Genomic DNA, 72,089 nt, shown 5'->3' on the forward strand with positions numbered 1-72,089 from the left:
TCCAACCAGTCCATTCTAAAAGAGATCAATCCTGGGTGTTCTTTGGAAGGAATGATGCTAAAGCTGAAACTCCAATACTTTGGCCACCTCATGAGAAGAGTTGACTCATTGGAAAAGACTCTGATGCTGGGAGGGATTGGGGGCAGGAGGAGAAGGGGATGACAGATGATGAGATGGCTGGATGGCATCACCAACTCGATGGACATGAGTTTGGGTGAACTGTGGGAGTTGGTGATGGACAGGGAGGCCTGGTATGCTGCAGTTCATGGGGTTGCAAAGAGTTGGCCACGACTGAGTGACTGAACTGAACTGAACTAAGCTGAAGTAGAAATGATGAGACTTACCAATTATTTGCATGCATTAAGTGAAGGAGAGGAATTTTGGGATAATTTGGACTGTGGTGCTCAAGATCAAAATGGGAAAAACTAGAGCAAAATGTGAAATAGATCGCCAGTCCAGGTTTCAAGCATGAGACAGGGTGCTCAGAGCTGGTGCATTGGGAAGACCCTGAGGGCTGGGATGGGGAGTGAGGTGGAGGGAGTGGTGTTCAGGATGGGGAACTCATGTACACTCGTGGCTGACTCATGTCAATTATATGGCAAAAACCACTACAATAATGTAAAGTAATTAGCCTCCGATTAAAATTAAAATAATAATATAAAAAGACTCGCTCCATCCATGGAAACTTGCTTCATATTCTCCTCTGTAAAAGTAACCACGACCTCAGAAAACTTTGTAGGCACCCGACTCTCTGCCAAGCAACTTACAAGGAATGAAGTGCAAAATCTCTAAGTTTTAGGATTTTTCAGGCTGCCCTTATTTGAAGATTCCAGAACCCAATACAACAAGAATTCAATACAGTCTTATGTAGAACTTGTAAATGAATTCAAATGTGAAGCAGCTCTCCATGACTTAGTCCTCATCCCTCCTTTGACAAGACGTGATTTCCTAGCAGGAATTCTGGCCTGAAACTAAAAGACTGTCATGAAATTCATAGTTATTGCCTCCCCTATGTCAAATAGCCTTCAATGGCCACTGAGAAATTGCATTGCCCATTCTTATATAGAGGGAAAATGATGAAAGTGCATAGGGCAGCCACAATTAGGCAGATGAGGGTCTGTTCATTAGTTACAAAGTAGAAAGTTCTCAATCTCCAATCTTTTCCCTCTAACCCTCGAATTGCCAGCTGCAAGCTGTCTGAGGTTCCAAAAAATTGGTTTGGGCTTGAGAAATCAATTTGAAAAGTATGAGCTCAAAGAAAGCATTTACAGCCATGGGAAGAAATCAGTCGCCTAGAAAGGATGTGCATAAAGGAAACAGGCTCACAGAGAGAGCTCTGGGCTTCATGGTACATGGGATCTGGGTAAAAAAAAGAATTCTGTTAGACTGAGAAGGAAAAGTTGAAGATAAAATGAAAATCAGAATACTGTGATGGATACTAAGAGGAGCTGGTATTTTTTTAATAAAGAGGAAGTAGGCCTTTATATCAATTTTGCTGAGAGATTAGATAAAAGGATAGAATTGTCTGTTGTAATTTTAGAGATCATGGAACATACAGAGTTAGTAACATGGTGGGGTGGGTAGGGATTGCAATGGCTTGAAAAAACAAGAGAGTTCTAGAAAACATATGTTTCTGCTTTATTGACTATGCCAAAGCCTTTGACTGTGTGGATCACAAGAAACTGTGGAAAATTCTGAAAGAGATGGGAATACCAGACCACCTGACCTGTTTCTTGAGAAACCTATATGCAGGTCAGGAAGCAACAGTTAGAACTGGACATGGAACAACAGCCTGGTTCCAAATAGGAAAAGGAGTACATCAAGCTGTATATTATCACCCTGCTTATTTAACTTATGTGCAGACTACATCATGAGAAACGCTGGACTGGAGGAAGCACAAGCTGGAATCAAGATTGCCAGGAGAAATATCGATAACCTCAGACATGCCGATGACACCACCCTTACGGCAGAAAGTGAAGAGGAATTAAAAACCTCTTGATGAAAGTGAAAGAGGAGAGTGAAAAAGTTGGCTTAAGCTCAACATTCAGCAAACTTAGATCATGGCATCTGGTCCCATCACTTCATGGCAAATAGATGGGGAAACAGTGGATACAGCAGCTATCTTTATTTTGGGGGGCTCCAAAATCACTGCAGATGGTGACTGCAGCCATAAAATTAAAAGACACTTACTCCTTGGAAGAAAAGTTATGACCAACCTTGACAGCATATTAAAAGCAGAGACATTATTTTGCCAACAAAGATCTGTCTAGTCAAAGCTATGGTTTTTCCAGTAGTCATGTATGGATGTGAGAGTTTGACCATAAAGAAAGCTGAGCACAGAAGAATTGATGCTTTTGAACTGTGGTGTTGGAGAAGACTCTTGAGAGTCCCTTGGACTGCAAGGAGATCCAACTAATGGAGATCAGTCCTGGGTGTACATTGGAAGGACTGATGTTGAAGCTGAAACTCCAATATTTTGGCCACCTCATGCAAAGAGCTGACTCATTGGAAAAGACCCTGATGCTGGGAAAGATTGAGGGCAGGAGGAGAAGGGGACGACAGAGGATGAGATGATTGGATGGCATCACTGACTCAATGGACATGAGTTTGGGTAGGCTCCGGGAGTTGGTGATGGACAGGGAGGCCTGGCGTGCTGCAGTTCATGGAGTTACAAGGAGTCAGACACAACTGAGTGACTGAAGTGAACTGAACTGAACTAGTGAGTGATTAGGCAATGAGAGTAAAGATACCTTATATGGAAAATGCCTGCCAAAAAATTGGATGTTCAAATGAGCAGAGAAATGCAGCAGTAGCTGAAAGAATGTGGAAGTCAAGGAAGTGATTTAAAGCAAGTTACCACAAGGTGAGCAGAGAATGCACACCAGTGACCAGCAAACTGAACTGACCCTATTAGTCAGTGATGGCCAAGCAAATACAAGCACACTGTGGAGTCATGGCTAGAAGGAACAATAAGTTAAATCCACTGGCAGAGGACAGCATTAGGGCCTTCAGGGTTCTCAGCTGGGAAAATATCCTCTCGCAACCCAAGGTAACTTTGAGTCACATTCTTTGTTTTTGTTCAGTCGCCTAGTTGTGTCCAATTCTTTGCGACCCCATGGACTGCAGCATGCCAGGCCCCATATTCTTTGGGGGCAGTCAAATATTGTGTGAAACATTATAGGACTTTGAGAGATGAGAGAACTATGTGTAAGACCTGTAGTTACTACAGTATTTCTGCTGACATCTGCTAATGTTGTTATTGTTACTACTATTATTATTACTGTCATCTTTAAACTTCTTTATCTGATACTATTTGCACAGTCTCATCAGGTGCCTGACACTGTGCTAAGTAATTTACAAATATTAATTCATTTAATCTTCACTAGAAAGGGAAGAGGGCATCAGAGAATGAGATGGCTGTATGGTATCACCAAATCAACAGACATGAACTTGGGAAACTTCAGAAGATGATGAGGGACAGGGAGGCAAGGTGTGCTGCAGCCCACAGGGTTGCAATGAGTCAGAAATGACTGGGCAACTGAACAACAACAACATACTCTCATAAGGTTCATAGTATTATTGTCTTTATTTTACAAACTGAGACACAGAGAATTTGGTAAGGAAAGTAGTCTGCTTTGTGAGGCCTTGGCTTCAAATTCTGCATTTTCTGTTTCATTTAAGCACTTGTTTGCAAATGAGGGCTGTTATACTGCTATGTGGAAAGCACTTCACCCAACTTCTGGATGAGAGATTCAAGCCAAGCAAAGAACAACTCTCCCACTAATTAATGTAGGCCCTCTTTGGGACTTTGGCAGTGTGTTTTCCATTATTCCTTTCCTTAAATCTTATTCGATATAAGCACCTAGTCAAAAAAAATTAATTTTTTACTAATAGGTATGACTAGTTAAGAATTAATTACTATCTTTTGTTTAAATTTAGGGGACAGGATTCCTATCTAGTACCCTGACTCCTTTTCACAGTTCTCTAAAAACTCCAGAAAACAGCATATGAAAAATTGTTGCACCCAAGCATCCCATGTCTGACAAACCAATTCTTTCTCTCAGTCCCACTAAACATGTTCTTTGACCTCAAAATATCTTGATTTCCTTGACTCTTCTTTTTTGCCCTACTCATCAGCTTATTTCCAATCTCATCTCCTTACCTGTCCACTCTAAGTCTGTCAGTATCAATTTAATGATCCTCTCACCAGTACCCTCAATTTCTCTACATTTGAATGTTTCAGGTTCAACATCCTAGAAAATGATCACTAAAAATCAATCCAAACATCTGGATCTTCTCCTCCAGCCAGACTTCTGAAGCCCTAGCCATGTAAATAGGACAATTATACGGACTGATGATGCTACAAGCATCAGTCTTTCTAAATGGATCATATTAGCTCCCTTTATTCTTATCTTTTCTCCTTAAGACATGAACTAGACTCTGTCTGGCTCAATTTCAACCTCACATGACAGAGAGGAGTGAAGGACTTCAACTGCTTCCTTACCAACCTATCATCTTCATCTCCAATTCAGAGGCAAGAACATTGCCTCTATTTTCCAAGACATTCTTTTCTCCTTTGCTCAGTACAGAATTTCGCTCCAACTATTATCAAAATTTTCTGTATGGGCAATGTTTTTCATTCTAATGGGAACTAATGGTTCCTTATTATATATATTAGCCAAAATAGAGCCAAGCATTGAGGCATAAATAACAATAAATCAACAGAACACCTCCTATGTATCCATATTTTCTTTCATCTGTCATTTAACTCTACACATCACATCTACCCTTCCCAAGATATTAATGTTTGTACTCTCTGTGTTAGACATGGTTCTGAGAACTTTACATGTGTTAACTCACATAATCCTCACAACAACCCTATAGGTAAGCATTTTCATTATCCTCATTTTGTAGAAGAAAATTTTAGTCACAACAAGTTCAACTGTACTGTGCAGAGTCATACAAAGGTATTTCCTATTATGACTTTGACTTACTAATAAAGTTTACAATAATCAAAAGGGGCAATCAATTGCTGACTTTTTATCAAATGACTAGGCATAAACAATTTAAGCAAGCAGATCATCTCACCTCTTTGGGGAACTTTTAAAATGTCTTTTCCATTTTTCCTTTTTAGATTTTTCTGAGCATTATTATCATATTTTCTATCACAATCTCAATTGTATGTGCTCAGTTGCTAAGTTGTGTCTGACTCTTTGAGACCCCATGGACTCTAGCCTGCCAGGGTTCTCTGTCTATGGAATTTCCTAGGCAAGAATACTGGCATGGGTTGCCATTTCCTTCTCCAGGGGATCTTCCTGAACCAGGATTGAACCCATGTCTCTTGCATTGGCAGGCAGATTCTTTACCACTGAGCCAGTTGGGTAGTCCCATCTCAATTTTTATTCATTCTCAATTACTTAACATTGTTAAAAAATAAACTGTAATTAAATTCAAAGTATATAAAATATAAATATATTTTTACTCAATATAAAATATAAAAAGTATTAGTTTTCATGTGTTATCCCCAAAGATATTTTTAATATTTAAGATGAACTATTAAAAAGTAAATTCAACTATTCAAAAGTAATATCAATTTTAAAGTAATATATTTAAATAAATCTGAATTTTTGAGTATTAAAAAGTTAATTAAATCTTATTAAATATTTTATAAAACTATAACTCATCACAATCTTACATTTAATATCTGCCTAGTTGCCAAAGCATAAGCATCATGCTTCATGTGAATTATATCTAAACCCAGGTAAATACAAATTTTAAAGAAATATGAATCATTTAGTGTTATAAAATATTTTAAGTTCTGTACATATTGTAAATATCTGCTATTTGTAAGTATCTTTGGAAAAACAATTTGGAACATGAAGAATGCTGCATACAAGAGATGCTCAGCACTACTGAGAAATAATACTATATATTTTTCAAAAATCTATTGTGTTCATGCTATTTGAGAAATAGTATTTGACAGTTCAATTAATCTATCTTTTATCTAAAACCTTTTCCTATTCTGATCCTCCCTTTACTCGGAAGCAACACCAGTCTCCAATGTCACCAGTAGCACAGCCCATAGCTTTCACAGCATTTGGACACAATTGCCTTTGTGAGACGAAGAAAAATAGTACTTTGGGATGACAGTGATATTCACCAGGAGAGCTGATGTTTGGGATTGTAGGTATGTAAGCACTGAGTGCTAGATTCCACATGATAGAAAAGCCTATACATTCTTTAAAACTAGGGAGTACGTGTATTTAAGATATTTAAGTTCTGAAGTACAGGGCTCTGAGCAAGAGCAACCCTGGCCTGGATCCCAGGCAGTCTTGCCCAAAATAGAAATGAGGTTCAGCTGTAGAAAATGAGGAGAGATATATTTTGTGCATACCAAAATTCATGGCCTGAAAATACGTCCAGTACATACTGCTATAAATTTCACAGACTTTATAAACCTTTATTGACAAATATGCTTTCTTACTAAATTGGAAACTCACTAAAAACTGGAATTAGATCTCAATTGATTACAGTGGTCTTAAAAATGAGCCTATCTTCTGATACATACTAGGAAACACTGCTGTACATGGTTCATTGTTTTTCAGAAGGTTAAACTCGGATCAAGCATATGTATGCAATGGGTAAGCTGAGGGCCAAAATGCCCCCAAGGGATTTAAATGAGAGAATTTTAAAAGACAATCAGATACAAATAGCAAATGCAATGGTTACTCATGAAATATGTACATTTTTCTCTTTTTCCTCATTTTTTTCTTTTTTGAACGAACAATTTCCAATTCCCAATTCCCAATAGAAAGCCAAGAACTCTTTAACCATTAAATTTTCTGATGATTTTACTTGTATACAATTGATATATAAGGAAAAATGTTGCTATTAAGCTAAATTTTAAGTAAAAGCACATTATAGTAGAAATAAGACCCTCCAGAGAATAATTTTATGAGACCATTATTGCACAGTAGCTTGGGCAGTTGAACTCACATGAAACAAATGGCCCTATAAAACAAGTCCCAAAGTGGCCTATTGCTTAATTAAATTCATATACAAAGCATCCCTCTGCCTTGACATGTATACATACATATATTAGATATATTTTAAAACTCAGTTTGAAAAATATGACCTCATAAAGATGCAAAGGTTTAGACACCACTTCAAAGCCAACCAACTTCTTGAAGCAATATTTTACATGGAACTGTGACTTTTAAAATAATTGCCTTTTTTTCCCTTAAGATAGTGAGAATAGTCAGTTTGATATATACAGTATATTTGAGCTTTCCACCTATAAAAATATGCAATAGTCTATATGAAATGCTTGCACTGAATGCAAGCACTGCTAATTCTCTCTTCCTCTATTTCATCAAAATGGAAGCATTTCTAGAGGAGTCTGGGTGTGTATAGGAAGAAACATCGACAAGATCCACAGCCCAATCCTTTAACTGAAATGTGTCACCTTAGAAAAATGCTAATTTAATGAATTCAAGTAAATTAAGACATGTTTTTTCCCTTGAATATAAAATTGTTTTACCACAATGTATTACTCTACTCTTCTGTTTCATGAACCACCTACAATGTGAGTAACAGCCCTCCAGAAACAGACTGTGGTCCAGGCTGCTTGACAGCCTAAAAAACATCCTAAAGCCATCTGGTATTAAATGTGTTCAAGAAAGAGGGAAGCAAGAGAGTAAAATGAAGAGACATTATTCAAAACACGTTACTAATTGATTTAAGATTTTGTGTCCCTAAATGTTCTTTCAGTTTCAAATTTCACATGAAATAATCTTGAATGAACAATTTTCAGTTCAGTTCAGTTGCTCAGTCTTGTCCGACTCTTTGCAACCCCATGAACTGCAGCACACCAGGCCTCCCTGTGCATCACTAACTCCCGGAGTCCACCCAAACCCATATCCATTGAGTCAGTGATGCCATCCAACCATCTTATCCTCTGTCGTCCCCTTCTTCTCTTGCCCTCAATCTTTCCCAGCATCAGGGTCTTTTCCAAGCTTTTCAATTTTCCCCTACTTTTTTGGGGAATTCCTTAATAACACATAATTAATTAGTATCCTAAACAAAGTTGGAAAAGAGTGAATAAAATCTGGAGACCTACAGGTGATTCTCAAATATAGAAAGTAAACAAAATGAGACTTAAATGTGTAAGAAAGATGTTCTAAATTTGGATGAAGACTTACAAACAAAAAATTGAAAAAAGCATTTTGCTTGTGCTTAGTCATTGTCATTTCTGACTCTTTGCAGGCTCCTCTGTCCATGGAGATTCTCCAGGCGAAAATACCTGAGTGGTTGCCTTGCCTCCTCCAGGGGATCTTCCCAACCCAGGAATCGAACCCAGGTCTCCTGCATTGCAGGTGGATTCTTTACTATCTGAGTCACCAGGGAAGCTGTGTGTAGGAAAGATGTTCTAAATTTGGATGAAGACTTACAAACAAAAAATGAGAAGGGCATTATACTGGTTTAAATAATTACTATACTCAGAAACTGAAAATGTCCAGCTAGGAACGACAGCAATCACAATAGTAACTATTATTTATTAAGTACTCATGGGGTATCAGGCACTATGGAAAGCATTTCACAGGCACTCTCAGTTTCATCCTCATGACACCTCTATGGAGGTATTCATAATTTAAAGGTAAAGAAATTAAGGCACTGTGATATTAAGAAACTTGCTTAAAATCACCAAGGTAGTAAACAGCAGAGTTAAATTTCCCTTTTTTTGCTCATATGAAGGACCATCTTTTCAACCCTTGTCCCTTGCTATCCACTTTAACAGTAAGTCATGCTGTAGCCATGGGAGAACCTTAGCACGTTAGAACCTCATGGAGATAATTCTAAGCTTAGGCCACTGACTAGTAAAGCAACAGGTTAGAGATGTATCCTGAAGGTTCACCTCACCAAAGGTAATTGCACAGGTTGTCCTACCCTATCATTGTAAAGAATTATTTATGGAATAGATGAGATTTATAGAAACAATAAGTCACTACCTGCATTATTTGTATTTACAAAGAGGCCAAGCACACAACTTTTGCTTTGAGTCAGTCCTCTAAAGGTGTGTGATAACTAAGGGAAGGTCACAGAACAGGGACCCTTTGCACTATCTAGGGAATAAGCCTGTAGAGATGGTGTGAGACTATCAGAACAGAAAAGCTGAAGTGAGCTCCCTGTCTGTGTGAAGAGCACATGTGAGCTGTCATGGCACTATTCATCATTTCTACCTCAGTTACCCTCTCCCAGAACACCACAGCTATAGAGTAAGGGGCAGATCCAATGTGTAAGATTAGATATTACTATTGCCTTGCAAAAGAAAATTCACCCCATATTAAAAAATAGCCTAGAGAGTGCTGGGTAACACTTGCCATGCATCCATGAGACTTCATAGGCCTTTTTATGTGAGGAATGTAATGTTTAATTTGGATAAATAACCATAATAAAACCAAAAGGTCTTTTTGTTTTGCCCACCACTGACTGAGTATCACTTTTTATCAACACAGAGATATCATGATATCCTGGTTGTGATGAGTGACACTAATGAGATTTTATATATATATATACATAGAGAGAGAGAGAGAGAGAGAGACAGAGACAGAGACAGAGACAGAGAGACAGAAACAGAGAGAGAGAGAGATGTGTGTTTCTCAAAAAAGAGCTTGTAGCCCTCCTAACAACTACTACCATGGAGGAATCAGGGGACAGGCCTACTCTCTTTCAACTGGAAAATGTTACCAAAAATATGTATAAAATGGATAACTAAGTGGATACCTGGATTCTTGCTCCTCTATGTCATCATTGTTATGACTCCATTATTATTTTGTCACTTTTGCAGGAAAAGAAACCACATGACATAATAAGATGATCTGTGTCCTTCAAAAATTTAAATAAATATTTCAGTAAGGTTCGAGTCCTTTAAGATATATTATATATGTATACAAACACACATATATAGTGTATATGTTCATATTACAGATATTTTTAAACTCAGAGAACTTACTGTCAAGTAAGAAAAGTAAAACATTCAAAACAATAATGCTAAACAAGCCAGTTCAGTTCAATTCAGCTGAGTCGCTCAGTCGTGTCCAACTCTTTGCGACCCCATGGACTGCAGTACACCAGGCCTCCTTGTCCATTACCAGCTTCCAGAGTTTACTCAAACTCATGTCAGTTGAGTCGGTGATGCCATCCAACCATCTCATCCTCTGTTGTCCCCTTCTCCTCCCACCTTCAATCTTTCCCAGCAACAGGGTCTTTTCCAGTGAGTCAGCTCTTCGCATCAGGTGGCCAAAGTATTGCAGCTTTAGCTTCAGCATCAGCCCTTCCAATGAACATTCAGGACTGATTTCCTTTAGGATGGACTGGTTGGATCTCCTTGCAGTCCAAGGGACTCTCAAGAGTCTTCTCCAACACCACAGTTCAAAAGAATCAACTCTTCAGCACACAGCTTTCTTTAAAGCCCAACTCTCACATCCATACATGACTAGTGGAAAAACCATAGCTTTGACTAGACAGATCCTGTTGGCAAAGTAATGTCTCTGCTTTTAATATACTGTCTAGGTTGGTCGTAACTTTTCTTCCAAGGAGCAAGTGTCTTTTAAGTTTAAGGCTGCAGGCACCATCTGCAGTAATTTTGGAGCCCCAAAAAATAGTCTGTCACTGGTTCCACTAGTGATGGGACCAGATTTCATGATATTAGTTTTCCAAATGTTGAGTTTTAAGCCAACTTTTTCACTATCCTCTTCCACTTTCATCAAGAGGCTCTTTAGTTCTTCTTTGCTTTCTGCCAAAGGGTGGTGTCATCTGCATATCTGAGGTTATTGATATTTCTCCCAGCAGTCTTGATTCCAGCTTGTGCTTCATCCAGCCCAGTGTTTCTCATGATGTGCTCTGCATAGAAGTTAAATAAGCAGGTAACAATATACAGCCTTGACTTACTCCTTTCCCTGTTTGGAACCAGTCTGTTGCCAAGGGAAGTGCTATTTGAATGATAGAAACCTAACGCCTAAGAGAAGTTCAGAGTTTTAATTTGGCTTCAGAAATTCTGAGTGACCTTATAAATCTTCCACTGTTGTCAAGTTCAAGGCACTTCAAAGGCTCTGTTTTAAAAGCCCTGGAATATACTTTTGTTGATATTCCAGGGCTACCTAATCTTCCTTGGCTCAGTCCACATGATAATTAATGAATCCAACAAGGAGTGTTTACTATTAAATAACTTTGATTCAATTGTATTGCAATGCTATCACTGTCCTTTGCCAAGATAGCAAATATTCCCTCAACATTAAGAGAACTTCTCTCTTAATATGCTTGAGTATTTTTGTGAATTAAATAGCATATAATATAAAAAAAATATTTGGGTGGTAAGAAAACTTAGAAGTTAACTTTATAAATGATATGATGAAACCCAGGTAAGTTGGGTTACATGGGCAAAGAGGAGATTAAAATTTGGGTTTCCTAATTTCTTAATCCAGTGCTAGTTCTATTATACAATCTTGATTAATTATGCAGTTCAAATTAACTTAGTTATTGAAAATGCTATTTTACAATCATTTTTGTTTTTATTCTTTTTATTTTTATTTTTTGTTAACACTGTTATGTATCTGTGTTTGGGATAGAAGTATTTGATTATATAACTCTGAAAAGTAGTAAAAAGGTAAAGTAAGTAGACATAAAATAAGAATTGCTTTTGACTCACAATTTGTGAAACATACAAATATATCTGTAATATGAGAGTTAGTGTCTTAAACCATTTTATGTTTTAAAATATGAACCCCATAGAATGATAGGGAATAAATTTGACCTGGAAAAGGTCAGTATTCAAACCAATCACAAAAAAAGGCAATACCAAAGAATGCTCAAACTACCGCACAATTGCACTCATCTCATATGCTAGTAAAGTAATGCTCAAAATTCTCCAATCCAGGCTTCAGCAATACATGAACTGTGAACTTCCAGATGTTCAAGATGATTTCAAATAAGGCAGAGGAACCAGAGATCAAATTGCCAACATCTTCTGGATCATCGAAAAATCAAGAGAGTTCCAGAAAAACATCTATTTCTGCTTTCTTGGCTATGCCAAAGCCTTTGACTGTGTGGATCACAATAAACTGTGGAAAATTCTGAAAGAGATAGGAATACCAGACCACGTGACCTGCCTCTTGAGAAACCTATATGCAGGTCAGGACGCAACAGTTCGCACTGGACATGGAACAACAGACTGGTTCCAAATAGGAAAAGGAGTATGCCAAGGCTGTATGTTGTCATCCTGCTTATTTAATTTATATGCAGAGTACATCATGAGAAATGCTGGGCTGGAAGAAGCACAAGCTGGAATCAAGATTGCCAGGAGAAATATCAATAACCTTAGACATGCAGATGACACCACCCTTATGGCAGAAAGTGAAGAAGAACTAAAAAGCCTCTTGATAAACGTGAAAGAGGAGAGTGAAAAAGTTGGCTTAAAGCTCAACATTCAGCAAATGAAGATCATGGCATCTGGTCCCATCACTTCATGGCAAATAGATGGGGAAACAGTGGAAACGGTGTCAGACTTTATTTTGGGGGGCTCCAAAATCACTGCAGATGATGATTACAGCCATGAAATTAAAAGATGCTTACTCCTTGGAAGGAAAGTTATGACCAACCTAGATAGCATATTCAAAAGCAGAGACATTATTTTGCCAACAAAGGTCCATCTCGTCAAGGCTATGGTTTTTCCAGTAGTCATGTATGGATGTGAGAGCTGGACTGTAAAGAAAGCTGAGCACCAAAGAATTGATACGTTTGAACTGTGGTGTTGGAGTAGACTCTTGAGAGTCCCTTGGACTGCAAGGAGAACCAACCAGTTCATACTAAAGGAGACCAGTCCTGGGTGTTCATTCAAAGGACTGAGGCTGAGGCTGAAACTCCAATACTTTGGCCACCTCATGTGAAGAGTTGACTCATTGGAAAAGACTCTGATGCTGGGAGGGATTGGGGGCAGGAGGAGAAGGGGACGATTGAGGATGAGATGGCTGGATGGCATCACTGACTCAATGGATGTGATTTTGAGTGAAACCTAGGAGTTGGTGATGGACAGGGAGGCCTGGTGTGCTGTGATTCATGGGGTCTCAAAGAGTCGGACATGACTGAGCAACTGAACTGAATTGAACTGAACTGAACTGAACTGTTTGTGTTAGGCAGGATCATTTTAGGTCCAAATGTTAATGGGTTTAGTTGCTAAGTCATGTCTGACTCATGGCAATCCCCTGGGCTGTAGCTCACCAGGCTCCTCTGCCCATGGAATTTCCCAGGCAAGAATTCTTGAGTGGGTTGCCATTTCCTTCTCCACTGGATCTTCCCAACCCAGGGATTGAACCAGGGTATTCTGCATTGCAGGTGGATTCATTACCAACTGAGCCAGCAGAGAAGCCCAAATGATAAAACTCAACACAAACTCATTTAATCAAAATTTAGAATTTATCAACACAAAATTGGAAAGACTAGAACTGGGTTGAAGTAAGATTTGATCTTGTCTTCAACACACAGCACTAGAAGGCATACTCAACAAAATCAGGGATATTTGTCTGTTTTGTTTAATGATGTATCCCAAGTTCTTATATCAGTGTTCGTCATATAGTAAATGCTCAACAAATACTTATTGAGAAAATGAATGATCAATCTCTCTCTCTCTTAGATGAACTTTCTTATCTGATGATGTGACAGGCAGAATAATCACTTCCACATATATTCTTACCCTGGTCCTCATGATCTGTGAATATATTTCCTGACTTGGCCAAAAAGAAAAAAAACAAGGTTTACAGATATGCTTGCAGTTATTAACAGGACCTTGAGATGGGGAGATTATCCAGATGGGCCAATTGTAGTCACATATATTACTATCATAAAACTTCTTTTCTCAATTAGAATCAGAGAGAAATTAGCATTGAAAAAGGGGTCAGAGAGATGTAACATGAGGGCAAGATCTGGCATTGCTAGCTTCAAATATGCATGCTTAGGGAGACAGAGTCATGAAATTGAAAGACCATCCAGAGGAAGAGGAATGGTTTACAAAGGGAGTCGTAGGCTATGTTACCAGTAAAAAGGAAGGGACACCTTCAAGACTCTTGCTATCTTATGGGGAAGACAGAATTTACATACAAAATAAAAGAGAATGCCATTAAAGGCCAAAATACCTGTTATAGAAAAGAAGTGTACAGTCTTAAGAAGGAAATAATCTTAGCTCAAAATGTTACTGAAACAGGCAGAGAAAGAAGATGGATTTTGAAGATTATGGAGGAATAGCATAGAATGAACATATGGAGAGGGACTCTTAGAAATCACAATGAGAACATGGCTGTTGAAGAAACCATGAAAAGATGCAGCTACTTTGAATGGGATGGGGACTTTATTATGAAAAAAATCTTCAAAAGGTTAAGAAGAATAAATGAAAAACAGAAAGAAGGTTATTGAACTTTCAAAAATTGTCTACAAATGTGTAAGAGAAGAATATATTATAAGGTTAAAAAATACTGAATTCTATAACTTCATACTAAAGAGAATATTTATGACTTCTGATTTTGTTCATCCTTTAAAATTTTCACCAAAACTCTCTTCTTCCATTAATGTACATGTACCAAACAATCAGCAACAACATGTGCTGTTTTGTGTGGATCCAATATAATGACCACAGAAATTCAAAGAAGCAACTTTTGCTAGAGAAACCACTGTAAAAAGTTCTGAAAAACTTAAGGGAATTAATGTAATTAAGGGACATATTGATATTAAACCTACGAAGCATATGAATCATCCTTTGCTTCCTAGGGTGATTCTTCAAGTCATCTGATAATTAATCTTTCTTTTCTTATTCAGAAAGAAAAATGTAGCTGAAGCATCAGCTTCCTATTTGCTGCCAGCAAAATTATTAGCATTTTCCTATCAACCATTCACTATTAATTCCACCCTCATTTCCCTCCAGCATTTTAAGGCATTCAGCTCTCTAATTTTATTTATAAAACAAAATAAAGTTAAATCTTGTCTGGGTCCCCCTCTCCCGACTGTCTAGTTCCTATTCTTCCTTCCTCAGGGAAGCATTTTTAAAAGTAATGCTCACTTCCCATTTAGCCCTGCATTTGCTGCACTGTGACTTTTTCATTTGCTTCCAAAGAAACTGTTCTTGGCAAAGGCGCAGTAATCTCAGTTCCTTCCATTAGTTCTCACTTACCTTACTTCATTCAGTCTCTGCTTGAAATAACCTCCTCACAGAGGCCTCCCTTGTTTTATTCACTTTGTTCCCTTATACTACTTAGTCATTGTTGTCAGTCACTGAGTTGTGTCTGACTCTTTGTGAACTGCAGCACGACACGCTTCCCTGTCCTTCATTATCTCTCGGAGTTTGTTCAAACTCATGTCCATTCAGTCAGTGATGCCATCCAACCATCTCATTCTCTGCCATCTCCTTCCCTTCTTGCCCTCAATCTTTATCAGTCTTTTCCAATGAGTTGGCTATTCACATCAGGTGGCCAAAGTACTGGGGCTTCAGCTTCAGCATCAGTCCTTCCAGTGAATATTTATAGACAGTAACTATGCTAGTTAAATCTTCCTTAAAGACCATCCTTCCCCCAAAATTATACAATTGGTTACTTGGGCTTCCCTTGTGGCTCGGCTGCTAAAGAATCAGTCTGCAATGCAGGAAACCTGGGTTTGATCCTTGGGTTTGGATGATCCCCTGGAGAATGGAAAGGCTACAACTCCAGTATACTGGCCTGGAGAATTCCGACTTTAGAGTCCATTGGGTCACAAAGAGTCGGGCACAACTGAATGACTTTCACTCCACTTTCACTACCTGGTCGTCTGGGTCCCTACCAGAATTTTCCATCCAAGGAGAGCAGGTACTTTGCTGCTCTGCTTGGCTGCAGAGCTATACGTGGACCAGCAGAGGCTCACCAAATATTTGCTGAATTATTTTTACTATCCAGTTAAAACTTCACGTTTTACATACTTTGCTACAAATAACCCACTTTTTAAAATGTGCTTCTCCCATGATTTCAGTTATATTCTACTTTAATGCTTTTTCTCCTTCAACTTTGCCTCATCTTTCCCATCTCAGTGCAAAAAAGTCTCTTTTTTAATAGTCCTTTTTGGACCAAGTCCTATTACTTATTTTACTTTCCTGACCTTGTTACTCTGTAGTCTCCTACTATGTAGTATGCTTTGCTTCCATGACCTCAGTTACTGCATGTTCCAGGACAACTTCAAAGTGTATGTGTTAATTCAGACCTCTCTCCTGAATTTCAACAAAGGTCTCAAGTGGTTACTGATGCCTCCTCATGAAAAACTCTGAAACTGAACGATGCATCTTCTCTCTTCTCCTCGCTCAGGTATGTCCTGTGCCTTTAATTTATACTTACTAATTCCTAATCCATGCTGCCACCTACTCCTTTACTCCTGCTTGAACTTCAAACATTCTGTGTTTTCAATTCTACCTCCACAACAGCTCCTAAATGTGTTCATTTGTCTGTATCCCTACTGAAGTGGCTAGAGTCAGACTTTCAGTATTTCTCACCTGGATTCTTGCCACAGACTTCTAACTGGCCTCTTTGCCTGTAGTCATGCCTGAACTCCTAATCAACTTGCCATATTGGTTAGTAGAGTGACAATTAAAAAACTCAAAATAGTATAATATAAAAAGCCTACTACTATATGCTCCTTATGCTTCACCTGAATTGATGTTGAGTGATACCCAGTGCTTTCATCGATCTTTGTGCCTTTACATGGTGCATCTATTCTTTCTGTTTTCTCGCATCATTTTCTGTTATCTGCCACTTATCCCCAACACCCACAGCTACCTTAGGTGGCACTCCAGTGTTTCCACAGTTTCCTTCTCTTCATAGCATAGATCCTTTGTACTCCAATTAGCACAATTATGATTTACTTGCCTGCCATTTGATATCAGTAAGGTAATGCTAGTTGCCAAGACAAATTAGCTCATAATTTTAACACAATAAAGGTTTATTTCTTACTCATAAAATTTCTGTCAAAGACAAAATATAGGACAAAGTTAACAATGACTGTTTATTCATAAATCTGACAAGTGAAACCATGTGCTGTTATTTTCATTTCTTTAGAGGACCAAAGGTGTTAGAAAGAAAAGTAAGTTTTAAACAGCATAAGAATACTGAGAAAATCTGATTGGCAAGCATTCTATTAAAATCACTTCTTTGGAAGTAGGGGAGCATCTCTAATTGGTCTCCAGATATATTTGGCACCCTATGGTTGGCTGGAGGGGAAAAAGAGTAGTTCTTGAGTATTTCGAAAGAGAAATGGTTATTCAGTGTTAAACCTGATGGGGTTTTGTGTCTGGCCACTCCTAGTAACAGGTAGAGGTTGATGGGGTGCTTCTTTGTGTTGGTACTCTTACCATGGTCCTCAGTGGGGTGGCCACCGTGGCAGGAAGGTTTTCAGTCCAAGTAAAGTTTTTCTAGTAGTTGGTGACTTTCTTCTATGTAGTGACCTCAGAATTTAGGCTCCTTCCTTTAATGGCCCTGCCCTGCCATCCTCAAGGATCAGTGAGCAGATGAGGAAAATGGAACTATACTTCTTACATCTCCCAGACAGAAACTAATAATCATCACTTCTGTTCATGTTTCATAGTCAAAAATCTAGTTGTCCCAGTATTCCTTCATACTATGGAAAGAGAACATAAATTTGGGATGAACAACTCCTAGCTACCATCTTCACCACATATCCTCACAAGAGTTTGAGTTGTGAAAGGAGGTACCATGTGTTTCCACTGCTTTGGAAGGTAGTAATGCTACATGTCAGCTGCTCCAAAAAGATTAAAACCAATGGTTGAATGATTATATCGATATATGTTTTAATGGCTCTATTATCTGAAAACTCAGAATCACTAAAACTGTTCCTTTCTATTCCTGAAAATTTTCTCAAGCAAATTATTGTTTAAAATGAAATAAAAACGTATAACCTGTGGATATAAGGCATCGTTCTAAAGGCTAATATTGAATCTCTCTCTCCTTGCAAAAAAAAAAAAAAAAAGGAAAATGAATCAAGTAGCACTGTGAATAGTAAATATCAAATAAACTAACAGCAATATTTTAAACAGTAATAATCAATACCATAAAATAAATTAGAGGAAAAAGTACTTGCCAAAGAAATCTCCCTAATATTTTGTAAAGAGAATTCAGAAAGGTCATAAATCTGATCTTAATAATCAACTAAAAGTAAATTTTATTTAGAATTTTGAGCTAATTTTGAGGCAGTAAGATCATTCCTAACAACATTTTTGTTTGTCACTAGAATATATTTCTAAAATAAAATTGTCAAAAATAAAGCATGAAATAAATAGCAGCACATCACCCAGTGAAAATATAATAAACAACTTTCCAATTAGTTTTAGGAGGTATTCAGGAATGAATTATCCTCTGCTTTCAGATTTTCATGAATAATTCAAATTCTGCTGTCAGTAGATCTAATTAGTAATTATCCAAACTATTTCTAAATTATCTGGTTTGAAGTTACCTGTGTTGCAACTAGATTTATTTCTGATATAATTATTAACCCCATCTGTGTTAGCCTTATCTCTTTCTCCATTGCCAATAATGGAACAGGCACCTCCAGATATCAGGGAAGCCTGCAGATTCAGTTTATTAATATAGCATTACCAATTAGTCCCTCTATTGCTAAGAAACTGACAGCATAATACCACATGAGCAGCTATTTTCAAGGCCTGTAGGAATGCTTGTTCTACATTCTAATGATTTAACCATGTAACCACTGGAAGGAAAAGTTAACCTTAAAGGGAAAGAATAAAATCTATGGTAGGCATGATGGAAGGATAGTGAGGCAAAGAACATATTCAGGGGTGGAGTGAGACATATTCAAGTGGTTGTAGAGGGCCCACACATAGGGAATGGTTCCCTGTGTGATCCATGAGAGTAACTGAACACACTCAGAAGCAACATGGTACAAAAAGGAAAATTCATTAATTTCAAATTTAATGCTAGATCATAATGCTAGAAATATCTTCTTTGTGTTTTAAACTGAATTATATCTCACTGTGTTTATATATTCCTCAACCTCACTATTTCAATTTACAAACATCACCTCTCCACACACATACACACATACACACACACACACACATATGCACACACATTTACAAAATAAAATTTCATAACCTTATCCTCAACAAAATCTGAATCCTAAAAATTCTTAACAAGCCTTGGAATGAAACAAAACATAACTGTGATGCAAAACATACTTAACTGATAGTTCCAAGTGCATCATAAATTCTAGGAAGAAAAATTTAATTGATAATACACATTTTCCCTGATTTCATTCTTATTGTTCCTAGAGAGGGAATTCAGGTAAAATGGCATTACTTTTCTCTTCTTCTTAAATATGTATATGTATATATGTATATATATATATATATATATATTACTGTAAGCTTTTAGGAATTATAATACTCTCTGCAATTCTTTCAAAATGTTCAAAAGCATTTAGCTTTAACCTGCAGGAGTACATCACAAAATTTTATTTACAACCGCCATTTTTCCTCAACAATAGCTTTACCTATTATAGGCATTAATAGCTTCCTCCATTTTCATACACATGCAAAAAAAATAAATAAAACTCCATTTCCTTTTTTATTCTTTTTTATCCAGATTTCACTGACAACTGAGAAGAACAAAAGATGAGATACTCTTATAAACATTTCTTGGGCCTTCGCCTGCTCAACATTTCTACTTTACAGTGTTTTCCTCTCTGTTTTGTTCTTTCTCTTGGATGTATTTATAGAAACTTTTCTTATTTTCTCTGAGTCCCTTACCTACATTATTTCACTTTGCTTTCTTGCCTCTCTTATTGTGTGCCTGCATTTCTTGATGACTAGCTTATATCTATTCCTTTCAATCTGCCCTCTTTTCCATTTCCTATACAATTCTATTTTGTATTTCGGTGCTGAGAGAAACCCACCCTAACCCACAGGTATTTTTTAATCTTCTCTGTATTTTGAACCTATCTTGGGACAGCTTTTATGGTTTCCATGCTGAGCTCACCTTAAAACTCATTTTTTCCCCTTTTTCCCTGACCCTAGCAGTCTATCACTGACTTCATTTTGATCTGATTATTTGGCTCAATATCTTAATAACAAACTCTTCAAGTTTACTAGTGACACTGACTGGATATTTAATAAATTTAAGGGACTTATTGGTATGAAAACAAAATGGGACATTTTAAACACATCTCTTTGGTGTTGAACAAATATGCAAATGGTGGGTATCGTATTCTAGGTTCTTCTGAGTCAGCGATCTAGGACTGACTTCCCTGAGCTAGGACAAGAGGAAGTCTAGATGACCTCTCTGTGGACAACTTCTATTGGTCAGCTGATGGATCTAATGAACAAAACTGTGACAACTGACATTATTGCCAAGGCTAATCTCAAGTTCACTTATCCTGGAACTTCTCTGTAAGCAATTCCTCCTTGGATTCAGCAAATTTCTAAAAGTAATCTTGGCAACAAAGTATAGTTCTGAACCCTCAAGTTGTATATCATATTTGCAAATATGACATTATCTTCTAGGAGTCCAGGTCTTTAAGAACATCTTAGCCTAAAAATCAAAGTTTCATGTTAACAACATTCTAGTTAAACCTACAGACATATATTTTCAGACTCAGAACTCTGGAAAGTGCGGTTAACCAAAATCTACTTCTAAACATCACGCCTGCTCCAGCCTAGATTTAATGATTTAAATTTCAGTGTATGATGTCATTACAGTTATTCATCCTGTGCACTTGAAGAAGAGAACTAAATCTTCTCAGTTAAGGAAATTAAACTGAAACTTTGCCTACCAAAATAAAAGAAATATTGAGAAGATATAAAAGACATGAAAACTACAAATTGTCTGTTAACCATCATGGTGGCACATTTATGTTCAAAGTTACATATTATTCAAATTAACTAACTCATTTCATTTGACTAACACCAGCTGAAAAACAGAAATTAAATATTAATTTTAGTCTGGCTGTTATATATCTATCTGAATCTTTCATTTAACAATATCAGCATCTCTAAGTCTGATTATTTTAAAGCAGGTTGATATTCATTGGCTTCCCAGGTGGCACAGTGGTAAAGAATCCATCTGCCAAAGCAGGAGACACAGGAGACGTGGGTTCAATCCCTGGATCAGGAAGACTCCCTAGTGGAGGAGACGGCAACCCACTCCAGTATTCTTGCCTGAAAAATTCCATGGACAGAAGATCCAGGAGGCCTACAGCCCATGGGATCACAAAGTCTTGGATATAACTGAGTGACTGAGCATGCACATAATATCCATTAGTAAATGATGATTTTTCCCCATCATTCTGAATGGTTGTTTTCAAAATAAGAAAATTATTATATTATAGACCTTGTAGCAGAGAAGACAATGACACCCCACTCCAGGACTCTTACCTGGAAAATCCCATGGAAGGAAGAGCCTGGTAGGCTGCAGTCAATGGGGTTGCTAAGAGTCAGACATGACTGAGCGACTTCACTTTCACTTTTCACTTTCATGCATTGGAGAAGGAAATAGCAACCCACTCCAGTGTTCTTGCCTGGAGAATCCCAGGGATGGTGGAGCCTGGTGGGCTGCCATCTATAGGGTCACACAGAGTCAGACACGACTGAAGCGACTTAGCAGCAGCAGCAGCAGCAGACATTGTAGAAACTACAAAATAATTATAAAAATGAATTTCTACCCTTTTCTCAAGATACTTTCAAATTAATAAGAATCTGGGTAAAAATACCTGTTTTTTACAAGTTTCAACCCTTCCAAATTCATTACAAACAATGTATATATATATTCCTTATTTATAGATTTTTATGGAGATAATATACATCATGTAGATTCTTTATATTCCTGTATACAGAGGACCACAAGCATCAGGATAGCTAAAAAGCAAATGATCAAGCCACCTCTCAACAGGAGCTAGAGGAAGAAAAATCAACTTTTCAAACCTGGAACCAAGACTGTCTGCTAAAGGAATAGCCTGTCTCTTCTCCCTTCAAGTAGAAAGCAGGGAGTTCTCCACACACATCTGTAAATAAATGACATATAAACTTGGTCATGAATAAAAAAAAGGACAACTTTTGTACCATGAAGAAAGGGTAAAAGTAAAATACCATCAGCATTAAGTGGATTTTTTTTCCTTTTTATAGATTTTACATTTTAAACACATATGTCATGACATTTTAATGTAGCAGTTCTGAAATGGAGAAATAGCACATTGATTTTGTGCCCTGGAGAAAAATAAACAATAGCACTTTCAAAAAAGGCTTTCGCCTGAGATTCCCTTAAGCCATATACAGGACATTTATCCCCAAACTGAATGACGTTGGTAATGACTGCACTTCCTCGGCTACTCTTTCCATCTCAATATTCTGGTATGATACTATCAATGAGGTCACCATGATACTCAGACTGTAATATAATGTGCTGATGAAAAACTGCTATGAATTCAGGTTGACATAAAGAATACCACCAAATTCAGAATAAACTGCATCAATACAGGATTAATAAGGAAAGATTGATATTCTTCACGTATCTAGCTATCATTTCAGCTCTAAAGTTAGAGAAAATTTTACTGTGAGGCATAAAAAATAAAAATGTATCTCCAAGTAGCAAATGTGCTAAATATTTTTCCTATCTGAAATTCTTTTCCTTTCTATTTTTAGTTTGTTTGAGATACATTACTATTATTATTCTTCTATTGTATTCTTGTGATTATTCTTAGTAGTCCTAAAGTGAAATGGAAGAAAATACTTTTGTGAGTCTCAAACTAGATGTTAAAGGGGTTTTTAAATTGTATATTTTATTTTTGATGCAGGTAAAGTCTATTAATAGTGATAAGCTACATTTGGCCACAGAGGAATCACTGAATTTATCATAGCTTTAAGTATTGTCATTTGGGAATTGTTATTCAAACATATTATCTGAGGCCTTAATCCTGAACATTCATTGGAAGGACTGATGCTGAAGTTCCTGTACTTTTGCCACCTGATGCAAAGAGCCGACTCATTGGAAAAGACTCAGACTAGGAAAGATTGAGGGCAAGAGAAGAGAGCAGCAGAGAGGGTTGGATACCATCACCAATTCAATGGACATAAAGTTGGGCAAACTCCAGGAGATACTGAAGGACAGGGAGGCCTAGTTGCAAAGAGTCAGACAAGACTTAGTGACTGAACAATAACAGCAACAATTTGAACCATAAACAGAGTAAAAAAATATTTGCATATCTTTTATCATATGGAAAACACTACTAACTCCACTAAAAGATATACGCTGTATTCTCATTAAAGTACTCGAATTAGCATGTATTATGCAAGTCATCCTGAAAGATGATGCTGTGGAAGTGCTGCACTCAATATGCCAGCAAATTTGGAAAACTCAGCAGTGGCCACAGGACTGGAAAAGGTCAGTTTCCATTCCAATCCCAAAGAATGCTCAAACTACCGCACAATTGCACTCATCTCACACACTAGTAAAGTAATGCTCAAAATTCTCCAAGCCAGGCTTCAGCAATACATGAACCATGATCCTCCAGATGTTCAAGCTGGTTTTAGGAAAGGCAGAGGAACCAGAGAATAAATTGCCAACGTCTGCTGGATCATGGACAAAGCAAGAGAATTCCAGAAAAACATCTATTTCTTCTTTATTGACCATGCCAAAGCTTTTGACTGTGTGGATCACAATAAACTGTGGAAAATTCTTTAAGAGATGGGAATACCAGACCACATGACCTGCCTCTTGAGAAACCTATATGCAGGTCTGGAAGCAACAGTTAGAACTGGACATGGAACAACAGACTGGTTCCAAATAGGAAATGGAGTACGTCAAGGCTTTGTATTGTCACCCTATTTATTTCACTTATATGCAGAGTACATAATGAGAAATGCTGGACTGGAATAAACACAAGCTGGAATCAAGATTGCCGGCAGAAATATCAATAACCTCAGATATGCAGATGACACCACCCTTATGGCAGAAAGTGAAGAGGACCTAAAAAGCCTCTTGATGAAAGTGAAAGAGGAGAGTGAAAAAGTTGGCTTAAAGCTCAACATTTGGAAAACTAAGATCATGGCATCTAGTCCCATCACTTCATGGGAAACAGATGGGGAAACAGTGGAAACAGTGTCAGACTTTATTTTGGGGGGCTCCAAAATCACTGCAGATGGTGATTGCAGCCATGAAATTAACAAACACTTACTCCTAGGAAGGAAAGTTATGACCAACCTAGATAGCATATTAAAAAGCAGAGACATTACTTTGCCAACAAAGGTCCATCTAGTCAAGGCTATAGTTTTTCGCGTGGTCATATGGATGTGAGAGTTGGACTGTGAAGAAAGCTGAGCACCAAAGAATTGATGCTTTTGAACTGTGGTGTTGGAGTAGACTCTTGAGAGTCCCTTGGACTGCAAGGAGATCCAACCAGTCCATCCTAAAGGAGACCAGTCCTGGGTGTTTATTAGAAGGACTGATGCTGAGGCTGAACCTCCAATACTTTGGTCACCTCATGTGAAGAGTTGACTTATTGGAAAAGACTCTGATGCTGGGAGGGATTGGGGGCAGGAGGAGAAGGGGACGACCGAGGATGAGATGGCTGGATGGCATCACTGACGCAATGGATGTGATTTTGAGTGAAACCTAGGAGTTGGTGATGGACAGGGAGGCCTGGAGTGCTGGGATTCATGGTGTCACAAAGAGTCGGACACGACTGAGTGACTGACTGAACTGATTGATGCAAGTCTAATCTTTAGATGAAATTATATCATGCCAGTATTTGTCTGATAATACTTATAAAATTTATAAGTATTAAATACTGAGAAAGTTATAGTACTTATAAAATTTCTTCAATATTATTTCCATTCAGTTCAGTTCAGTCGCTCCGTCGTGTCCGACTTTGCGACCCCATGAATCACAGCATGCAGGCCTCCCTCTACATCACCAGCTCCCGAAGTTCACTCAAACTCACATCCATCGAGTCAGTGATGCCATCCAGCCATCTCATCCTCTGTCATCCCCTTCTCCTCCTGCCCCCATTCCCTCCAAGCATCAGAGTTTTTTCCAGTGAGTCAACTCTTCGCATGAGGTGGCCAAAGTACTGGAGTTTCAGCTTTAGCATCACTCCTTCCAAAGAACACCCAAGACTGATCTCCTTCAGAATGGACTGATGGGATCTCCTTGCAGTCCAAGGGATTCTCAAGAGTCTTCTCCCATTGCATGCAGCTAAATTCGCAGAATGGAGTGTAATATTTAGTGATAACATGTACTAAGAAATTGGTTCAGTTAGAAAAATTATAAATCCAAATGCCACTGTGACAATGGGAAACTGTCATTTACCACTTTATAAAAATTACAAATAAATGAAGTCTTCTTCACTCACTTCCATCTTTTCTCTCTGAACACAGTAGAAACTACAAGTGAAGAGTTTTAAAGAAGCAGCCCAGGTTTATGCATTCTCTTTATCTCCTAGAAAACATGGAAGTCTCCATGGCCAGATCCTACCTGACACAGGAAGAGAAGGGCCCAATAAAAGGAAGAGAACACCTTTCAAAGATACAAAGACTGTATCTTCATTCCCCCAAAACCAAAAGTACATGTGTGCAATGCTTTAAAGATGGAAACAAAGCTTGATGGGCCTGCCTGCAATTTCAAAGCCATCATGTGCTCTGTACTCTATCCATTTTTACTGAGCGTATACTCTACAGGAAGTGAAAAAAAAAAAAAAGAAAGTGAAACTGTTAGTCACTCAGTCTAGTCTCACTCTTTGTGACCTCATGGACTATAGCCTGCCAGGCTCCTCTGTCCATGGTTCTCCAGGCAACAATACTGGAGTGGATAGCCATTCCCTTCATCAGAGGATCTTCCTGAACTAGGGATCGAACCTTGTTTCCCTGCATTGCAGACAGATCCTTACCATCCGAGTCACCAGGGAAGACCCAGGATCTATTCAGTCATTTCTTAACAGTACTATGCCATAGTTTGATTCCACTGAGCCTCCAAAAGCACTGTATATTTTAATTTCCATTTTCATAAGACTATTTGGGCAAGCTCAAGTAGTAGTGTAACATTTCTTATTATAGGATGCTTCAGAGTTTCAGATTTAAGACAATGACAACTTAATTCAGTTGGCATTGGAGCTATCCAATTTTTTTTAATCCACAGATTTTTTTTTGCAAACAAACTAGTTGGCTCAAATTTGTTAGTCTCACACCCCTGCTGAGGCTCATTTTATATTTCACATGCAAGAATCTGAACATCTCAGAAATGTCAGTACAAATCACACATTCAGCCTTGTCAAATTCATTTTCAGCACAGTCTTCTCTCAAAAACCCAGTTATCTGGCATAAATACTCTTCCTTGAAAACTGGGAACAAACTAAACTTTGGTATTTTCATTAAAACATTTGTTTATGGTAATAAAATAGCTGAAATACTGTTTTTTGTTCTTTCATGATTCAGACAGTCAAAAAAGTAAGAACAAGCCCCAAATTAATTATATTTGTCAACACTTTGTCATTAGCATATGCTCTGTTAGAAATGACTTTGTAAAGGTTTCCAGATAAAACTATTCATTAAGTGCTCCTTTAAGCCTATTAAAAGGAAAATAAGTAAATATATATATATTTTTAATGACAGGGAGAAAAGGGTAGAAGAAAAAGAAAGGAATAACTCCAAGAGGGCTAAGGAACAGAAGCAGTTATATATACAATGGTCAGAAGATATGAACAATTTTTGGAAAGATGAAAACCAGGTGGATGAAAGGTAAATAATTATTAAAACAGAAAAAAAAAAAAACTAGGAAAAGAAAAAATGCAAGAGAGTCTGTCCATAGGAATTTGCCAATTTATGCATTAGAAACCCAGAAAGACTTAGAAATTGGAAACACCAGATATGTCAGAATGTAGAGATTGTGGTAAGACTGAAAATAAAAGGAATATTTGAAAATCAGTTTAAAGGAGCAGTTAGAGCTCCCAGTTTCCTTCCTAACTCTCATCATTCACAAGACTACTCCTCTCAAATTTGGTATAATATTTGGAGAACTTAAAAAAATTAGGCTCTGGACCCAAGGATAAATACCACCCTAACAGCTGGGGTTGGATATTATTTAATGATGAAGAATAGAAGACTCTTTATAAACACAAGTTTATGATTTCCCCTATACAATTTCGGACTCTGGCAGCCAGATTATACTCCCCAGAGCTGCAACCGAAGGATTTTTCTTGGACAAATAACTAACTCATCCCCAAAGGAAATACATACTGAAAGTGAAATTTGGACTTCCTCAACAAATTGATGATTCTGCCAGATCATCTTACAGTGAAGTCCAACAGCCAACATGTTCTTCTCAAACACTAGAGACTCCAGTTTTTAGGGCTTCAATTTTAAATATGAACAGATTGTCAAAGATCATCAAACTGAGGAAAGCTTTCAAAATAACTGTTAGAAAATGTTTTTTAAAAACAGAAAAGTAATGCAGAGAAATGGGCATAGTAAAAGAATCAATATCAAAATATGTTTATATAGTTAATATCCTCAAAGATATTTCTCTGTGAAAAAAGGACAGAATGTTACTTTTTATAATTATAGAAAAAAAGAGACCTTTTAGATATAGACATACAATAGTTAAACCTTCCATTGAAATTTTGGAAGACAAAGTTGAAGAAATCTTTCAAAAATTAGTATGGAATAAAAAAATTAAAGACAGATAATTAGACAATCTAGGAAGTTCAACTGCTGATCAAGAAAGTTTCCAGGGAGAAAAGGTAAAACTAAAATGAAACAGAAATGTGTTATAAACATTAAATAAGGATTTCTCTGGAGGTCCAGTGGTTAAGGAATCTGCCTTGCAATGCAGGGGACACGGGTTCCATCTGTTATTTGGGAACTAAGATCCCACATGCTATGGAGCAACTAAGCCTATTCACCACAACTAGAGGCTCTGTGCATTGGAAGGAAGATACATGTGCCACAACTAAGACCCAAGGAACAAATAAATAAATACTACACATGTGTTATGTCAATTAATTCTCACAACAAAATCTTTGAGAATGTCTATATACAATAAATGTGGATATAATAAAAAATAATAAAATGGCATTTCTTTAAACTGAAACACATGTGCTAGTTATCACCATAACTAATGAAAAGTGACTTGCATCAGAGCACATCAACTTTAGGTTTCTGAGCTCTAGAGATAAAGATATCCTAAAAGCTTCCAGGGATAATGATGCTGAGAGGAGGAAGAAAAGAGAATAAGGACAAGGGAGGAAAAGATAAAGTTTCAAGAAAGATATAGGACTAAGGTTGGTATTGATTTTCTCAGAAGTTCTCCATTTTAACATTGTTATTTTGTGGTACAGTCATGTCCAATTCTGTGACCCCATGGACTGTAGCCCACCAGGTTCCTCTGTCCATGGGATTTTCCAGGCAAGAATACTAGGGTGGGTTACCATTTCCTCTTCCAGTGGCTCTTCCTGACCCAAGGATCAAACCTGTGTCAGGTATTGCACACAGATTCTTTACCTCTGAAGTGAAAGTGAAGTCATTCAGTCATGTCCGACTCTTTGCAACCCCAGGGACTGTAGCCTACCAGGCTCCTCTGTCCATGGGATTTTCCAAGCAAGAGTACTGGAGTGGCTTGCCATTTCCTTCTCCAGGGGATCTTCCCAACCCAGGGATCAAACTGGGGTCTCTCGTATTGCAGGCAGACACTTTACCGTCTGAGCCATCAGGGAAATGCTTTGTACTAAACTATTCCAAAAATGGTGGTTGGAAGCATATGAAAAAGGACATGAAAAGCAGAAAATAATTATTATATCTTATGGAGAGTAAAGGGAATCCACAGGATGATAGGAGGAGGGAAATGCCATGTTTAAGACTCTAGGAAAGATCAAGAGAGCAAGCAGCTTCCATTGGGCCAGAGACATGAAGGGCACCAGAAAAATGTCTCTAAATGAAAGGAAAAAGCTACCGGTAGATTGCCTAATATGTCTGTCCTCAGTGAGAATCATTTTTTAAAATTAACTTTATATTATATTTAGGAATAATTTTGAATTGACAGAAAAGTTTGCCAACATAGTACATAGATTTCCTGTATATTCCTCACTTAGTTTCCCCATGGTTAATATCTCAAGTTGCAATGATATATTTGCCAAAACTAAGAAAGTGACATTAGTTCTTTAAAAAAAAAAAAAAATGAAATCAAGACTTTACTAGATTCCACCAATTTTTCTTTTAGTATCTCCTAGCTCATCCAGGATTCAGTCCAGGCTATCACACTGCATGGAAGCATTATGCCTCCCTAGTCTCTGCATAATTTTGATGGTTTTTCTGACTTTGTTTTTTGTGTGACAGTTTTGAGGAGTGCTAGCCAGGTATCTGGATTTCTCTTATGTTCTTCTCATCATTAAACCAAAGTTAAACTTCATCTCCTGAAGGGGGTAATATTTACATATATTATTTGAATTTTTCTATAAAGACAATGTTTCACTTCTCTCACACTTTACTTATTTAATAATTTATATCAGCCTATAAATATGCTAAAGCTGAAACTCCAGTACTTTGGCCACCTCGTGCAGAGAGTTGACTCATTGGAAAAGACTCTGATGCTGGGAGGGATTGGGGGCAGGAGGAGAAGGGGATGACAGAGGATGAGATGGCTGGATGGCATCACCGACTCAATGGATGTGAGTCTGAGTGAACTCCGGGAGTTGGTGATGGACAGGGAGGCCTGGCGTGCTGCAGTTCATGAGGTCGCAAAGAGTCGGACACGACTGAGCGACTGGACTGAACTGAACTGATAAATTTAGTTATATTTATATTTTTCTTTAGATTATGATCCAGTACTACTCAAAGTGCTTTGGCCATTAGATGATACTTTGATAGTCTCCCCTGTCTCTTTGACACAACTCCATCCTTCCACTTTCAAAGTACTTCACTACTTTTGGGTCCTACAAGATGCTTCTGGCTAAACTAACATTTGCCCTCAGGATCATTTCTATAGAAATAGAAATCTGTCTCTGGGAAAAATTCCTTTGTTACAGAATATCAATATAAAAAGGAGGAAAGAGAAGACTGAATGTCATGTTCAAGGTGTGAATTTAGACAGATCTCTTTATTCCACCAAAGATAGAGTTAATAAAAGAAAAAATGAAAGATTTAAAATATTCACATCTATATTTATGTGTGTGGACTACTTTGGCTACTTCTGCTTGTTTTAATAGGAAAATACCTAAAAATGTCAGATTTCTGCAAACCTGATAGAAAATGTTACCTTCTTTTAACCTATTTCCCAAATTAGAGAAATTCTCAACTGGGAAGAAACTGAAGAGTTCTTGAAGCTCACATTGTATTCATTTTCAAATGTCTTCAGGTCCCAGGCAATGCTGCTTCTACCTGCTAGAAAGGACTTTCAAAGGTACACAAAGCAAAGTGAGGAAGAAGTTAGATTAACACCATAGGTTTATCTAACTGAATACTCAGACAGAACCACATTACCTAAAGATGGTAATAGCATATGCCTGGGACACACACCTTAGTTCTCTAAAAGCCTCATTTCCTTAGCAATAAAATGTTCATAATAATAGCACATACCTCATAAAAATACATGAAATTATGAAAGACATTAAGTATAACATACTAAATATCCTGTTTAGAAAACAATAAGACATCCATAAATTTAATATTTGTATTTGCATTTATGTACACATTGGTATCATTTAACTCATTACTATTATTGCTCTTTAAATCAAGAAAACTTACTTAAATGTTACATGCAGAGAAGTAAAGCCATCATGGATACCTGGACTGTGCATTGTGCATTCCCATTGAGATGAGAATACCAGACCACCTGACCTGCCTCTTGAGAAACGTATATGCAAGTCAGGAAGCAAAAGTTAGAACTGGACATGGAACAACAGACTGGTTCCAAATAGGAAAAGGAGTCTGTCAAGGCTGTATATTGTCACCCTGCTTATTTAACATATATGCAGAGTACATCAAGAGAAATGCTGGGCTGGAAGAAGCACAAGCTGGAATCAAGATTGCCGGGAGAAATATTAATAACCTCAGATATGCAGATGACACCACCCTTACGGCAGAAAGTGAAGAAGAACTCAAAAGCCTCTTGATGAAAGTGAAAGAGGAGAGTGAAAAAGTTGGCTTAAAACTCAATATTCAGAAAACTAAGATCATGGCATCCAGTCCCATCACTTCATGGGAAATAGATGGGGAAACAGTGGAAACAGTGTCAGACTTTATTTTGGGGAGGCTTCAAAATCACTGCAGATGGAGATTGCAGCCATGAAATTAAAAGATGCTTACTTCTTAGAAGGAAAGTTATGACCAACCTAGATAGCATATTAGAAAGCAGAGACATTACTTTGCCAACAAAAGTCTGTCTAGTCAAGGCTATGTTTTTTCCCATAGTCATATGGATGTGAAAGTTGGACTCTGAAGAAAACTCAGTGCTGAAGAATTGATGCTTTTGAACTGTGGTGTTGGAGAAGACTCTTGAGAGTCCCTTGGACTGCAAAGAGATCCAACCAGTCCATCCTAAAGGAGATCAGTCCTGAGTGTTCATTGGAAGGAATGATGCTAAAGCTGAAACTCCAATACTTTGGCCACCTGATGTGAAGTTGACTTATTGGAAAAGACTCTGATGCTGGGAGGGATTGGGGGCAGGAGGAGAAGGGGACGGCAGAGGATGAGATGGCTGGATGGCATCACCAACTCGATGGACGTGAATCTGAGTGAACTCTGGGAGTTGGTGATGGACAGGGAGGGCTGGTGTGCTGTGATTCATGGGGTCGCAAAGAGTCAGACACGACTTAGTGACTGAACCGAACTGATGTATAGAAAATAGATAACTGCACAATTGCCATTTTCTTTCAAAGAGTTGAAGCTAGTTAAGGCCATCAGCTAAATCATAAGCATTAAAATCAATATCTCCAACTGGTTAGATACCAACTTGTGTTCTCAGATATTATGTTAAAACAAATGTCCAAATGTTCTTAAGAATTAAAATTTTGTCTCGTGAAACAAATGCGTGCAATGTATTTTTGACACAGAAGCAGTACGGATTGTGGGTAAAATTCACTGTTGAGTTGGGATCTTGAGTAGCTGTGTAATACTTCTAAGCTCTGTAGAACTTAGCTATCTGTTGTATACATATATTAAGATAATGTTTTTTAAAGCACTTAATATAGGCCCTATTCAACAGATTATTAATTGCATAATTATCATTTTAAAGGTAAAATCTTGGACTTCCCTGGTGGTTCAGAGGTAAAGAACCCACAGGTCTGTGCAAGAAACACATGTTCGATCCCTGATGGGGAAATATCCCTCCTGCTGCAGAGCAACTAAATCCTTGTGACACAATAATTGAGCTTGTACTCCAGACCCTGGGAACCACAGCTACTGAAGTCTGTGTGCCCTGAGGCCCATAATCTGCAACAAGAGAAGCTACCACAATTAGAAGCACGCACATCACAACTAAAGAGTAGCCCCTACTTGCCCCAAATAGAGAAAAGCCAACACAGCAACAAAGACACAGCACTGCCAAAAATAAATAAATAAAAATTTAAAAAATATAAAAGCATATTTCTAAAGAGAAAGGTAAACTCACTCAGTCATGTCGACTGTTTGCTATACCCTTGGACTGCAGCACGCCAGGCTGCCCTGTCAATCATCAACTTCCAGGTCTTACTCAAACTCATATGGATAGAGTCAATGATGACATCCAACCATCTCATCCTCTGTCGTCCCCTTCTCCTCCTGCATTTAATCTTTCCGAGCATCAGAATCTTTTCCAATGAGTTGGTTCTTTGTGTCAGGCGGCCAAAGTATTGGAGTTTCAGCTTCAGCATCAGTCCCTCCAATAAATATTCAGGACTGATTTCCTTTAGGATGGATTGGTTGGATCTCATTGCAGTCCAAGAGACTCTCAAGAGTCTTCTCCAACACCACAGTTCAAAAGCATCATTCTTTAGCACTCAGCTTTCTTTATAGTCCAACTCTCACATCCATACATGACTACTGGAAAAACCATAGCTTTGACTGGATGGACCTCTCTTGGTAAAGTAATATCTCTGCTTTTTAATATGCTGTCTATGTTGGTCATAGCTTTTCTTCCAAGGAGCAAGCATCTTTTAATTTCATGGCTGGAGTTGACATCTGCAGTGATTTCAGAGCCCCCAAATATAAAGTCTATGTTTCCATTATTCCCCGTCTATTTCCCATGAAGTGATGGTACCAGATGCCATATTAGTTTTCTGAATGTTGAGTTTTAAGCCAACTTTTTCACTCTCATCTTTCACTTTCATCAAGAGGCTCTTTAGTTCTTCTCTTTCTGCCATAAGGGTGGTGTCATCTGCATATGTGATGTTATTGATATTTCTCCAAGCAATCTTGATTCCAGCTTGTGCTTCATCCAGCACTGACAAAAATAAATAAAAATTTAAAAACTATTAAAACATATTTCTAAATAGAAAGGTAAAGTCATTTCAGTTGTTCAGTCATGCTCGACTCTTTGCAACCCCATGGACACAGCACACAGCACCCCATGGACTCCAGCACACAGGCCATCAGCTAAATCATATGCAGATGATACGTTCATCCATTTCACATGATGTATTCTGCATAAGAGTTAAATAAGCAAGGTGACAATATACAGCCTTGATGTACTTCTTTCCTGATTTGGAAAAGTCTGTTGTTCCATGTCCAGTTCTAACCTCTGCTTCTTGACATCCAAACAGATTTCTCAGGAGGCAGGTGAGGTGCTCTTATATTCCCATCTCTTGAAGAATTTTCCACAGTTTATTGTGATCCACACAGTCAAAGGCTTTGGCATAGTCAATAAAGCAGAAATAGATGTTTTTCTGGAACTCTTGCTTTTTTAATGATCGAGCAGATGTTGGCAATTTGATCTCTGGTTGCCTATTCTAAATCCAGCTGGAACATCTGGAAGTTCATGGTTCATGTAGTATTGAAGAATACTGGCTTGGAGAATTTTGAGCATTACTTACCTAGTGTGTGAGATGACTGCAATTGTGCGGTAGTTTGAACATTCTTTGGCATTCCCTTTCTTTGGGATTGGAAAGAAAACTGACCTTTAAACTGACCTTTTCCAGTCCTGTGGCTACTGCTGAGCTTTCCAAATTTGCTGGCATATTGAGTGCAGCACTTTCACAGCATCATCTTTTAGGATTTAATAGCTCAACCGGAATTCTATCGCCTCCACTAGCTTTGTTCATAGTGATGCTTCCTAAGGCTCACTTGACTTCATGTTCCAGGATGTCTGACTCTAGGTGAGTGATCACACCATCGTAGTTATCTGAGTCATGAAGATCTTCTTTGTACAGTTCTTCTGTGTATTTTTGCCACCTCTTCTTAATATCTTCTGCTTCTGTTAGATCCATGCCATTTCTGTCCTTTATAATGCCCATCTTTGCATGAAATTTTCCCTTGGTATATAATTTTCTTGAAGAGGTCTCTAGTCTTTCCCATTCTCTCATTTTCCTCTATTTCTTTGCATTGTTCACTGAGGAAGGCTTTCTTATATCTCCTTGCTATTCTTTGGAACTCTGCATTCAAATCAGTATATCTTTCCTTTTCTCCTTGGCCTTTTGAATCCTTTCTTTTCACAACTATTTGTAAGGACTCCTCAGACAACTGTTTTGCCTTTTTGCATGTCTTTTTCCTGGGGATGGTCTTGATTACCACCTCCCGTATAACATCATGAACCTCCATCCATAGTTCTTTAGGCTCTCTATCATATCTAATCCATTGAATCTTTTTGTCACTTCCACTGTGTAATCATAAGGGATTTGATTTAGGTCATACCTGAATGGTCTAGTGGTTTTCCATACTTTCTTCAATTTAAGTCTGAATTTGGCAATAAGGAGTTCATGATCTGAACCACAATCAGCTCCAGGTCTTGTTCTTGCTGACTGTATAAACCTTCTCCATCTTTGGCTGCAAAGAATATACTCTATCTGATTTTGGTATTGACCATCTGGTGATGTCCATGTGTAGAGTCTTCTTGTGTGTTGTTGGAAGCAGGTGTTTGCTATGACCAGTGTGTTCTCTTGGCAAAACTCTGTTAGCCTTTGATCTGCTTTGTTTTGTACTCCAAGGTCAAATTTGCCTGTTACTCCGGGTATCTCTTGACTTCCTATTTTTTTATTCTAGTCCCCTGGAATGGGGGGAAATGAAAAGAACACCTTCTGGGGGTGTTACTTCTAGAAGGTCTTGTAGGTCTTCATAGAATCATTCAACTTCAGCTTCTTCAGTGTTACTGGTGGGGGGATAGACTAGGATTACTGTGATATTGAATGATTTGCCTTGGAAATGAATAGAAATCATTCTGCCATTTTTGAGATTGCATCCAAGTAATGCATTTTGGACTCCTTTGTTTACTATGATGGCTACTCCATTTCTTCTAAGGGATTCCTGCCCACAGTAGTAGATATAATGGTAATCTGAGTTAAATTCACCCATTCCAGTCCATTTCAGTTCACTGATCCCTAGATGTTGACATTCACTCTTGCCTTCTGCTGTTTGATCACTTCCAATTTGCCTTGATTCATGGACCTAACATTCCAGGTTCCTATGCAATATTGCTCTTTACAACATCAGACTTTACTTCCATCACCAGTCACATCCACAACTGGGTGTTGTTTTTGCTTTGGCTCTATCTCTTCATTCTTTCTGGAGTTACTTCTAAACTGATCTCTAGTAGCATATTGGGCACCGACTGACCTGAGGTGTTCATCTTCAGTGTCCTATCTTTTTGCCTTTCCATACTGTTCATGGGGTGATTCATGGCAAGGGTCGTTAAGTGGTTTGCCACCCTAAGATGGCAGAATAGAAGGACGTGCCCTGATCTTCCCCTTAAGAACTGCAAAATGACACCTCACTGCTCAACAACCATTGACAGGAGAATGTTGGATCCTATCAAAAACCTCCAAGGGCAAAGGAGAAGCCCTAGCAAGATGACAGGAGGGGCAAAATTGCATTTAAAATCAAACCCCACACCCTCCAGAGATGCCGAGAGGCCTCAAACAAGCCTTGTACACACCAGGACCCAGAGACCCCACAGAGACTGAGACAGAATTATGTTTGAGTGTCTGCTGCAGAAGTATGGGTCAGCAGTGGACTGCTGCAGGGGCAGGAGCTTTGGGTGCAGTAGACCTGGGTATGGCATAAGCCCTCTCGGAGGAGGTCGCCATTAACTACATCATAGAGCTGCCAGAACTTACACAGGACTGGGAAAGAAGACTTTTGAAGGATACAAACAAAACCATGTGTGTGCCAGGATTCAGGAGAAGAGAGCAGTGACCCCACAAGAGACTGACCCAGACTTGCTTGTCAGTGTCCAGGGGTCTCTGGTGGAGGCATGAGTCAATGGTGGCCTGCTGCAGGGTTTGCAGCACGAAGCAGTGCATGCATAGGACCTTTTGAAAAGGATTGCCACTATCTTAATTATCTCCACCATACTTTGGCCTCAGGTCAAACAACAAGGAGGGAACATAGCCCTGCCCTTCAAAAGAAAATTGGATTAAAGTTTTACTGACTAGGGAACTATAGAATGAGGTTCATGACATTGTACAGGAGACAGGGATCAAGACCATCCCCATGGAAAAGAAATACAAAAAAGCAAAATGGCTGTCTGAGAAGGCCTTACAAATAGCTGTGAAAAGAAGAGAGGCAAAAAGCAAAGGAGAAAAGGAAAGATACAAGCCTCTGAATGCACAGTTCCAAAGAATAGCAAGAAGAGATAAGAAAGCCTTCTTCAGCGATCAATGCAAAGAAATAGAGGAAAACTACAGAAAGGGAAAGACTAGAGATCTCTTCAAGAAAACTAGAGATACCAAGGATACATTTCATGCAAGGATGGGCTCAATAAAGGACAGAAATGGTATGGACCTAACAGAAGCAGAAGATATTAAGAAGAGGTGGCAAGAATACACGGAAGAACTGAACAAAAAAGATCTTCACGACCCAGATAATCATGATGATGTGATCACTAATTTAGAGCCAGACATCTTGGAATGTGAAGTCAAGTGGGCCTTAGAAAGCATCACTATGAACAAAGCTAGTGGAGGTGATGGAATTCCAGTTGAGCATTTCAAATGCTGAAAGATGATGCTGTGAAAGTGCAGCACTCAATATGCCAGCAAATTTGGAAAACTCAGCAGTGGCCATAGGACTGGAAAAGGTCAGTTTTCATTCCAATTCCAAAGAAAGGCAATGCCAAAGAATGCTCAAACTACCACACAATTGGACTCATCTCACATGCTAGTAAAGTAATGCTCAAAATTCTCCAAGCCAGGCTTCAGCAATACATGAACTGTGAACTCCCTGATGTTCAAGCTGGTTTTAGAAAAGGCAGAGGAACCAGAGATCAAATTGCCAACATCCGTTGGATTGTCAAAAAAGCAACAGAATTCAGGAAAAACATCTATTTCTGTTTTATTGACTATGCCAAAGCCTTTGACTGTATGGATCACAATAAACTGTGGAAAATTATGAAAGAGATGGGAATACCACACCACCTAACCTGCCTCTTGAGAAATATGTATGCAGGTCAGGAAGCAACAGTTAGAACTGGACATGGAACAACAGACTGGTTCCAAATAGGAAAAGGAGTCTGTCAAGGCTGTATATTGTCACCCTGCTTATTTAACATATATACAGAATACATCATGAGAAACGCTGGACTGGAAGAAACACAAGCTGGAATCAAGATTGCCGGGAGAAATATTAATAACCTCAGATATGCAGATGACACCACCCTTATGGCAGAAAGTGAAGAGGAACTAAAAAGCTTCTTGATGAAAGTAAAAGAGGAAAGTGAAAAAGTTGGCTTAAAGCTCAACATTCAGAAAACTAAGATCATGGCATCCGGTCCCATCACTTCATGGGAAATAGATGGGGAAACAATGGAAACAGTGTCAGACTTTATTTTTTTGGGCTCCAAAATCACTGCAGATGGTGACTGCAGCCATGAAATTAAAAGACGCTTACTATTTGGAAGGAAAGTTATGACCAACCTAGATAGTATATTCAAAAGCAGAGACATTACTTTGCCGACTAAGGTCCGTCTAGTCAAGGCTATGGTTTTTCCTGTGGTCATGTATGGATGTGAGAGTTGGACTGTGAAGAAGGCTGAGTGCCGAAGAATTGATGCTGTTGAACTGTGATGCTGGAGAAGACTCTTGAGAGTCCCTTAGACTGCAAGGAGATCCAACCAGTCCATTCTGAAGGAAATCAGCCCTGGGATTTCTTTGGAAGGAATGATGCTAAAGCTGAAACTCCAGTACTTTGGCCACCTGATGAGAAGAGTTGACTCATTGGAAAAGACTCTGATGTTGGGAGGGATTGGGGGCAGGAGGAGAAGGGGATGACCGAGGATGAGATGGCTGGATGGCATCACCGACTTGATGGACGTGAGTCTGAGTAAACTCCGGGAGATGGTGATGAACAGTGAGGCCTGGCATGCTGCGATTCACGGGGTCACAAACAGTCAGACACGACTGAGCAACTGAAATGAACTGATGGCCCTGCCCATCAGTATAATACCCAGTTTCCCCCTCAGTCAGTCTCTCCCATCAGAACGTATCCATAAGCCTCTTATCCTTCTCCATCAGAGGGCAGACGGAATGAAAACCACAATCACAGAAAACTAACCAATCTGATCATATGGACCCCAGCCTTGTCTAACTCAATGAAACTATGAGCCATGCCATGTAGGGCCACCCAAGATAGACAGTTCATGGTGGAGAGTTCTGACAAAATGTGGTCCACTGGAGTAGGCAATGGCAAATCACTTCAGTATTTTTGCCACAAGAGCCCCATGAAAGGTAAAGTATCAAGGCTATTTTCCCAAAATCACATAGTTAATAAGAAAATTAATTACTAAATTTCTATTTCATTCTTTTTCTTAATTTTAAACTTTTTAGCTTTTATTGACATAGAGCCAATTAACAATGTTGTGATAGTTTCAATTGAACAGTGAAGGGACTCAGACATATATATATACATGTATCCATTCTCCTCTAAACTCCCCTCCCATCCAGGATGCCACACAACATTGAACAGAGGATTTTACTTCATTCTTCACATTTACTTTTTCAGCCCCCAATAACTTTTATTTTTTTTTCTATTGGCAACAATTTAAGTGGCAGAACTGAAGTCTGGTCCCAGAAATTCCAACTCATCCTACAAAACCTTACCTTCATCTCTCAATAAACTGCTAAAGGATTATTTGTTAAGATGTATTTATCCCTCCCTCTTTCCTTTCCTCTCTCCTTCTTCCCTCCCTTCCTTCCTTCCTTTTGTCTTAGTTATGAATGAACAGTTTTTATAGCTAGGAGAATGAAAAGAAAAAATGTTTATTCAGTTCCAAAAGTGTGTCAAACATCCAGAACATACTCACATTGAAAGATTCCCTTTTATTATAGTCACTAATGGGAAAACCACAATAAGAACCTGTGACTTGCCCTAGGGCAGCAATATTTTACAGCCTGTCAGTTGACTGAAGCCCCAAAGTTGCCTCAAAATTTGAATAGTGAAAATAAAAAGGAAAGAGGATTTTATGATGGGTCAAGGGAAATGGGACCATGTAGTGGCCTGAAGCTAGGCCAAGGGCACAGCCTTCAACAGAGTAAGAAATTATTCTAACAGTCTCAAAAATGTTGAAATTTAATATCAGTCAGTTCAGTTCACTTTCTCAGTCATGTTTGATTTTTTGCAGCCCCATGGACTGCAGGCTTCCTTGTCTATCACCAAATCCCAGAGTTTGCTCAAATTCATGTCTATAGAGCAGGTGATGCCATCTAACCATCTCATCCTCAGTCATCCCCTTCTCCTCCTGCCTTCAGTCTTTCCCAGCCTCTTGGTCTTTTCCAATGAGTCAGTTCTTTGCATCAGATGGCCAAAGCATTGGAGTTTCAGCTTGAACATCAGACCTTCCAGTGAACACTGAGGACTCTTCTTTAGAATGGACTGGTTGGATCTCCTTGCAATCCAAGGGACTCTCAACAGTCTTCTCCACCACAGTTCAAAAGCATCAATTCTTCAGCATTCAGCTTTCTTTACAGTCTAAATCTCACATCCATACATGACTATGGAAAAACCATAGCTTTGACTTAGTTCAGTTCAGTCACTCAGTCGTGTCTGACTCTTTGCAACCCCATGGACTACAGCAAGCCAGGCTTCCCTGTCCATCACCAACTCTTGGAGCCTACTCAAACTCATGTCCATCACACCAGTGATGCCATCCAACCATCTCATCCTCTGTTATCCCTTTCTCCTCCTACCTTCAGTCTTTCCCAGGATCAGGGTCTTTTCCAATGAGTTGGATCTTTGCATCAGGTGGCCAAAGTATTGGAGTTTCTGCTTCAGCATCAGTCCTTCCAATGAATATTTAGAACTGATTTCCTTTAGGATTGACTGGTTGGATCTCCTTGCAGTCTAAGAGACTCTCAAGAGTCTTCTCCAACACCACAGTTCAAAAGCATCAATTCTTTGGTGCTCAGCTTTCTTTATAGTTCAACTCTCACATCGATATATGACCACTGGAAAAACCATAGCTTTGTCTAGATGGACTTTTTTTGGCAAAGTAATATCTCTGCTTCTTAATATGCTCTCTAGGTTTGTCCTAGCTTTTCTTCCAAGGAGCAAGCATCTTTTAATTTCATGGCTGTAGTCGACATCTGCAGTGATTTTAGAGCCCCAAAAAATTTAGTCTCTGTTAGCATTAGTTCTCATCTATTTTCCATGAAGTGATGGGACCAGATGCCACGATCTTAGTTTTCATAAGTGTGGTGTCATCTGCATATCTGAGGTTATTGATATTTCTCCCGGCAACCTTGATTCCAGCTTGTACTTCATCCAGCCCAGCGTTTCTCATGATGTACTCTGCAAATAAGTTAAATAAGTAGGATGACAATATACAGCCTTGATGTACTCCTTTTCCGATTTGGAACTAGTCTGTTGATCCATGTCCAGTTCTAACTGTTGCTTCTGACCTGCATACAGATTTCTCAGGACGCAGGTCCGGTGGTCTGGTATTCCCATCTCTTTCAGAATTTTCCACAGTTTGTTGTGATCCACACAGTCAAAGGCTTTGCCATTGTCAATAAAGCAGAAATAGATGTTTTCCTGGAACTCTCTTGCTTTTTCAGTGTTGGCAATTTGATCTCTGGTTCCTCTGCCTTTCCTAGAGTCAGCTTGAACATTTGGAAGTTCACAATTTATGTACTGTTGAAGCCCGGCTTGGAGAATTTTTAGCATTACTTTACTAGCATGCGAGATAAGTGCAATTGTACAGTAGTCTGAGCATTCTTTGGCATTGTCTTTCTTTGGAATTAGAATGAAAACTGACCTTTTCCAGTCCTGTGGCCACTGCTGAGTTTTCCAAATTTGCTGGCATATTGAGTGCTGCACTTTCACAGCATCATCATTCAGGATTTGAAATACCTCAACTGGAATGCCATCACCTCCACTAGCTTTGTTCATAATGATGCTTCCTAAGGCCCACTGGACTTTTCATTCCAGGATATCTGGCTCTAGGTGAGTGACCACGCCATCCTGGTAGGTTAATCTCAAGCAGTAGGTTAACCTCAAGATGGCAGAGTAGGACGTGCCCTTATCTCCTGCGAGAACTCCAGAATTACAACATACTATTGAACAACCATCGACAGGAGAATGTAGGAGTCCACCAAAAAAAAGATACCCCACATCCAAGGGCAAAGGAGAAGCCCCAGCAAGACACTAGGAGGGGCAAAATCACATTTAGAATCAAACCCAATACCCACTAGAGACACTTGGAGCACTCGAACAAAACCTTATGCACACCAGGAGACCCCAAAGAGACTGAGTCAGACCTGCCATTGAGTGTTTGAGTGTCCCCTGCAGAGGTAGGAAATTTAGTATGGTTTTGGTTATTTTATACTATACTTAAATACATTTTTCAAAAATAATATAATCTTTTCATAAGGATACATACAATATTTCTTAACAAATCAATCTTCTGTATAAAATAGATCCAGCAAGTTTATTAAATTATAGTCCATAAAAGATATATAGCCTTTGAGAACCAAACAATACTCAGATTTTCCTAACTTGACTGGTCAGAGAATTATTTCTAGGATGCATTTCTCCCAAGAAGAAATTCCATAACTAACCAAGCTTGGAAATCATTTGGTTAAGTAAAGTTCAGCAACATTTTTCTTTTTGTCTGTCTTTCTCTTTATTGTTTAAACTTCAGCATATCTTGGAACCTTTACTATGCTAGAGTATATTGTAAATCTCAAAGAAGAAAAAACCGAATACTTTATTTTCCAAGCTTTCATGACCAGATTTTTTTTTTCTAACAGTACACCTATCAAATGGTTATACTAAAGAAGGTATAGGAAAAAATGCTAACACAATCTAGAGGATTATACATAGGACAAATTTGAGGCTAAAAAATAAATTGCTTTTCTCAAGAAAAATCAACTAATTAGTAATGTACTAGAAGTTACTGGTCTCCTGATTCCTAGTCCAGGATACTGTCTACTCCACCATTCTAAATATTAAAGACCTTTCCTGAGACAGAAATGTAGCTTGCATCTAGAAAATGGACTGCATTATGCTAAATCAAGTTATATGTCAAATATTTAATACTTGATGATAGGAATGGAAATGTCCTGTACAAAAAGTTGGGGAGTCTTAAAAACAGTTGTGACCTCTGTTAACTCCAGTGCCTTCATTTCATTCTCAGGAAATGAAGATCATCTTTCATTAGCCACATCATAAGAGCATTAAGAAGATAAAACAGTAGGCCTAAAAATGGAGCCATAAAATAATACACAAAAAAGTGCATTGTTATTGGTAATAAATATCATTCCTGTTTTCTATGTTTTCAGAACTTACTTTGGGCAACTAATGCATTTTCCCTTCTAATATGTTGTTTCAAAAAAATATCCAGTGAAAGGCTCTCATTATTCCTCAAAAAAAAAAAAAAAAATCAATCATCCCATATCATTTAACCCCAAATCAAGAAAAAAAAAAACAACCCTTTATGATATGTAAAGCAGATAACAAACCAAGAAATTATTGGAATGTCAGACATGATGAATGAAAAAACATCATTTCCAAACACTGCAATATTCTAATAGAATGTATAAATAAGACAGTATATGCTTAAGAATTTACTAGTGAAATTCTCTGATAGAATAACATGAGTTTTAATCTAAGCCCAGGTTTTTATACATTTAGTGCACAAATGTAAAAGAAAGGGGACATTTTAGAAGTAACCAACTGGAAAAATATCCACAGAGGATTCATTCTATTATTTCACTGAAGGACAGTCTTTCTGTCTATACATTTATTCAGTCAACAAGTAAATACTGGCAAATAAGACTGACTGAGGAATTATTTCACCTCCAGGGGGTACACTGGTAAAGAAATGAGAAAGACTAATGTTCTATTAATTTTGCATTCATACAACTAAAATGAACAATAACGAAAAAAAAAAAAAAACAGATCTTTGCAACAAAGTATTTTGAAGATAATGAAAATGGGCTAATAGGATGAAGAAAAGTGAGAGGGAATCCTTGAGCAGGGAGGAAAATACTTGGATAAGATAGGTTAGGAAGGCCTGCCTGAGGAAATGAGATGACATCTAAGACAGGAGAACACATGTAAGTGCCATTTGAAAATCTGAGGGAACAGGCTATTTTTGAGGAGTTATTTTGTCCTACAGAAGTCATAAGACCATGATTTAAAATTTCATACAGTATGATAAGGAAGGATCATGCCAACAATAAAAATGAAGAAGAAATGGAGAAGTATGACAATCAAAGAGATCATAACAAACACTGCAGCTAGAGTGTTGAGTATAGGCAAAACAACAGTGATAAAAACCTGTCCTTCCAAAGACATAGGGATCTCTCGAAAATTAAAAAAGGAGCCCTGAGTTCTTTCTTCAAGGTGCATTTGTCAGAAGATAACTCAGAGATTAAAAAGGAGATAAAAAGAGCACCATCACTTCATAGCAAATAGATGGGGAAACCGTGGAAACAGTGGCTGACTATTTTTCTGGGCTCCAAAATCACTGCAGATGGTGATTGCAGCCATGAAATTAAAATACGCTTACTCCTTGGAAGGAAAGTTATGACCAACTTAGATAGCATATTAAAAACACAGAGACATTACTTTGCCAACAAAGATCCATCTAGTCAAGGCTATAGTTTTTCCAGTGGTCCTGTATGGATGTGAGAGTTGGACTATAAAGAAGCTGAGCACAGAAGAATTGATGCTTTTGAACTGTGGTGTTGGAGAAGACTCTTGTGAGTCCCTTGGACTGCAAGGAGATCCAACCAGTCCATCCTAAAGGAGATCAGTCTTGGGTGTTCATTGGAAGGACTGATGTTGAAGCTGAAACTCCAGTACTTGGGTCAACTGATGCAAAGAGCTGACTCATTGGAAAAGACCCTGACGCTGGGAAAGATTGAGGGCAGGAGGAGAAGGGGATGACACAGAACTAGATGGTTGGATCGCATCACCGACTCAATGGACATGTGTTTAGGTGGACTCCAGGAGTTGGTGATGGACAGGGAGGCCTGGCATGCTGCAGTTCACGGGGTCGGAAACAGTCGAACACGACTGAGCAACTGAACTGAACTGAAAAAGAGAAACACAGACACACAAATGAAATACCAGTTAGCTCAGCTCAGCTCAGCAATGCATGTTACAGGAAAACAGAGCCCAAGAAAAATGAACACAACCTTCCAAACATAAAGAACAGGAGCTATAAAAGGATAAAAGTACTTCCTGCTCACAATGGTGAAGATGGAAATGGATGAATAAAAGAAGATATTAAAGCAGTTTAGCAAAATTTTTAAAATTAACAGAAATGGTTTCTAAATTAGTTTTAGGATTTGGTAAAAGAGCCTGAGGCATCTGAAGGATTAGAATGCTTCTAGAGAAGCCGTATCTAAGTATCATTCCAGAGAAAATAATTGAGAATCCAAAAGAGATAATAATCTATAAAACAGGATCCACCCTAACCATTTGACCTCTAAGTGGCTAGAGTTATTCCTCATTTGGGAAGGCTGTAACTATATGAGATTCACATTCAATATACATGTTATGGGACGCATATTTTTATTCTTTCCATCTCTGCCCTCTACCTCACGTTTAGCACGATTTGATAGAAGGAGTTGGCCTATTTTCAGTGTAAAGTGCAAGGACTCTGGAAATAAATCTGGTAACTTAATTTCTTGGGCCTGTAATCAAATGGTACTGGCCTCTCTCAGAAGAGAAATTTGAAATAAAATATCTTTTCCCCTTTCTACTTATTCACTCCCTTGTTCTTCTCCAAGTATATCTCAAAATCTAAGTAGTATTTTAATTCACCATCAATGCTATGTTGTTATCAGTTTATCTAAGTTTGAGGACAACATTTATGTCAAATTTACTAGTAGGGTAGAAATTTGTAACAAGGTTATATTAATTTTCTCAGTCTGTCATAACAAAAGAGCATAGACTGAGTTGCTTAAACAGAAATTTATTTTCTTACAGTTCTGGAGGCTAGAAGTCCAAGACCAAGGCCTTGTTAAGAGGAGCTTTCAGGTGAGACCTCTCTTCTTAGATTATAGATGGCTTTCTTCTTGCTGTGTCCTCTCATGGTCTCTTCTGTGTGTGTGTGTGTGTATAGACAAAAATCTTTTGCTTACAGAGACACCAGGATTAGGGCCCCACCGTTATGACCTCATTTGACTCATTTATCTTTTTAAAGGTCCTTTCTCTAAACATGCTGCTTAGTCGCTTCAGTCGTGTCCGACTCTGTGCGACCCCATAGACGGCAGCCCACCAGGCTCCCCATCCCTGGGATTCTCCAGGCAAGAACACTGGAGTGGGTTGCCATTTCCTTCTCTAAACACAGTTCAGTTCAATTGCTCAGTCATGTCCCACTCTTTGCGACCTCATGAACTGCAGCACGCCAGGCCTCCCTGTCCATCACCAACTCCCGGAATTTACTCAAACTCATGTCCATAGAGTCGGTGTTGCCATCCAGCCATCTCATCCTCTGTCATCCCCTTCTCCTCTTGCCTCCAATCCCTCGCAGCATAAGAGTGTTTTCCAACGAGTCAACTCTTCACATGAGGTGGCCAAAGTATTGGAGTTTCAGCTTTAGCATCATTCCTTCCAATGAATACCCAGGACTGATCTCGTTTAGAATGGACTGGTTGGATCTCCTTGCAGTCCAAGGGACCCTCAAGAGTCTTCTCCAACACCACAGGTCAAAAGCATCAATTCTTCGGTGCTCAGCTTTCTTCACAGTGCAACTCTAACATCCATACATGACCACTGGAAAAACCATAGCCTTGACTAGAAGGACATTTGTTGGCAAAGTAATGTCTCTGCTTTTTAATATGCTATCTAGGTTGGTCATAACTTTTCTTCCAAGGAGTAGGTATCTTTTATTCATTTATTTTTTTTTTTTTACTTTATTTTACTTTACAATACTGTATTGGTTTTGCCATACATCAACATGAATCTGCCACGGGTGTACACGTGTTCCCAATCCTGAACCCTCCTCCCACCTCCCTCCCCATACCATCTCTCTGGGTCATCCCAGTGCACCAGCCCCAAGCATCCTGTATCCTGCGTCTTTTAATTTCATGGCTGCAATCACCATCTACAGTGATTTTAGAGCCCAGAAAAATAAAGTCTGCCACTGTTTCCACTGTTTCCCCATCTATTTCCCATGAAGTGATGAGACCAGATGCCATGATCTTAGTTTAGGTTAGCATTTCAACATAGGAATTTGAAGGGGACACAATTCACTCCATAACACATGATTTTTAAAAAGAAAAAAAGAATTTGCCAAATTGCTTCTGTATCTCTTATATCTTCTTTTGCTTCTTAATTGTGTCTGTGTCAGCTACTGCCAAAAATTGCTGTGTTGTAACTCTCCTCTATATACAGTGACTTGAAACAAGAATCTTCTATCCTCACAGATCTATGAGCAGACTGATGCTGATGTAGGTCTGGCTCAAAACCCTGATGCTTTCACCTGGTTATATTCCATACCTGGGGGATCCTGGGTGGAGTTCTACATGGGCTGTGACTGATCTGCTCTGTTCCATGTAACCCTCCCCTTGGAGCAAGCAGGTGGGCCCTGCCTTGTTCATCTCATAGCAAAGGTGAAAGCTCAAGACAGCACACCTAATTACACTCAGGGCCTTACTTGGGTCAAATATGTCAACATCCTATTGGCCAAAGAAGTTATTTGGCTATACCCACAATCAAGGTAGAGAAATTACACTATCCCCATGGAAGTAGAGATTGAAGGAAACTGGAGAAGAGGGAGGCAGAGGTTGAGATGGTTAGATAGCATCACTGTCTTAATGGACATGAATCTGAGCAAACTCAGGGCAATAGTGAAGGACAGGGAACCCTGGTGTGCTGCAGTAGATGGGGTCACAAAAAGTCGGACATGATTTAGCGAGTGAACAACAACATGTGGAAATGGGGAAAGAGAGTGTATAATTGTTAAAGTGTATACAGTTGAGCATTGTATATGCAACTTTTAATCACATCCAAATGTTGAGAAGCAAGACTGGTATAAAGTTTGAAGTAGAAATAAAAAAGAACTTTGGGTATACAAGTAAATTGGTTTTAGAGCTTAGAAATGAAGTCTCAGTGAATTACAGTTCAATTAATTAAAATTCTACATTTAGATGTGGGGTCCCCAGCATGTAATAACTCTTCTTACCTAATTGATTATGCAGGCATACCCTTAAAACAGCCCTGCAATCTATACTAACCTTTTTTTAAAGATTATTTTAAGAATTCAGTGAGATAATCTGTGAAAGCCTTAAGTACAATGCCTGACATAAAGTAGAAGCTCATGATAGTTTTCATCTAGTTTCTGCCTACCTGTTGTACAAATATATTCCAAACTGGTCACACATAACACTGTTGCTTCTTCTTGATGCCTTATCTTCCAACATTTTAAGTTGTGAATTCCTTTCAGGATTTTAAGAGAAACATCTGGATATAGTTGAACTGACAATTTGATCTTCATTTTGGTACCTAGACAGGACAAAAAGTCTGAATTTGCCAATCACCAATTCCCCAGAACTCTATTTTAAAACTAGTACCCTTTGAGATCATCTTTCAATAGGGGGAGGCCAAGCCACAGTCAGTTTAATCTAACATATTCCTTAGACATATAACATGCACAAGGGATATGTCAAAAGACCTTTGAAAATTCCCAAATGTGTAAATGTCACTATAGCATATACTTTCTCACATAAATCTATTAAATGTAATAACGCATTTAAATAACCCCTTCAGACCTCTAATGAGGGCTTCTGCATACCTGATGACAAGCTAAGAACAACAGAGTCACACTGACAGTGAAACAGAGAGGGTAAGGAGGCTCACTCAGAGCCTCGTGGCTGCCCCGCCCTCCCCCCCCAGATTGGTCTCAAGGACACACAATTCAATCATGAGCCACACATGCTTACAAGTATGTAAGTCATGAACGTTCCAGGTTTCGTATGTTTGCATATATTCTACTTAGCCTTCACATGATCAGGTAAAATATGCAAAAACTGACTACAAACAGGAACCAATAATCTGAGTAACAAGTTCTGCCATAAGAAATAAATATCCCCCTGCTCCCATTATGCAATGAGCATCCATGAGCACATAACCTTCCACTTGTAAGTACACATGGAAACCCTGCCAATAGGACAATACATGCTGATGATTAAATCAGCATTACAGAGAGAAGAGCATAAAAAGACAACTTCTAAACAATTTTATTACAATCGCCACATTTACTGGAAGACAGAGTTTGAAATCTCTTATCACCAACTATTTGTAAGATGAAATTTCAGGCCAGTAGGAGAAAAATAACACCATGTGCTCTTTATTACCAACTCTTTTGTTCTGTTACAAATATCCTTCCTCTTTCACATTGATTGGACTGCTCACACAAATACCAAATTCTAAGTGGCAGTGATGATGATGATAGTGGCTGACATTTTTTGAATGTCTTCTGCCTATCAGGCTCTGTTCTCTGTTTTAAATAAGAATTACGAGATTTAACCATTGCAATAAGTCTATAAGATATATTTTATTGTTTTCCCCACTTTATAAGAAGGAAAAAATACACTGAACTAGTAAGCATAACAATAAAGACAGAACTCGAAATAAAATGGTTTGGCTCCAGAATCTGAGCTCTTTACTAAAATAGTTTACAAACTGCAGTGCAGAGAGTAATTAATAGCACTGACTGTAATTCAAATCTTACCTCTTTGGCTTAGCTGCTATGCAACTTTGGACAACTCACATAAAAACTCTAAATATTAGTTTTTCATTTTTAAAATGAATATGAATAAACATATAAAATAGCTATTAAGCTCTTATAAGGCTTATAGGAGAATAAACACGTAAGTCATACAACATAGTTTAAAGAACAAAGATTTCTTTGCTCTTATTAAGAAGTCTATTAGCTCTTACTCTGTTAAAAGGAACTTTGTCATATGCCACTCTAATTCCTAAGCAATGATTCACTAATTCTAACATTTAGCTTCATTAAAATACATCATAAACCATATAATTCTATAAAAATACATAATAATTCTTATTAAAAAGTGCAATTTCATGCATTTTATCATGAAAACTCAGAAATATAGATGATGTTATATTTTGGGCTTCCCTAGTGGCTCAGACAGTAAAGAATCTGCCTGAAATACAGGAGACCCAAGTGTGATCCCTGGGCTAGGAAGATCCCTTGGAGAAGGGAATAGTTACAATGTTATATTTAAGATAAGGGCTATAGAATGTAACCAGCCTTTCAGTACCCAAGCTTGATGCACATTTTTACATTTCTTTTTTCTCAGTTCTGTTTAAAAGGTTGAAATTCTAGGTGTACTCACCTCGTATAATGACAGGGAATTTGAAGAAAAATTGTTCCATACTTTTAAAGACTTTCTTCAAGAAAACTCTGAAAAAAATAACAGCTTGGAATTGTGAAAATATTATATCAACTAGCTCCTGATATAAAGCAAACAAGCACACAATCTCAATGACATGTCATGGTATGTACTGATCCTGACTGACTGCAGGCCCATCAGCCAGGACAGCCTTTCCTCAGGCTTTGATAGGCAAGAGGCTCTGCTTCCTTTTGCAGGTCTGAGGTGGTGTGGGTTGCTTTGGCATCACATATATTTCCTCTGGTACAGGGGAAACACAGTCAGACAGGGTTCTTCTCATGGTCATGGCAGAGGCAGAACAAGCAAAACACACAAAGCATCTGAAGGTCTAGGGTGGAAACTAATAATGTGTCACTTCCACCTCATTCTTATTGGTGAAAACAAGTCATGTGGCAAAGCTCAAGTTTGAGAAGTAAATGCACACTGGCCAGGATGAGACCATAGCATGGTGTGGATGAAAGGAGGTGTGAGGAATCAGGGCTAACAATTCAGTCTACCGAAACATCAGAACCTCATTTTAGAGGGGAAATAAAGTCAAAAAGCGATCATTTGTTTGAGGAAGACAAGCCTCACTTTATTAGCATTCTACTCAGATCCCCATTTAGATCCTGATCCTTTTGCAGAGTCCTATCCTCTGGACAAAATTGGTTTGTGGAAGTGACTTGCAACACAATCTGCAAGTGGAAAAAACAAAGCTAAGGAAAAAAAACTGCAGAGTTACACTGGCAGAGTAGAGTAGGGATCAGGGGGAAAGAAACAATAGAGGCTTTGACCTCAGAGAGGCTTCCTCTTTTTGGTTATCTCTGCCTCCATGGCTGAGATTGGCACCACTAATTACATCTTCTCATGTACACACACAGCAGTATAACTCACCATCACTGTCACTGTGATTCTAGCTATTATAATTTGCCCTCACATTATAATGTTGTGTACAAGAGTCTTCTTCTCAAAAAGTTTATGTGGTGTAGATTTTCTCCAGTTCCCTCTTTAAGTCTTTGAATTTCTAGCTGTAAAATCATTCAAGAAATAGGGGTACAGAGTCAAATTTGGACACTTTGACAAATTATGGTCAGATATTTTTACTTTACTCTTTGGAGAAGGCCATGGGAAAAGTACAGAGGGATCTTTGGGAAATTTTGTATGGAAAGCGGAAGTGCACATTAACATCCCATAGCATTCTGAGACATTTAACTCCTTCAAGATGCCTTCTTCCTTATACCTTGTGAAGCTAGCTCGGCCTCACAGACTTGCTAGTAGACAGGTACATAATAAGAGAGGTCATTTGACCCACGTCTCATCTAATACAAAGCCATTTTTACAAGATCTGACAGATGGTCTTCATCTCACCACTTGGAGGAATAGGCAGCCCTATACTCTGACCTCTCCACCTCACACTGATGGACATCTCTGAACAGTTTTAACTGAGATACAAAAGACATATTACATTATATCAGTTTCAGGAGAACAATATGATCATTTGATGTATGCATATATCTCTGGTACTTTTGCCTTCCCACTATACTAAGTGACCATTTCACCAACTTCTTAGTAAAATCCAATGGTATATTTTGTGAATTTTAAGTCTTTTTTTTTTTTTCTAAATTTAAAAATCTCTTAACTTCTAACATTGCTATTAGACATGTAATAAATTATGTCATTGCATATCTATACTATAATTACAAAAATATCACTATTAAATCTTGCACAATTAGTGCCAATATCTTGAAAGAAAATGCCAGAATCAATAATTAAGCATTCTTTAACCTCTATAAGATAAACCATTGTGGGACTGGCTGAAGCAAGTGGTGAATCAGAGGTATTTAACAACTTTTCAAATATTAGATCTACAAAATTTCAAAGTCAACTAAGGCTACATGTTTTCATTTGTATTGAATATTCTGCTTTGATTTGTTTTATTGTATTTTAGATTTTTTTTCAATATTGTGTCACCAATGCTTTATATTGCACAAAGAACAGCACTGTTTTGTTTTGTTTTTTGTTTTTTTTATTTTTTTGTTAAATTTTAAAATCTTTAATTCTTACATGTCTTCCCAAACATGAACTCCCCTCCCACCTCCCTCCCCATAACATCTCAGTGGGTCATCCCCATGCACCAACCCCAAGCATGCTGTATCCTGCGTCAGACATGGACTGGCGATTCAATTCTTACATGATAGTATACATGATAGAATGCCATTCTCCAAAATCATCCCACCCTCTCCCTCTCCCTCTCCCTCTGAGTCCAAAAGTCCATTATACACAGCTGTGTCTTTTTTCCTGTCTTGCATACAGGGTCATCATTGCCATCTTTCTAAATTCCATATATATGTGTTAGTATACTGTATTGGTGTTTTTCTTTCTGGCTTACTTCACTCTGTATAATCGGCTCCAGTTTCATCCATCTCATCAGAACTGATTCAAATGAATTCTTTTTAACGGCTGAGTAATACTCCATTGTGTATATATACCACAGCTTTCTTATCCATTCATCTGGTGATGGACATCTAGGTTGTTTCCATGTCCTGGCTATTATAAATAGTGCTGCGATGAACATTGGGGTACATGTGTCTCTTTCAATTCTGGTTTCCTCGGTGTGTATGCCCAGCAGTGGGATTGCTGGGTCATAAGGTAGTTCTATTTGCAACTTTTTAAGGAATCTCCACACTGTTCTCCATAGTGGCTGTACTAGTTTGCATTCCCACCAACAGTGTAGGAGGGTTCCCTTTTCTCCACACCCTCTCCAGCATTTATTGCTTGCAGAATTTTGGATCGCAGCCATTCTGACTGGTGTGAAAGTGGTACCTCATTGTGGTTTTGATTTGCATTTCTCTGATAATGAGTGATGTTGAGCATCTTTTCATGTGTTTGTTAGCCATCTGTATGTCTTTGGAGAAATGTCTATTTAGTTCTTTGGCCCATTTCTTGATTGGGTCATTTATTTTTCTGGAATTGAGCTGCATAAGTTGCTTGTATATTTTTGAGATTAGTTGTTTATCAGTTGCTTCATTTGCTATTATTTTCTCCCATTCAGAAGGCTGTCTTTTCACCTTGCATATATTTTCCTTTGTTGTGCAGAAGCTTTTGATTTTAATTAGATCCCATTTGTTTATTTTTGCTTTTATTTCCAGAATTCTGGGAGGTGGATCATAGAGGATCCTGCTGTGATTTATGTCTGAGAGTGTTTTGCCTATGTTCTCCTCTAGGAGTTTTATAGTTTCTGGTCTTACATTTAGATCTTTAATCCATTTTGAGTTTATTTTTGTGTGTGGTGTTAGAAAGTGATCTAGTTTCATTCTTTTACAAGTGGTTGACCAGTTTTCCCAGCACCACTTGTTAAAGAGATTGTCTTTACTCCATTGTATATTCTTGCCTCCTTTGTCAAAGATAAGGTGTCCATATGTGTGTGGATTTATCTCTGGGCTTTCTATTTTGTTCCGTTGATCTATATGTCTGTCCTTGTGCCAGTACCATACTGTTTTGATGACTGTGGCTTTGTAGTAGAGCCTGAAGTCAGGCAAGTTGATTCCTCCAGTTCCATTCTTCTTTCTCAAGATTGCTTTGGCAACTCGAGGTTTTTTGTGTTTCCATACAAATCTTGAAATTATTTGTTCTAGTTCTGTGAAAAATATGGCTGGTAGCTTGATAGGGATTGCATTGAATTTGTAAATTGCTTTGGGTAGTATACTCATTTTCACTATATTTATTCTTCCAATCCATGAACATGATATATTTCTCCATCTATTAGCGTCCTCTTTGATTTCTTTCATCAGTGTTTTATAGTTTTCTATATATAGGTCTTTAGTTTCTTTGGGTAGATATATTCCTAAGTATTTTATTCTTTTTGTTGCAATGGTGAATGGAATTGTTTCCTTAATTTCTTTTTCTACTTTCTCATTATTAGTGTATAGGAATGCAAGGGATTTCTGTGTGTTGATTTTATATCCTGCAACTTTACTATATTCATTGATGAGCTCTAGTAATTTTCTGGTGGAGTCTTTAGGGTTTTCCATGTAGAGGATCATGTCGTCTGCAAACAGTGAGAGTTTTACTTCTTCTTTTCCAATTTGGATTCCTTTTATTTCTTTTTATGCTCTGATTGCTGTGGCCAAAACTTCCAGAACTATGTTGAATAGTAGTGGTGAAAGTGGACACCCTTGTCTTGTTCCTGACTTTAGGGGAAATGCTTTCAATTTTTCACCATTGAGGATAATGTTTGCTGTGGGTTTGTCATATATAGCTTTTATTATGTTGAGGTATGTTCCTTCTATTCCTGCTTTCTGGAGAGTTTTTATCATAAATGGATGTTGAATTTTGTCAAAGACCTTCTCTGCATCTATTGAGATAATCATATGGTTTTTATTTTTCAATTTGTTAATGTGGTGAATTACATTGATTGATTTGTGGATATTGAAGAATCCTTGCATCCCTGGGATAAAGCCCACTTGGTCATGGTGTATGATCTTTTTAATGTGTTGTTGGATTCTGATCGCTAGAATTTTGTTGAGGATTTTTGCATCTATGTTCATCAGTAATATTAGCACAAACGTCAATAAACATGAATTAGAAGTGATTTAGAAGAATGAGACTCTAAATGTGAACTTCTAAGAATACTTGAACTCACTTTCTCACTTTACTTCATTTATATACATGAGTGTCATATGATAAAATGTATGTCTAAAAATAAAGCGGAATTAAAATATACAAAAAATAAAATTAGTTGGACACTGTCATATCACAACTGAATTAGTTTTTTTTTTTCTTTTTCAGTGCAATAAATTATGCATCTTGCATATGCATTTTATTTTTTATTGCAATAGAGTTGATTTACAATATTGGTTTCAGGCATACGACATACTGATCCAATATTTCTATAGATTAAACTCCCATTTAAAGTTATTATGAAATGATTGCTATATTTCCGTGTGCTCTGTAATATATCCTTGTTGCTTACTTATCTTATATATAGTAATTTGTGCTTCTTAATCTCATACCTGCATCTCATGCCTCCCCTCTTAATAGTAACCACTAGCTTGTTCTCTATATCTGTTAGTCCATTCTGTCTTTTTACAAACATCCATCTATGTTTTATGTTTCATCCATAAGTGATAAAATAGAGGATTTGCCTTTCTCTGACTTATTTCACTGAATATAACACTCTCTAGGTCCATCCACATTGGTGCAAATGGCAGAATTTAATTCTTTAATATGGTTAATATTCAATTATATATATACATTATATAACATACAGAGTTATACACATATATACATATATGTATGTGTATATATATGTATATATACATACACAGACATAGATATGGGCTTCCCTGCTGACTCAGCAGTAAAGAATCCAACTACAATGCAGGAGACACAGTAGGCGAAGTAAGTTAGATCCCTAGTTCAGGAAGATCCCCTGGAGAAAAAAATGCTAATCCATTCCAGTATTCTTATGCAGAGTACATCATGAGAAACACTGGTCTGGATGAAGCACAATCTGGAATCAAGATTGCTGGGAGAAATAATAACCTCAGATATGCAGATGACACCACTCTTATGGCAGAAAGTGAAGAAGAACTAAAGAGCCTCTTGATGAAAGGGAAAGAGGAGAGTGAAAAGTTGGCTTAAAGCTCAACTTTCAGAAAACTAAGATCATGGCATCTGGTCCCATCACCTCATGGCAAAAGATGGGGAAATAGCAGCTGACTTTCTTTTGGGGGCTCCAAAATCACTGCAGATAGTGATTTCAGCCATGAAATTAAAAGATGCTTACTCCTTGGAAGGAAAGTTATGACCAACCTAGACAGCATGTTAAAAGGCAGAGACATTATTTATCAACAAAGACCTATCTAGTCAAGGTTATGGTTTTTCCAAAGTCATGTATGGATGTGAGAGTTGGACCATAAAAGACAGCTGAGCATGGAAGAATTGATGCTTTTGAACTGTGGTGTTGGAGAAGACTCTTGAGAGTCCCTTGGACTGCAAGGAGATCCAATCAGTCCATCCTAAAGGAGATCAGTCCTGGGTGTTCGTTGGAAGGACTGATGTTGAAGCTGAAACTCCAATACTTTGGCCACCTGATGTGAAGAGCTGACTCATTGGAAAAGACCCTGATGCTGGGAAAGATTGAAGGCAGGAGAAGGGGACAACAGAGGATGAGATGGTTGGATGGCATCACTGACTCAATGGACATGGGTTTTGGTGGACTCTGGGAGTTGGTGATGGACAGGGAGGCCTGGCATGCTGTGATTCATGGGGTCGCAAGGAGTTGGACAGAACTGAGTGACTGAACTGAAGTGATTCTTGACTGAAAAATACCAAGACCAGAGGAACTTGGTGGATTACAGTCCATGGGGTCGCAAAAAGTCAGATATGACTTTGCTGCTAAACAACAACATGTATGTTATACAACCTAGAGGTTTTAAATATATATATATAACATATTTTTTATCCATTCAGCCTGATGATGGACACATTTTACTTCCGTAATTTGGCTATTATAAGTAATGCTGATATGAACATTGGGATAAAAGTATCTTTTTGAGTTACTGTTTTCATTTTGGGGTATATACTCAGAGTGGAATTGCTGGATCATATGGTAGTTTTATTTTTAGTTGTACAAGAAATCTCCATACTGTCTGGTATTCCTATCTCTTAAATGATCTTCCACAGTTTGTTGTGATCCGTACAGTCAAAGGCTTCAGTGTAATCAATGAAGCAGAAGTAGATGTTTTTCTGGAATTCTCTTGCTTTTTCTATGATTCAGTGGATGTTGGCAATTTGATCTCTGGTTCCTCTGCCTTTTCTAAGTCCAGCTTGTACATCTGGAATTTCTCGGTTCAAGTACTGTTGAAGCCTAGCTTTAAGAATTTTGATCATTACCTTGCTAGCATGTGAAAAGAATACAACTGTTCAGTATACACCATTCTCTGGCATTGTCCTTCTTTGGAATTGAGATGAAAACTGACCTTTTCCAGTCCTGTGGCCACTGCTGAGTTTTTCAGACTTGCTGGCATTGTGAGTGCAGCACTTTCACAGCATCATCTTTTAGGATTTGAAATAGTTCAACTGGAATTCCATCACCTCCACTAGCTCTGTTCATAGTGATGCTTTCTAAGGCCCACTTGACTTCTCATTCCAGGATGTCTGGCTCTAGGTGAGTGATCACACCATTGTGATTATCTGGTTCATGAAGATATTTTTTGTATAGTTCTACTGTGTATTCTTGCCACCTCTTCTTAATATCTTCTGCTTCTGTTAGGTCCATACCATTTCTGTCCTTTGTTGTGCCCATCTTCATATGAAATATTGCCTTGGTATCTCTAATTTTCTTGAAGAGATCTCTACTCTTTCCCATTCTATTGTTTTCCTCTATTTCTTGCATTGATCTCTTAGGAAGTCTTTCATATCTCTCCATGTTATTCTTTGGAAATCTGCATTCAGGGGGGGTATATCCTTCCTTTTCTCTTCTGCTTTTCACTTCTCTTCTTTTCTCAGCTATTTGTAAGGTCTCCTCAGACAACCATTTTGCCTATTTGCATTTCTTTTTCTTGGGGATGGTTTTGATCACCACCTCCTACACAATGTTACTCACCTCCATTCATACTTCTTAAGGCACTCTGTCTATCAGAGCTAATCCCTTGAATCTAATTCCTTGTCACTTCCACTGTATAATCGTAAGGGATTTGATTTAGGTAATACCTGAATGATCTTTGAGTGCAGCAAAGATTAGGTCAATGATTTAGGTCATACCTGAATAACCTCAGATATGCAGATGATACCATCCTTATGGCAGAAAGTAAAGAAGAACTAAAGAACCTCTTGATGAAAGTGAAAGAGGAGAGTGAAAAAGTTGGCTTAAAGCTCAACATTCAGAAAACGAAGATCATGGTATCTGGTCCCATCACTTCATGGCAAATAGATGGGGAAACACTGGAAACGGAGGCTGACTTTATTTTGGGGGGCTTCAAAATTACTGCAGATGGTGATTGCAGCCATGAAATTAAAAGACGCTTACTCCTTGGAAAGAAAGTTATGACCAACCTAGATAGCATATTAAAAAAGAGAGACATTACTTTGTCAACAAAGGTCCATATAATCAAGGCTATGGTTTTTCCTGTGGTCATGTATGGATGTGAGAGTTGGACTGTGAAGAAAGCTGAGAGTCAAAGAATTGATGCTTTTGAACTGTGATGTTGGAGAAGACTCTTGAGAGCCCCTTGGACTGCAAGGAGAGCCAACCAGTCCATCCTAAAGGAGACCAATCCTGAAAATTCATTGGAAGGTCTGATGCTGAAGCTGAAACTCCAAAACTTTGCCACCTGATACAAAGAGCTGACTCATTGGAAAAGACCTTGATGCTGGGAAAGATTGAGGGCAGGAGGAGAAGGGGACGACAGAGGATGAGATGGTTGGATGGCATCACCGACTCAATGGACATGGGTTTGGGTTGACTCCGGGAGTTGGTGATGGACAGGGAGACCTGGCATGCTGCAGTTCATGGGGTCGCAAAGAGTCTGCATGACTGAACGACTGAACTGAACTGAATAATCTAGCGGTTTTCCCTGCTTTCTTCAATTTAAGTCTTAATTTTGCGATAAGGAGTTCATGATCTGAGCCACAGTCAACTTCTGGTCTTATTTTTGCTGACTATATAGAGCTTCTACATCTTTAGCTGCAAAGAATATAATCAATCTGATTTTGGTATTGACCATCTCATTTTCTATAGATAGATATATAAACATATACCCAGTATCTCATTGGGTGAAGAATCTGCTGGCAACACAGGAGACAGGGGCTCAATCCTTGCTTTAGAAAGATCCCCTGAAGAAGGAAAATGGCAACCCATTACAGTATTCTTGCCTGAAAAATCCCATGGACTCGGGAGCCTGGTGAGTTACAGACCAAAGGGTCACAAAGAGTCAGACATGACTGAGTGACCAAGCATGGCAGTTCATTTCAGTTCATTTCAGTTTAGTCACTCAGTCTTGAAGATCTTTTTTGTACAGTTCTGTGCATTCTTGCCACCTCTTCTTAATATCTTCTGCTTCTATTAGGCCCATACCATGTCTGTCCTTTATCGAGCCCATCTTTGCAGGAAATGTTCCCTTGGTATCTCTAATTTTCTTGAAGAGATCTCTAGTCTTTCCCATTCTGTTGTTTTCCTCTATTTCTTTGCATTGATCGCTAGGGAAGGCTTTCTTATCTCTTCTTGCTATTCTCTGGAACTCAGCATTCAGATGCTTATATCTTCCCTTTTCTCCTTGGCTTTTCACTTCTCTTCTTTTCACAGCTATTTGTAAGGCCTCCCCAGACAGCCATTTTGCTTTTTTGCATTTCTTTTCCATGGGGATGGTCTTGATCCCTGTCTCCTGTACAATGTCATGAACCTCAGTCCATAGTTCATCAGACACTCTATCTATCAGATCTAGGCCCTTAAATCTATTTCTCACTTCCACTGTATAATCATAAGGGATTTGATTTAGGTCATACTTGAATGGTTTAGTGGTTTTCCCTACCTTCTTCAATTTCTTTCTGGATTTGGCAATAAGGAGTTCATGATCTGAGCCACAGTCAGCTCTCGGTCTTGTTTTTGTTGACTGTATAGAGCTTCTCCATCTTTGGCTGCAAAGAATATAATCAATCTGATTTCGGTGTTGACCATCTGGTGATGTCCTTGTGTAGAGTCTTCTCTTGTGTTGTTGGAAGAGGGTGTTTGCTATGACCAGTGCATTTTCTTGGCAAAACTCTCTTAGTCTTTTCCCTGCTTCATTCCGCATTCCAAGGCCAAATTTGCCTGTTACTCCAGGTGTTTCTTGACTTCCTACTTTTGCATTCCAGTCCCCTATAATGAAAAGGGCATCTTTTTTGGGTGTTAGTTCTACAAGGTCTTGTAGGTCTTCATAGAACCGTTTAACTTCAGCTTCTTCAGCATTACTGATTCGGGCATAGACTTGGATTACTGTGATATTAAATGGTTTGCCTTGGAGACGAGCAGAGATCATTTTGTCATTTTTGAGATTGCATCCAAGTACTGCATTTTGGACTCTTTTGTTGACCATGATGGCTACTCCATTTCTTCTGAGGGATTCCTGCCCGCAGTAGTAGATATAATGGTCATCTGAGTTAAATTCACCCATTCCATCATGGAATAGGATATATGGCAAGGGATACATTAATATTAGAGTTCTATATATAGTATCATGTCATCTGCAAATAGAGACTATTTTACTTCTTTCCTTCAATTTTGATGCCTCTTTCTTTCTTTCTTTCTTTCTTTCTTGTCTAGTTGCTATGGCTAGGACTTTAAATAATATGTTAAACAGGAGGGCAACTTTGTCTTATTCCTGATTTTAGAGAAAATATTTTAGATTTTCACCACTGAGATAATGTTAGCTGTAGATTTGTCATAAATGTCATTTATTATGTTGGGATATGTTCCCTCTATATCAACTTTGATGAACTTATTTTTATAAATGGATGCTTAATTTTGTCAAAATTTTTTATACATCAATTGAGATGATCATGTGATTTTTATTCTTCCTTTTGTTAATGTAATGCATTGCATTGGTTGGTTTGTGAATACTGAACCATCTTTGCATCTCTGTAATAAATCTCACTTGATAATGATGTGTGATCCTTTTCATATACAGTTGAATTTTATTTGCTAATATTTTGTTAAGGACTTTTGTATCTATATTCATCAAAGATATTGGACTGCAATTTTCTTTTTGTGAGGTGTCTTTGTCCAGGTTTAATATTAGGCTAAGTTGGTCTTGTTTGCATATGTGTTTTAAAGAAACAAAACCTTCTTTACTGAAAAATTCTCATAGTTTTCAATATACTGTGAAGGTCCTAAATGTGTATGGTAAACAGAATAATGTTCCCCAATGATATCTGTGTTTTAATCTCCAGAACCTGTTAAAATATTACTTTCCATGGCAAAAAGGATTATGTAAATGTGGTTAAAGAGCCTGAAATAAGAACTTCGTCCTGAATTACCTGGGTGGATCTGGATGCTAAACTACAGGTTTTGAAGACAGATGAAGTGTCCAGGACCCAATGAATGTAGGAGGCCTCTAGAACTGACAAAGGCAAGAAAACAGATTCTTGCTTCAGCCTCTAGAAAGAATACAGTCCTACTCATACCTTGATTTGAGGACTTCTAATCAGACGAACTTTAAGAAAATAAATTTGCATGTTTTAATCACTACTGTTGTTGTTGCTTAGTTGCTAAATCATGTCCAAATTTTTTGTAACCCTGTGGACTGTAGATTGCCAGGTTCCTCTGTCCATGGGATTTCCAGGCAAGAATACTGGAGTGGGTTGCCATTTCGCTCTCCAGGGGATCTTCCCAATCCAGGGTTCGAACTCGCATCTCCTGCACTGCAGGTGGATTCTCTATCACCACTGAGCCACCTGGGAAGCCTTTGAATCACTAAGTTGGAGGCAACCGTTACAGCAGCAACAGGAAATAATACAAAGTTTATATGGTCTTAAATACTTGCTAAACTACTTTGGATACAGAGGTTTTGTCACAGTGCCCCATGATAGAATATTTTGAGGAATGACCCCTGGGAAAGGCTGCTGTAGCATGACAAGGAAATCCACCCTGAATATTCATTGGAAGGACTGATGTTAAAGCTGAAGCTCCAATACTTTGACCACCTGATGTGAAGAGGAAGACTCACTGGAAAAGCTCCTGAAGCTGGAAAAGATTGAGAGCAAGAGGAGAAGGGGACAACAGAGGATGAGATGGTTGGATAACCTCACTGACTCAATGGACATGAGTTTGAGCAAAGTGAAAGATAGTGATAGGGAGATAGTGAATGACAGGGAAGCCTGGCATGCTGTAGTTCATGGGTTCACAAAGAGTCAGGCATGACTTAGCAACTGAACAACAACAGGTAGCAGAGCTGAGGTTAAGAGGCAAGGCTCCTGAACCAGACTAACTGAGTCCAAATCCTGGCTTTTCTGCTTGCTAATTGATTCTTTTAATCTCTCCTTGATGTTTCAAATACCTTGTTTGTAAAGTGGGGATAATGATAGTATCTACATCAAAGAATTGTTATGGAAATGAAAATAATTAATGTGTATTAAAAGCTTAGAACAGTGAACACCACAGTGTAAAGACTATCTGTTTGTTTACAAAAGATTGTGAAACCACAAGAAGTTTCTGAGGGATTAGGTAAAAATAAAACAAAATATAGCTTTACTCTCATATTGGAGAAGTATTCAAGTTAAGGACTTGCTTTTAAGAGAATAACGGACTAATATGGCAATATTAGTTCCACAAAAACATCTACTTATGCTTTATTGACAACACCAAAGCCTTTGACTGTGTAGGTCACAACAAACTGTGGAAAATTCCTCAAGAGATGGGACTAGCAAACCACCTGATCTGCCTCCTGAGAAATCTGTATGCAGGTCAAGAAGCAACAGCTAGAATTGTTCCAACATGGAACAACAGCCTGGTTCCAAATCAGGAAAGAGTACATGAAGGCTGTATATTGACACTCTGCTTATTTAACTTCTATGCAGAGTACATCATGTGAAATGCTGGGCTGGATGAAGCACAAGCTGGAATCAAGATTGCTGGGAGAAATATCAATAACCTCAGATATGCTGATGACACCACCCTTATGGCAGAAAGCAAAGAAGAACTAAAGAGCCTCTTGATGAAAGTGAAAGAGGAGAGTGAAAAAGTTGGCTTAAAACTCAACATTCAGAAAAATTATGGCATCTGGTCCCACCACTTCATGGCAAATAGATGGGGAAATAATGGAAACAATGAGAGATGCTATTTTCTTGGGCTCCAAAATCACTGTAGATGGTGACTTGCGACCATGAAATTAAAAGATGCTTGCTCCTTGGAAGAAAAGCTATGACCAACCTAGACAGCCTATTAAAAAGCAGAGACATTACTTTACCAACAGAGGCCTGTTAAATCAAAGCTATGGTTTTTGCAGTAGTCATGTATGGATGTGAGAGTTGGACAATAAAGAAAGCTGAGTGCCGAAGAATTGATGCTTTTGAACTGTGGCATTGGAGAAGACTCTTGAGAGTCTCTTAGACTGCAAGGAGATCCAACCAGTCAATCCTAAAGGATACGAGTCCTGAAAATTCATTGGAAGGACTGATGCTGAAGCTGAAACTCCAATACTTTGGCCACCTGATGTGAAGAACTGACTCATTAGAAAAGACCCTGATGCTGGGAAAGATTGAAGGTGGGAGGAGAAGGGGATGACAGAGGATGAGATGGTTGGATGGCATCACCAACACGATGGACATGAGTTTGAGTAAGCTCTGGAGTTGGTGGTGGACAGGGAAGTGTGGCGTGCTCCAGTCCATGGGGTCACAAAGGGTCGGACATGACTGAGTGACTGAACTGAACTGAACTGAACTAATGGTTATATAGTTTTAGGGATAGTTAAACAATTCCACACAAATTAAGCACAGCAAAATGAAAATGATTCTTAAGACCTTAATCTAAAAAAAAAATCTGTTTACTGACTTTATCAGTTCACATTATCCACAGACCCCCAAAGCAAACTTTTATTTTACAAAACAACCCTACCTTTGCCTACTTAATTATCAGTTACATCTAAACCTCATAACTACTCTCTTTCCCCTTATCATTCCAATTAACTTGAAATTGTTTTCTGCCAATTAATATTATCACTTTATCTTTTCTATGTTCCCATAATAGATTGTTTTAATATAATGACACTTTATTCAGTCAAATTCAATAAACATTGAAATTTTTAATGAATATCAGACATGTTGGTATATGCTTGGGACAAAAAAAAAAAAAGAATACACTTGGCCTTTAGTCTCTTTTAGATTTTAAAGTAGACTGGAAAGATTTTAGTGAAAGAAAAATTAGCAAACATTTATCTTAAATTCATAAATCCTTCAGAAAATTCAAAATGCTCTAATATGTATCAAATATTGGAATGCTCAGATCTATAAAAATCTATTCTAAAAATGATATTATTGACCTTAACATAAGGCTTTCCACTTTGTCTCTCTTACTATTTATGCCACAAGTAGTCATTGAAAGAAAGGACAAAGCAACTAGCACAGCTATAGAATTACCTAGTCATTCTTCTTCTCCTTTTATTATTTTTAAATTTTATTTATTTATGGCTGTGCTGGGTCTTTGTTGCTTCATGTGGGCTTCTCTCTAATTTCATGGCATGCTGCAATTCATGGGGTTGCAAAGAGTCGGACACAACTGAGCAACTGAACTGAACTGGGGCTACTCGAGTTTCTGTGCACAGGTTTCTGCAGTGGCTCCTCTTGCTGCAGAGCACAGGCTCTGGGGCGCATGGGTTTCAGTAGCTGCAACATGCAAGCTCAGTAGTTGTGGCTCATGGCTTTAGCTCCTCTGTGGCTTGTGGAATCTTCTCAGATCAAAAACTGAACCTGTGTCCCCTGCATTGGCAGGTGGATTCTTAACCACTGGACCACCAAAGAAGTTTCTCCTCTTTTCTCAGTCTCTTTATTCTCATCCTCTTCCTTTTCACTTTTTTCTTTTTATCTAGAATTTATTAAATTATTGGTCATATTTCTCATTATTATCATCATCACCATCATAATTTTAGTCCTCATTATCGATCATCATCCATCATCACCTATGTGTGTTAGTCATTCAATCGCGTCCAACTTTTTGCAACCTCATGGTCTATAGCCTGCCAGGCACCACTGTCCATGGGATTTTCCCAGCAAGAATACTGGATTGGGTTGTCATTTCTTTCTCCAGGGGATCTTCCTGACCCAGAGATCAAACCCAGGTTTCCTGCATTGCAGTCAGATTCTTTACCATCTAAGCCACCAGGGTTTTGCTAAGAACAATAGGATCTGGATGGAAAGCCAGCAGAAAATGCTGCAAGGACATTGGTAAAATCAATTCAGAAGAGTTTAGAGGAGGGACATCCATGACCCTTTTGTCACCTCATTTTTCCCTCACCTTTTTATGTGACAAATATATATGGCATAAAATTTGCTATTGCTAGGGAGGAAGAAATTTTCCTTTACCCTTCTTCTGGTTGGTCTAAGAATTAAGTTGACATGAAACAGAATAACAGGAGAAAATCAAACAAACATTTAATAACAGGTATACAAGGCAAAGACCCAGGAAAACTGAGTAATCCACCAAATGAAACTGTTACCTTAAATAACATCTTCAACATCCAAAAGAAGATGTTGGAAGTAGTAGTTTGGGACCTCAAAGGGGAGGAAGGCAATTGACGTGGAGATGGAAAAGCAAATGTTTGATAAATGTTTGCTGGGCCTGCAGAGACAATGGAACACAGACAGCCATCTTAACAAATTCTCAGTACTATGATTATTTGTGGTGACAGCTCTCTTCCTGAGAAAGGTATACTAGTGACATTCTTCAGGCAGTTGAAGGAAAGGTCAAAATTTCTTCCTGAATCTTTTGGGCCTTGACTGTTTTCATCTCAAAAAAATGATATGCCAAGGAAACATTTGGGGGTGGCAAGTTTTCTTTCCCTACACTGTGTTAATCAATTTTATGTGTACAGTTCAGTGGTATTCAGCATCAGTTCAGTCACTCAGTCATGTCTGACTCTGCAACCCCATGAACTGAAGCACACCAGGCCTCCCTGTCCATCACCAACTCCCGAGTCCACCAAACTCATGTCCACTGAGTTGGTGATGCCATCCAACCATCTCATCCTGTGTCGTCACCTTCTCCTCCTGCCCTAAGTCTTTCCCAGCATGAGAGTCTTTTCAAATGAGTCAGCTCTTCACATCATGTGGTCAAAGTATTGGAGTTTCAGCTTCAACATCAGTCCTTCCAATGAACACCCAGGACTGATCTCTTTTAGGATGGACTGGTTGGATCTCCTTGCAGTCCAAGGGACTCTCAAGAGTCTTCTCCAACATCATAGTTCAAAAGCATCAATTCTTCTGCACTCAGTTTTAAATACATTCATATGGACATAAGTCTGAGCAAGCTCTGGGAGTTGGCTCAGGGAAGCCTGGCATGCAACAGTCCATGGGGTCACAGAGTCAGACACGACTAAGCAACTGAATTGAACTGATTGTTGTGTAACCATCATCAACATCCATCTCCAGAACTCTTTCATCTTGCAAAACTGAAATTCTGTACCCATTAAATAATCACTCACCATGACCCCTTTCCCCTTGGCAACCACCATTCTGCTTTATATATATATTTTTTAATCTCCTCTTTTCCAAAAGCCCCAGACTCTTATAATCAACCTTCTAGTCTGTTTTTGTAAGTTAAGCTTTGTTATTTGTTTCTTATTTTAGATTTCATATGTAAATGATATCACACAACATTTGCCATCTTTGTCCAGACCGTTTTACTTAATATTAATAAAATGTTTTCAGGTTCACCCATGTTGTCTCAAATATGTGCATATACATGTATATGTATGATGTGAAGTCACTCAGTCATGTCTGACTCTTTGAAACCCCATGGACTACAACCCGCCAGGCTCCTCCATCCATGGGATTCTCTAGGCAAGAGTACTGGAGTATGTATATATATATATATATATATATATATATATATATAATACTTATTATAAACATATATCTAAAACATATGCATGTATACATATACATGTACATACACACAAGAAATAGACACATAGCTCTAGAACTAAATATTTTAAATTAACTTCAAACAAGAATATGACTTTAGCTAATCAAACCTATTGAATAGAATATGAATGTTTTAACATTTCTACTGGAATTTATATCTACAACTTAACCTAGAAATAACATCTGCTTAAATTATTTGAGAAGTTCTGTGTATAAGAGCAAAGGGAAAAATCAATAGTTTCTAACAAAGGGGCAAAAAAAAACCCACATCAATCTTGCTATGAGTAAGAATTGGATCTGATAGTGAAGATCAGATGGTTTTTAAATTCTGTGTCCAAAAAAATGTAAGGTAAATTACCAGAAGACCAAGTATCATATTAGCATGAACTATGGAGAGAACAGTTATGAAGACAAGTGTAGAATCAGTGTGCCATAAGTTTATCCACTTTTTCCTTTTAAAAAGTTATCTCTACTCACACAAAATGCTCAACTCTATGAAGTATATATGGAGTACAATGCTAGCTTACTGGGCAATGGCCATTTATTATCATCCAGCAGTATTTATTCATTTATTACGTATTTAGTTCTTAACTGCCATATGACAAACACTTTACTATGCACTGGAAATGTAAACATGGACAAAATGTTTCCTTATTCTGAAGAAGTTCATATGTCAGCAAATAAAATGAAGCAATTATAAAAAGTGTTATGGTAGAAATTTGTGCAGAAATTATAGAAATCCAAGGAAGATGTAAACAAAGGCAAAGAAAAGTACAAGGGGTCATAGAAATGTCATGTTGGACAGATCTTTAAGAACACAAGATGACTTTATAAGATTATTAGAAAGCTGTGGTGCATATACGCAATGGAGTATTACTCAGCCATTAAAAAGAATACATTTGAATCAGTTCTAATGAGGTGGATGAAACTGGAGCCGATTATACAGAGTGAAGTAAGCCAGAAAGAAAAATACCAAAACAGTATACTAACACATATATATATGGAATTTAGAAAGATGATAATGATAACCCTGTATGTGAGACAGCAAAAGAGACACAGATGTATAGAACAGAGTGTTGGACTCTGTGGGAGAGGGAGAGGGTGGGATGATTTGGGAGAATGGCATTGAAACGTATAATATCATGTAAGAAATGAATCACCAGTCTAGGTTCAATGCAGCATACAGAGTGCTTAGGGCTGGTGCACTGGGATGAACCAGAAGGATGGTATGGGGAGGGAAGTGGGAGGGGGGTTCAAGATGGGGAACACATGTATACCTGTGGTGGATACATGTTGATGTATGGCAAAACCAATACAATTATGTAAAGCAATTAGCCTCCAATTAAAATAAATAAATTTATATAAAAAAGATTATTAGAAATGTCTTTAATTTTTCCCCTGCTTAATAGACAGGAAGTACTGATGCTGAAGCTGAAACTCCAATACTTTGGCCACCTGATGTGAAGAACTGACTTCTTAGAAAAGACTCTGATGCTGGGAAAGATTGAAGGTGGGAGAAGAAGGGGACAACAGAGGATGAGATGGTTAGATGGCATCACTGACTCGATGGACATGAGTTTGAGCAAGCTCCGGAAGTTGGTGATGGACAGCGAGGCCTGGCGTGCTACAGTCCATGGGGTCACAAAGAGTCAGACATGACTGAGTGACTCAAAGGACTGAATAAACAGGAAAACCTTTCTGTCCATAGGATATTGGAAGAGAAAAAAATATCTTATCAAAGATGGGCTAATTATCCTCTCTCTTCTGTCTCTCAAGAATTTAAACTGAGAGATATAGAATGACACTGGATTAAACTAATCATGAAGAGTCAGTATGAATTTCCAGGAAGACTTACCCCTGGAAGGGCTTATTGTTGCCTTCTTAAAAGACTTCTTGTCAACTGTGCCAGAATTTTCTGTGAGAAAATTTTGTTAATTTTCAGAAACCAGAAAATTAACATTCTTTCATTAGATATTCTGGATCCTTTCAACCAAACAAGGAGGGGAAAGGTAATTCAAGCAGAATGATATATGATAAAACATGACATGATAAAAGAAATTATATCTGTATTGTTAAACGAATTAAACAAGCAGACTATTAGACCAAGGTGATTCTAAACTGTGGTAGCCTATGTAAGTAAACCAAACAAGTCCATAAATGGCTCAAAATTACAAATCTACAACCTGAGGACAGCCAATAACAGTCATCTACACTTTAAGTTGTAGCCAGTCACTAACTTCTTTACTTTGCCTCAGTCCTTTCTCTGTAAAAGTTTCTCTCCAAGCTCCTTCTGGTGGTTCACTCCCAGCAACTTTGATTTGGTGCTGCCAAATTCAAACTGACTTTTGCTCAAGTAAACTCCTAAAATTTTAATAAGCCCCAATTTATATTTCATAATTCATATAAAACATTATAATACTTAAAATATATACACACATATACACATCATATGTATATGATTGCTAATAACGTGGGATAAAGATGAAACAAATCATTTCTGTATTGCAAAGAAAACTCTGTAGTTTTATTTTTCTCTTTCTGTTTTCTTTTTACTTTTCCCCTTTGGAAATTCACGTTAGTGAGTTACATATCTAAGCTTAGCTTATTATCTAAGCACCAACAGCATTAAATTCAGCATTTTGATTTTTCATTTAAAATCTAATTTCTGAGTTTTTGTAATTATATTCATTTTTCATAATGCAAATATATAATAAAATTATCACCAATGTTTCTTAAACATTTTCAAAAATTTTATTAATATAAAATGATTGTTTATCAAAAGTGGTCATATTAGATAAAAAGAGAAATAGAAAATAACCCAAGATTTAGCCATAAGAATAGCTGCAAAGAAAAAGGGAGAGCAGGAGAGGGAAATAATGATTTTTGTGTGTGCTTTTTAAAATTCATCTCTTCAGTTCCAGAATAACAGAATTAAGGCTATATCAATTAACTTGTTCATTCAATAACATATTGAACATTAACAATTGTGAAAATGATTGAGAAGGGTTCAATAATAGATTCTAATGTGGCAGCCTTTAAAAACTTACTATCAATTGGAGAAACTATCCACTATGCTTAAATTTCCCATCAGCTAATTTTAACATGAAGTTAAAAATTCTAAGAGCTATCCTGGCATAAAGGCAGATATATAGGCCTATAAAACAGAATAGAGAATTTAGAAATAACCCACACAGATACAATTAAATGATCTATAAGGTTGTGAAGACTACACAATAGTAAAACAATAGTCTTTTCAACAAATAGTACTTAGAAAATTGGATATCTACATGCTAAAGAACCCAATTGGAATTTCATCATGTACTATACACAAATAGTCCACTCTAATGGATTAAAAACGTAAACATAGGACCTGAAACTGTAAATTTCCTAGGAGAAACCTTCATAACATTGGCCTTCATAATGATTTATTGGCTATGACACAAAAAGTAGGCAACAGAAGTAAAAACACAAAACAAACAAACAAACAACTGGATTGTATCTAACTAAAAATCTACACAGCAAAGAAAGCAGTCAACAGAGTAAAAAGGTAACCTACAGAATGAGAGCAAATATTTGCAAATCATAATCTGAAAAGAAATTCATGTTCAATACATATAAGAAATTCATACAGTTCAATAGCAAAAAGAAAGAAAGAAAGAAACCGCTGCAAAAGTGTGTAAAAGATTTGAGCAGACATTTTTCCAAAGAGGACATACAAGTAGATCACAGATGTATGAATATATGCTCAACATCACTATTGATCAGGGAAATGCAAATCAAAACCATGATGAGATATCACCTCATCCCTGTTAGGATAGGATATACCTCATCAAAACAACAAAAACCCAAACAAAAATAGCAACAAGAAAACAAAAAACAAAAAAACAGAATGCCAAGTACTGTCCAGGATATACACTGTTAGTGGGACTATCAAGTACTGCAGCTATGGAAAACAGTATGGATTTTCCTCCAAAACTTAAAAATAAAAGTATCATATTACTCTTCTTGCCTGCAGAACCCCATGGATAGAGGAGCCTGGAGAGCTACAATCCATGGGGTCACAAAGAGTTGGACACGACTAAGTGACTAACACTTTCATTTTCACCATGTTATTCAGTAATGCCACTTCTAGGAATTTATTCAAAAGAACTGAAATAAAAATCTCAAAGAAATATTTGCACTCCCACATTCACTGCAGCATCATTCACAATAGCTAAGAAGTGGAAACAAGCTAAACGTTCATCAACAGATGAAGGGATAAAGAAAAATGTTCCTGTACACATGTGTGTGCCCCCTCATACACACATACACTGGAATTTTATTCAGCCTTAAGAAAAAAGGAAATCTTATCATATTGCAACAACACAGATGAACCTTGAGGATGTTACACTAAGTGAAATAAACCAGTCACAGAAGGACAAATATTGTATGATTCCAATTATATGAGGTCTCTAAAGCCAAATGCATGAAAGTAGAAAGTAGAAAGATAGTTGTAAGAGCCTGAGGGTAGAGGGAGATGTCAATTTGCTGTTTAATGGGAATAGAGATGAAGTCATGCAAAATGAAAAAGTTTTCAAGACCTACTATATAGCAAAGTACATATAATAAACAATATTGAACACTTAAAAATGTGTTGAGGACAGATTTCATGTTACCTGCTTTTTTAACCACAGTAAAAACAAAACAAAACAAAAAAAAAAGATTAAAAGGGTCAAATGAAATAGCAAATAGATGATACCCAAATTCAGAGGAGGAAAAGACTATTATGAGCCAAAGTTATCAGGAAAGGCTTGGATGTAGGGATTGAATAAGTGACAAGCCTTGAAAGATAGGTAGGATTTGGACATTTGGAGATCATTTACAAGACTGACCCAGGCCAACGGAAGAGCACACACAACAACATGGAAGAAAGGAGCTTAGAGCATTCAGGAAAGAGTTTATCTGGACTTGAGCAGAGTGTGTGAGAAATAACAAAAAAAAAAAGTAGAAGAAATGGAAAGCGGGGTTAGAATGATTAAGTTCCAACTATGGAATATCTTAAAAAGCAGGCAAAGAAAGCAATGAGATTTCACATTTCTGTATTATACGAAAAACTGAATATTTGAAACCCTTAATCAATATACAGTGGCAGGAATAAAATTTAAAACCCTTAAGATATTATACTTATAGTTCACAGACACTTTGGCAATAGCGGGCCTTTACAATGCAAAAAGTTACATATATTCATAACATTTAATTTTTTTCTTATTTTGTATAGATTCATTGAAGACAATAATTATGAATCTCAAATGTTTACTGTACTTATTATAAGTGTGCTGGATGCTAGGAAAATTGGAAAGGAGCATAAAATACTGCCCTTGCCTTAAACAACTCCTTTATTTAGTCAAGACTACAAACCTAAGAACACATGCAAAGCAATCAGAAATGATCAAATGATT

This window comes from Capricornis sumatraensis, chromosome 7, assembly GCF_032405125.1.
Source record: "Capricornis sumatraensis isolate serow.1 chromosome 7, serow.2, whole genome shotgun sequence".
NCBI classification, from domain to species: Eukaryota; Metazoa; Chordata; class Mammalia; order Artiodactyla; family Bovidae; genus Capricornis; species Capricornis sumatraensis.